The following is a 72,089-nucleotide window of genomic DNA, read 5'->3' as shown; positions in this document are numbered from 1 at the left end:
AATTATTGCCCGAAGTACTGGGAGGCAAGGCCCGGACTTGGTTCTGGGATAACAAATTTTTTAACTATAGGGAATTCACGCGAGAAGTTAAAGCGCGGTTTGGTCCTCCCAATTACGATGCACGATTAAGAAGGGACTTATATAACAGGTCGCAAGGACCGGAGGAAACGTTAGGCGACTACCTTGCTTTAATTATCAAAATGAATAATAGACTAGAAAGTCCCGTGCGTCCAGAGGAGCTATTGGAAATAGTTTGTGGGAATTTAAATCCATATTATTCTTGGCACTTATCCCCTAGGCCGGACTCCTTAGAGGAGTTAGAAAAATGGGGTCGAGAACTGGACGCCAAAAAGATAGTCGCGGAGTCATACCGTGAACCGCCCCAAGGTGATGAAATGGTTGATAGGGAATTTGGTAACCCGAGTTTGGGGAGGAGGAGGTCTGATAGCTTAGCTGCATATTCGGCTAATCCTCGGGTGACGCCCCCTTGTCAGAACCGCGGTGGTTCATTCTGGGGCAATAAGGGACAACGAGAGCAAGAGCGTTTCGACCGTTCAGGGCCTTCATTGAGAAATAAAGATAGTCAGGGAAACGCGTAAGCCACGGGAGGAATAAGCTCCGTCCTCGCCGTGGTAGACGTGTCATCTTTTTTGGTCGAATATCCGGAGTTGATACTGGAATGTCGCCTAAGGTAAACGCAAGGGTTAATGGGACAAAAACTATTGCGCTTCTTGATTCGGGTGCTATTTATTCTTGTGTAACGAATCCTTTTTAGAGAAGGTACTTTTTCTGCCTAGTAAAATACGGGAAAGAGAAATTTTATGCCGTGGAGTGGGATCGTCGCCGATCAAAATTTCCAAAACGGTTTTGCTGCGAATAAAAATTGATGGGTTAACCTGGGACCAGGAGTTACTGATTCTTCCGGGTTGTCCGGTTTCAATTATTTTAGGGGCGGACTTCATGGAGCACGCAGGTATGACCTTGAAATTTGTTAGCAAGACTTATTCTTTTAAGGCACGTCCCGGAGTGATAGGTTATGTACTCCCTACCGAAAATGAAGAAGCAGATGTGGATTCCGCGATATCTTCTAAGTTAAGTAATGATAAAAAAAAGAGATTACAGAAATTATTGGAGAATATGGTGACGTAATCACAAAAAAATTGGGGTGTACTGACCGTTTGGAATATGACCTTCCGTTGTCTGATTGGACGCCAGTGCGTTCGCCCCCCTTCCAATGCAATCCGATCAAAATGTCAGAGATGAAAATGGTAGTTCAGGATTTATTGAAAAAGGGGGTGATAAAGGAATCTAATTCGGCGTACGCCAGTCCGGAATTTTTAGTATCTAAAAAGGATAACTCTTCACGGATGGTAGTAGACTATCGTGCGCTCAACGAGAAGGTGGTTTTTGATGCTTTTCCGCTGCCCACCACCGAAAATGCGTTTCTTCATTTTGGTAAAGCAAAGTATTTCTCGGTGCTAGACTTGAACGCGGCTTACCACCAGATTCCTCTTACTTCAAGGAGTAGGCGAGCCACCGCTTTTATTACGCCATTTGGGCTGTATGAATACAATCGTCTGCCCTTCGGTATTTGCACCGGGGGACAAATACTGTCGCGACTGATTGATAAGATCTTTAGTGACATAAAATACGAATACGTATTTAACTACTTGGATGATATTGTGATTTATAGCAGTAATTTTAGTGACCATTGTAAACACTTAAGGGAGGTATTACAGCAGTTGAGGCACGCCAAGATAACGGTTAATCCTGAAAAAATATCTTTAGCACGGAACGAAATTAAGTTTTTGGGGCACATAATCTTTGAGAAAGGAATACAGATTGACCCCGAGAGGGGTAGGGTCGTGTTTAACTTTCCTACACCAAAAGACCTCAGGGCAGCTAAGTGATTCTTAGGCATGTGTAGTTATTACGCTCGTTTCATACCCGGTTTTTCGGAAATATCAGCTCCCTTAAACGCTCTAAAGAAAAAAAATTGTCGGTTCGTGTGGGGGCGTGCTCAACAGAATGCCTTTGATGAATTGCGGAAGAGAATAGCCTCACCCCCAGTGCTCCGTATCCCCGATTTTAGCGAGACGTTTGTCGTGCACACCGATGCCTCCGCCAACGCAGTAGCGGCCGTGTAATCTCAACGAATTGAGGGGCATTTGGCGCCGGTTGCGTATGCCAGTAGGACACTCAGCGAAGCCGAAAGAAAATATGCCGCGTACGAGGCTGAATGCCTAGCGGTGGTATTTGGAGTCGAAAAATTCGACCAATATCTGCGTAATCGGGAGTTTGAACTATATACCGACAACGAGGCTCTGTCTTGGATGCGTCGGCATCCAAAGTAATTAGGAAAGGTCGGACGCTGGATGCTACGCTTGGCGGGTTATAAGTTTAAGACTATGCATGTTAAGGGTAATGAAAATGTCATTGCGGATTGTTTATCGCGTATGTTTGAAGAAGAAACTCAGGAAAAAAGTCCTGCCCTTTGTGTCCTTCAGACAGCCCCCTTGAGTTTTATCTCGATATTAGAGCACCAGCAACAAGATCCCGAATGCCAAAAAATTAAAGATAGGATGAACAGGGGGGAAAAGGTTAGAGATATGAAGGTTCGTGGAGGGATATTAGTTTTCAGAAACAAACGGGGGCGACGAAATAGAGTATGGATTCCTTCGGTTATAAGAGCCATGACGATGGCGTACTTTCATGACTCTGTTATTGGAGGACATATGGGGTATCATAAAACAAGGAATAAGATAACTCGTGAATTTTATTGGCCTAATATGAACAGAGATATACTAAACTACGGTCGGTCTTGTCCCGATTGTCAGAAGGCGAAGCCGGCGCAAAATACTCGGGTAGGATACCATTCGGCAGAAGCGCCAGCTAAAATCTACGACCAAGTATTTATTGATTACATGGGACCACTAACGCGCACTCGAAGCGGGCACACGGCAATTTTGGGAGTCATAGACGGTTTTTCTAAGTTCACCATGTTAATACCCGCAAGAAATGACGCCTGCGAACACCATTAAGGTTTTGTTTAATAGCGTGTTTTCTATTCTGGGGTTCCCCTAAACAAAAGTGTCAGATAACGCCGCCATATTTACGGGAGGCGCGATGAAAGACGCGTGTTTCAGGTGCGGTATCAAGCATGTAACGACATCACCTCATTACCCGCAACCCTCTCATATCGAAAGATTCTTTCGAAATTTGAAGGCCGCCCTCACTATTTTTCATAGAGATTCACACGATCGTTGGGATGAGAATCTTGGTGCACTTGCAATAGCGTATAACTCCGCTGTTCATGAAAGCACGAAAATGACGCCAGTGAGCTTGTTTTTGGGTCGGAAACTGAACCATCCGCTCGCATTGCAGTGGGGTATGGATGACGATGTTATTCAAGAGAGTGGCGAGCCAGAAAACCGTTGGGAGGAGGGTCACACAACCTCTATACCCCCTCCTGTCCCTTCCCTATCCCCGAGCACAAAACAGACCTGGCGGAGGATTTTTTGTCGGGAGCGCAGCGGGGGAGGATGAGCCGTCTACTGAGGCTCCAAGGACAAGCCATCGTAAGCAGTAGTGGAAGTACGACCTCACTGCGGGGCGTAGGCCGAGTCTTCGGACTAGCCCTAGCCGGTCGACTCCCAGTCCGTCGTGTGAAGGAAGGAATCTAATTGCGGGCTCCCTATATATTTGGGAGAGCAAGGAGATCCAGGCTTTTTGCTTGGGATTCGCACGTTGTGGCATGTTGTGCCCTCTCCACTCAACGCCGGTCCGGGGCCGCCTCGTCGCCAGACACCGCCAAACCACGTAAGCTTGGGAGCCCTTTCTTTCCCACTTCCCAGATTTTTCCCTTCACCCCTTCTCCTTTCTTCCGTGTGCCGTGGTCGACTCTTTGGCAGGGTTTGTGGTTTGCCTGAAGTTTTTTTGTAACAATAAATTGCATTTTTTTTAAATTGTTTTACTGCCTGCTTACTGCCACCCACCTTCACTAATAGTTCAAGAACATTCAGGAGGCACTGGTGTGGCATTCGTTGTTTAGAGAAGAAAATCCTCGCTGCACAGGTGAGGCATTCGGCGCGAAAGGGTTAAATGCTTAACTGTTGTAAAACTTACATTAAAATTTTTACATTCCCAATACAAACCAATTTGTTAGTAAAAATTTTTATTTGAAACAGGCTCAAAAACTGATGCCAAAAACACTTGAGTTATAATTGTTATTATTATTTTGTGTCAATATTTCGCCAGATCTAAAAAAAAGCCTTAAATGTTAATGTTGGAAGGCTAAGTAGTAAGTAGCCATGAAGTTAATCCCACTTACTCCTTTTCTCAATGCCTTCTGCAGGCGATCAAAATTACAATTTTTCACAAAAGCACACACAGGCTTTTTTCATTGGAAAAATAAGGAAGAGGTTTTCCGTGTTTTTGTACGGCAGAGAAAGTCTACATATTGTCCGCTACTCTAACCTTTCAACTTCTTCTTATGGTAGATGGAGAATTTGCTCAATAATTTATCATACCTGACTCGGGAGTCTTACATTTGACATTCTCCTTCCCATATGGAGTCTAATGTAGCTAAACCATTGATTTATACTTATAAATTGTTTAATATCCCTCTTATCTTTCTCAGACTGCTGAAGCACAAAAGAGTTGACAAAGGAAATATTTAATATTCTGAAAAATACTGCCATTGGCAACCTCCCAGTATGTGTATCTACAGTACATTTTGTCTAAAGTATCTGCACCACCTTAAGCTGCGTTGTAAAATTCAATTACTACTGATTTTCCCTGACTCTATGTCATGACTCACCCTGCAGTGCATAAATTAAACTAAGCAAACAGCCTTATATATTTTGGGACATTGGATATTTCAGTCTTGTTCGCCGAGAATCCGCAAAATGAAGAGTCCATTGTGCATCCTTTGGATGATGCAAAATCACAAGATCATTTTATTTTTTTGATCGTACCAACATATTCAATTGTAAAATTTGTTCTTCAAAAATCTGAGACTAATAATTAAGAGGCCTTACCTAGTTATGTAATGTGATCCTTCGAACCAGGTTTCAGAGCAATGGTGTTATGGAAGGGTATACGGGTTTTGGCTCATTTTATGACCACATATAGCGATTTCTCTCGTAAAAATTATTCTTGCCTATGGAGATCTTTTCTACATCACTTCTGTCATGAAGAGTTGAGGATTTTCCAAGGATGTGGCAGTATCACTTCCACCAAAGGATCTGGAGATGAATGACCGCCTAGAAACATAAATGTTTAAAAATAGAAGGGATTACACTACCAAATATTTTGTCTGATTTATAAAGCATTGGGTGTAAGAAAGGCTCTCACCAAATTTTACCATTGAGCGCAGAATAATTTCGCCCCTAGAGCAGTTTGAAGTTTCAAGTTGAATTCCGCGCCAAAAACGTATTTCTCGGGCGACGCCATGTTGATGACGTGTGAACCTTATGATGTCCGCATCGCTTGTATAAGGAGTGCATTGTCGTATACGTTATTTCGAGTATAAGTAAATACTAGATAAAACGGAGAATTTTAAATGAGTAGTAGGAAACCTTATGTATATTATTGTGTGCCGAGATGTGAATTTACCTCTCGTTAAACGCCAGAAAAGTATTTTTTGTGGTGCCAAACGACCCAGACCGGGGAAGGCGGTGGTGCGACGCTGCACGGAGACTGCATATTCCTTCAGAAATAGGCTGTTGTAGAATGTGTGAGGCCATTTCAATGTAAATCTGTTCTGCTTCTCAGAGAGATTTAGTTTCCATTACTCCTTTTGTTGTCTTTGACCACACATCGCAAAAAGTTCGTAGGTGCTTAAATATATACGCACACAACGGGAAATTTTACTTTTTAATTGCAAATATATCATTCTGCTTCAATTTGTGTTGAATTTAATGATTATTTCGTGTGCATTTACTACATATTTGCCCCGGTTTTCACTCTGTGTTTCTATCTTGCGCATTAAAAGCCAACCACTGCAACGGAAAGGGTCTTCGACGCTAACCTGGTTATGTGCCAAATAGTACAAAGTAATACATGATAATCTCAAATTTGTACTCCAGGAACACTATGATATCGAAGTACTCACGATAAATAGAAATAAGCACATTTGACTCCCGGTGCCGCCATGTCTATAAATAGAAGAACAAATAGTAATAAATAATAAACACGTATAACTTTGCAAATCTTACAACAAAACAGAGAAACCGGAGGCAAATACTTACTGAATGAATACTAGCAAATAGTTTGAACTATCATTAATCGAAAAAGAATAATTGACAAATAATAAATTATAATGTGTGACACCTTTCGCCAGACTTCAAACTGTACGTTAATGATAACGCCAGGATTTTATCCACCATTTTTCTCTTAATTTCAAAAATTCGCATCGGCAATAATAAAAGCATAATATCAAATGCAGCGACATAGCGATTATAATAAACCTGTTAATAATTAGGGAAAGGAGCTGAAGAAATTATGAGAGACAGTCCCGACCCCTCAATCTTCACTACCCGAGCTCAAAGCGTTGCTCACTAGGTCACCGCCGCGGCGACCCGTCACATGACAAAAATCATAAATAATTAATTTAACCACTTAAGGTAAAAACCGGTGCAAGTATGCAGTAAATGCTCACGAAATAATCATTACACCTTACATAAAAAGAAGCGGAATGATAAATTTGCAGTAGGTATAAAATAATTTGTACCTTTGTGTGCATGCATATAATCACAAGCGGAATGTCAGCGGAGTGCAGCAGATAACTACGAAAGGAGTATGGGTTACTAAATTTCCTTGAGAAGCAGAAGTGGTGCAACAAACTTTGCCCTAAAACTTTAGAAAGTGACTGTACGTGTAACTCTGATGTAAATATAAGTGAACTTACGGATATTTTCATGTAAAAATCCCCATCTCTGAGTTACTCTTTCATTTTGATGACAATAGTTTACCATTTTTCATAGTACAAAACTGACTTAAACATTTATCAGGAACATAGGTGGACCAAAGCGAGACCTCTGCTTTGAAAAATGCCATTCCAACGAAATCTGAATGTTAATTCTAAAAGAAACGGAGAGACACCCGAATTTCCTCCCTTCAGAGGGCAAGAAAACAGCTATAACTATAGCACATTTGTTCATTTATTTCACAATTTACATTCGGAAACTAAAAACCAGTAATAAGTAAAGGATTATATGATGGTAAGTCCAAATATTAAAACATCCACGATAATTGCCGTGATTACTGTCTCTTTCAGAAGTGTAAACATTTCATCTTAAGAAGTTTCATTTCAATGAAATGATTATTTTTGAGACAAAAAAATGTCCAGAGTCCGTGTTAATAATGTCAGTACACTTCTGGTACCTGCCAGAACAAAATTAACATTGTGTTTCGCCATGTCGATAAACTTAAGGCCACTATTTCCACGAACGCAGTGTGTTTACGGCTTCTTCAAGCATTACTCTCGCGACATTCATGAGGTTCACACGCCACGCGGCGTCAGCCAATGGAAATACGTTTCGCGCCGTGGGCGTGGCCGAAGCTCCTAGCGGACTTTCAAAGCTACTTATCTCGGTTAAAAATCGAATTTGAGCTCTAAAATTTGGCGTGTGTGTTTTTCATTCATATCTCTTTGGTTTAAAATAACGAAAACCAATTTTTAATTTTGAGTGTTCCCTCCTATTAGGCAAAGTTAAAAGATAATATAAAAAAAGCAGTTGCAATCCCAGGTCGTATCAGATATAAATATGGAATGACAGTACTTCTACCATGAAAGATCCCCACAATTTGCTAATAATGGCTTTACATGAGGTTATGTCACACCAAAAATGTGAGGCTTTCAGGTGCAAGAAAATTATCATCATGAGAGAGTGGGGACAAATTTTCGGTCACAAATAGCAAGAGCTTAATTGATCCTTTCAATTCTCAATATTTTCACCATTTACTCTATTCTCATGACTTCCTTTTTGATTACAACTAATTTTATTTAATAAATCACTGCCCCCTTTCAGCAAAAAATATCCTGAACACATTATTGTTGTTACACTTTGGTTACAACTAAAACAATTTCTGAACTGCAATGGCAGCAAATCCACAAAAGTAAAAAAAGAACTTGGAAGAATGCCATGTCCCCTGTAAAAATGTGAATATTAGCATAGGAGGATCACCGTTAGTCCACATAGATTATTGTACGCTATGCAACGTCAATTATTGCATGAAATGAGCATGGATGCAAGCATAACTAATGCCAGGACGCCATAAACCTTATCCCACCAGATAACAGAAGCTACCATTATAATTTCACTGTCATTAAGTCCTAAAACTATAGTAGGGTACACATTAACACTTTCACCATGATCATAAAAACGCTAATTCACTGCACAACTGTATCTTAATAGAAATGAAATAATACAAGTTTTCCCTATCATTATAAGTAACTATTCGTGGTGGTGCGATATATTTCCTCTACTTTTCTGTACTGACACAAAATTCTTCACTAAATATCTAAAGCCATCCATTAATTGGAATTCGAGCTACGAAATCAGTGAGGTTTTAAAATAGTAATTAAGTACAATAGCACAATTGGTAAAAACTGATGGAACCATGCCTCCACGGCAATGTGGCATGATATTATTTCGGTATTATGTGAAAAACATGAACCATTGAATTCCCACGAAGATAAAAATAAAAAGTTCTCTAAATAAATGAGGAAGGCTAATATACTCTGGCTAAAATTCACTTCAGCCAGTTAAACAACCATAATCAATAAAAACACCACGTGGGAGAGTGTGAGATTGAATATAACTTATTCAAACGCATGAAGCAAAGGCAATGTAACTAAGCTTGAAAAAATAACCACGAGAAATTTAGTGAATAAATATCGCATGCTTTGCCATATCCACCTCTTTAACCCTTTCGAGACCGTGGAGTTTTCGTCTTAGCTTGACTGCTGTACCGAGCCCCAAGAGACTTCTTTCTCGTGGTACGGAGCATTTTTGGAGGGCATTAGTTAAGAAGGGTCTCGCTGAACCTTTTTCGACCCCTCCACGGTGGGACTCCGCATTATCTCGGACTCCGAGAGTAGTTGTGCTCCCTCCTTTCCGGTTTTACGACCATACCTGCGGCATTGGTTCGCGGTCAACTTATGTATTGCTTATTTGTATTTAGCAAATGGATAATTGTTGCTTGCACGTAAATTACAGACATAGAATATAATTCCTTATTTTTATCTGAGCATTGTCAAATTTTAAACGAAGTTCTTAGGCCATTATCAAAGCATTTAACGCAGCAACAATTTCCATGTTGATGTTTATACATAACTCGAGATATAAGTTAATATTTGTCGTAGAATTTCGTTTAAAAATTCTAAACGCTGCTCAAAAGATAAACAATTCAATTCTTAGTTTATATTTCTTGAGAAATGAACAAATTTTTATTTCGAAAATTGACTCTATAAACAATTGTATGACCGCTGTCCCTTACCGCTGAGAGGGGTTATAAAAGACGAAGGGTCCGGGTACCTGCTCCCGGATTCGGAGGGTTAATCCTAAACTCCGAAGCGTTGGGCCACGAGACAAAGGCGACCTAAACCCATGACCGTCCTGAAAGGGGGAGAGCTAGAAAACGTATATATACGGGTTTCGTTTTCTTGACCGGGAAAATCTCACAAGATTATACACATATATACATATACGCACATATACGCCCGTCGTCTCCCGGGCCAGGAAACGTCCACACGTATATATATGTGTACGGAAATACGGTACGGTAATATACGGTATATGTGTAGGGAAAAGGTTAAAACAAGAGAAAGGGCATGCATGGAAGAGTCAACAAGGCTGCCATTGCAGATACTGTAGTATTTCCGCCATCTATTTGCACCGCTTATTTATTCTTAGCGAATAACCCATATTTTCAATTAAAAAACGAGGTCACTGAGATCTAAAACCATGGAACAATTACCAAATTAACGATATCAGTAGCCATAAAACTAACATAGGTAACCCACCGCATTTTAAGTACTTACCACTGCTGTAAAAAAGCTTTTATATTCAGCTCAGCCTTCCTTCCTGGTTTTCCTGTATCTTGTAGAATTATTAGACACATAAAAAACCGCTATGCATGGACCATCTTCAAATTTAATAGCTTTTAGCAACATGAGACATCTTCCAAGTGACGACTTTCACTGGTTCACTGTTGAAATGAATGAAACAGCAATGTTAATCTGTGTATATAGTAAGCACTCGTTCTTTCGTGCACACCCGCAAGCCATCAGCAAAGAGCCCTCCCACAACGGGACCCTCCCCTTCCCCCCTTTCTTCCCCTCCCCCTCTTCCCCAACCCACGGTACAGGACCACGTCCCTCCAAAGGAATCCTCCCACTCCTCTTTCGTCCCCCCATGTCTCATCGTCACGTGATTCGTGGTGTTACGGTATTGCTTTTTTGAAATACTAATTTTATATATTTAAAATATGGTTCAAAATTAATCTATGCTTAAAGATATAATTTTTTTTGTAAAGTAAATACTTAAAAGTTTTATTTTATTTGCACTTGAGTTAACTTTAACATGGATTACTCGACCCAAAACTGTAATACCCATAATAACTACCATTTGAGCGCAGTTTAGGTTCAAGTAGGGGGACTGCTATTGCAGTGAATAATTTCCAATCATCCTGCAGGCTTCAAAACATAAATTTCACAGAAAAATTATTATAAAAAACATAATTTTAAAAATTTCAATTTCGAAGAAGCACTTGAAACATTACTTCCAGCAAGACTGTAAAGATATTGTACAAACAAAACGAGATTTGTGTATGGCAATGTTTAGAGTCCAGCGAAAGAAAATATACTTTTATTGGTTACGGGGCTCTATTACTATTTCCTCAAAGAGTCTAGTCAGTTAAGATGGTGAAAAGTGCCCCCTGATGTTTCAAAAGATAAAAAAATATACACTTAAAGTGCATCCAAAATTATTTGTTTCCCCAAAGTTTCAGGCCTTTACCATGGATGATAACCCCACAAAAATTGATACACTATTTTTAGTTTTCTATCTCCAGTTTTTATTTTTGTAAAATCATTCCCTTGATTTTAAAATTTAAATACAATTACATTCTACCATCCTGTTTTTCATAAGTTTTTGACCAAAAACTAAACTTTTGCATAAGCTTGATATTTTCAAATTAAATTATAAATTTTAGGAAACTATAGACACGCCGAAAAAATATATGTTGTTACCCCAACTGTAAAATATATTCCAATTTTTTTTCAAATTTTAAAATTGGTGGAACATTGTCAAAAGCACGAATAACTGCTTTGCACCATTTGTATCTATGTAATCCAGGATGATATTTGATTTGATTGTTGAGAGCAACTATTGTTGATCAGTTTCTTGTATTATTGATTAAGAATAAAAATTAACATAAACAATGCCTATCACACTTAGATTAATCTTAATTATTGTTTATAACTATTCTGTTACGCTTTATTTTCCTAAGAATGCGTGAAACTGACGGAAGTGGTGATAATTGGTAGATAATCATTTCGAATACGCTTAAAGGGAAAATTATTGAGCTGGTTAGTATTAAAAACATTTGTTTAAAGTGCAAGAATTTGAGCCTGACATTTTTCAAAATATCTGGGCGCACTTTTCACAATCCTAGCCTACTCGACCCTTTGTATGGCAAGATATCATTGATTTTGGTCCACCTCCAAGCTTAGATCATTAAGTTAACTTTAACACCTTATCTCTTATACTCTGTCTAGGTGACATATGAGTATTTTTTCCACGTAATGGGTAGTGTCAAAAACTCTCCTCTCTTATCTTGCAGTCCTTGAAGAAATGCATTCCTAATCATAGACAAGTCTCCATTGGCCTTGGAATTTTTCTTGATTTGGCAAATGCCTTGTAATCTGATTATCTTCTATAAGCACTATTCCAACTTTCTTTCAGCCTGCCTATAGGTTGCTTTCCAATTTCTTCTAAAACAACTCGCAACCGCATTGAGGACTGATTCTTTGGAAGAACCGATCATTTTACCAGAATTAAATATCTCCAACTATGAGTAATGCCCTTCCGCTTCAATTGAGTGCCGAAGTACACCACATCCAGGGGTTGAGTGAGGCTGGATGAATTTTGGGAAAGAAAAACGAAGTGTATATAACAGAATTGAATTACATTGATTATGAGGTGTGATGTAAGATTGCCTCCAATTACCACCTTTTTCCCATCTTGTTGCTTAAGAATTAGAAGCAGGTAATTTTGGCCCAGTCCTTATAAATTTTAAATTAAAAAAATTGTGTGGAGAACTATAGTGCAAACTCGTCATACTCTGAAGAACAATAAAAGAGATAGTAAATTACTTGAGCCCACGGCACAGAGTAGATATATCCCTACTCTGTGCCCACGTGCTCAAGTGACCTTAGTTTTTGGATAATGTGTACGAGTTGTACTTAACAACATACTGTACAGTTGATGAGTTAGTTAGGGCATAAAAAGGCCTCAATTTCCTTCGGCAACAGACGTCATATGATATATATGCAATCATATCCAGTTTTAGGCTATTCCTGATGTATTTACAGATGAAAGTTTGCTGAGTGATATAAAAAACAATCGTATGTGTGAGTTAATTAACCAGTACTTCTGTCGATGGTGACTTTCCAAACCTCCTAGACTTGATCTATTGTCAACCTACTGCCTATAACTACCAGCAAAGCACTGAACTACATCGCTTTGCTGAAGTTGTGAGCTTGCAGAAAACCAAACCTCACATCATGTTTCAGATTTTGGGCTCAAATTAGCCCACAGAGCTCAAGTAGCCCGTGAGTAAATCACTGAACTTGTTAAATTCTTTCAACACAGGTTTTTAAGTAGCCCATTTGATTCAAACTTGCCAACATTGTCCTTTACCTTCTACTGAAGTTCTTATGCTTTGTATCTATTTTCATATATCTTCTTATTTATATATCTGCTTATGCTCAAAGAATACTTCTTGGAACAGCTCATCTCCATTGCCCAAGTGCATGGGCGACTAACTCAACATAGTGAGGATGTACTCATGTGCTCTAATTACACAGCAGTGTACCACAAGAGACCCTTTCATATGGCCACAAAAGTAAAGAACCTTTTGCCGCTGAGCTTCATGTATACTCCTCCGAGATATGAGTTCAAGTTTAAAATGAAACGTCTTTGTGTGGTTTAAGTTACTTCAGTCTAAATGAGTTTTTCGAGGTGCATTATATCACAAGACAAGTTGATTGTGTCTTTTTGTCTTTGCATGCATGCATTGTGTTTGACTCATGTTTTACGAAGTAAAATTTTGGGACCTATAAATCATGTCTGGTAATGGCATTGAATTAAGTCAAGTGTAATATTAATATAAATAATAGTAATGGCTGAAACTTGGTGAAATCCTTAATTGTGGGAGTTGAAGAAAAAAAACTTGGCTATTTCTTTATAGTGATTTATTGTGATGAAATATGGTTTCATTACAGTGTAAAATCATCAAGGTGAGGAATAAACCTAAATTTGGTGTGAAAAACTCATGTGAACTTGCAAGCCAACTCTCACATCAAGTGTTAGTTGCGTATTAGTTTCATTCGACATAGTGAATCTGCAGAGCATGTCAAGAAAATAAGTAGCGCATTTAGTGGAAATCACCCTCCTCTAGTCAGATACACCCTATCCAGTGATAAGTGAACTTCGTGAACTCCTGAATTGGTGCAGAAATCAAAAGTTTTTTCTTCATTGGCAAGCATTACAAACAATTAGATTAGCTATGGGGTCACCGATGTCCCTCATCCTAGCAGAAATTTATAGTAATAATTTTGAAAAGCTTCAGTTCTCTATTATACGTCATTACTAAGAAAAGCAGAAAATGGTATCGATGTGTAGACAGTGTGTTATCTGAGTGATGAGGAATGTCATGACAGCTAATGCCGTTTCTGAGAGTGCTCAAATTACAGGATAAATGCATTCAATTTAGTATGGAGGTTGAGAAAGAAGGCATGCTATGGAATGTTATGGATGTAGACCACAGACTCAATTGGATTACGTGTCCACTGCTGGTTATGATTTTTATCGTTTATAAGGATGGTAAATCAGATTTCCTTACATTTGCTGTCCTTATCAGATGATCATTGAGAATACATTTTTTATCATTAAATTACCAATTTACTTCTTGTTAACATGGAAAATATAAGCTATTATATGAGTTTATATGGTTTAAGAATTAGTTATATTTATTCACCTGCAAGGATGTTTCCAATTCCCTTTCCATTAATATTTTGGTGATTACTTTCAGTTTAATTCTGTGGAGAATGGAGAGCTGATTCAGCATCAGGCAATGGCCATGGAGTCTATGACGGAGTCATTGGGTAAGTGCTCCTAAGTGCTTGAAAATGACTCTTCACAGAAGAGACTTCTAACTAATTTTGACCAGGCAAATGTCCCAAAACTGAATCTCAGAATTCAATCAGCTTTTGCTATCCTTGCATGAAATTTTTTCATACTTTTATTCTACTTTCTATTGTACAAAAGCCTGTTATTCGTCAATATTTCTATAAATTTCACTGAAATTTTTATTTTTATATTTAGCTCGATCCCCTGTCCTCGAGGTGATGACTGGGCATCTTAACCGCTTGACTAACACTCACCCTTTGCAGGGTGGCTCTTATACGTTATTACATTTGACCTGTAAATGTTTAACTGGATTTGTAGTCTAAAATATTGGTTATACATGTAACTCTATATGGGGGGTGATTCGAGGACAACTCGCAATGGACTATAACAACATAATTTGATTGAATTCTTTGACCAGGTATTTGGACACTCCACTTGGGAAGGATGTAGCATGTGAATTTGTCATCCTTCTATACTGTCTTTGGTTTATTTTAAAAGTTCTGCAGGATAATTTAATCAGTTTGGCTATTTGCTAGTAAAATTTTCTTTATTTTTCAGTGAAATAAATCAATAATTGGAGTCAATTGCATTTCTAGGGAAACTCCTCCGTGCTTAACCAAACAATATACCCTTTAAGATTGGCTAATAGATAATAATTAAAAATTGTGAAGAATGCAAAGCATGAGATTCCAACTCCCACGTCATTTGTGTGGTATCAATAAACAAAGTTAACATGGAGCTTGTTGAAATGAGGACAAAAGGTTTGGTTCAATTTTGAAATAATGGGAAAATTTGGCATTGATACATACCCCATCCAATTCACATTGTTGTGCTCATGGAAACTGTGCTTTATTAGGTCAAACATATATTCATGGAGGAAGTGGAATATGGGAAAAAAATAATTTGGCTAAAAATAGATTTCAATGCCTTGTGTGCAAAAGTTCTAGTTCTGGAGAGTAATGACAGTAAGCAACCAGCCCATGCTTACTTAATCTTGTTAGCTAAGATTTCAAGGATATTGTTTCATCCAAAATTTTAATTGTGGTACAATAAAGTACAGGGCATTACTCTTATTGAGGGTGAAAATGAGAAGTTGAATAATTTGTATGTAATTTTACATATAACTATTAGGTAATTTTTTTCATTAGAATGCTCTGGTACCATATTCCGTAAAACTGCGCACTGGCGTGTTTTCTGGTGTAGATATTTTAAGGTTAGTGCGTAATACCTTACTGAATTTCTTTTAGCAGCAGCAGTGTGCATTTGTGAAAAAATGTATGGAAACTACCATAAAAAATTAATTGCCACATTTGTTATGTGTATGGCAATTAACCAAATGATCGGTTGAAGTTGCAACTTTCATATCTGTGTAATGAGCATTATAAATTAGGTCAACGAATCATAGATTACATTTCTGGCTTTACTTACTTTAAATATGAAATTCTTTTCTAGATCTCCCAGCTCCTGAAAGAGCCTCAGCTTTGTTTGGATTTCTTGAACCAAAAATTAGATCATCACTTTCAAGGAAAGGATTGGAGGTGATGGATGAAGACATTGAAAATTGTGTTGCCCTGCTTACTGATAAGAGAACTTTGTGCTCAATTCCTGATGATGGACAGTTTCATTCGAAATGCAGGGGTGTGTCTAAAATCAAAGTAGATAGAGCAGAAATGGCTGTTGCTGAGGAAACAAGTGTTTGTGATAATCCAGACACCACAAAGGTTTTCAAGGTCACTGGCAGGAGAAAGAGTGGCCCCAAGGCAGTCATGCGAGAAAAAAAAGACATAAATACTAGCATGATCAAAAATCCAGGTAAGCGTGCAAGATCAAAGAACAATTCCTATCATTGCTTCAACTGTGGGGATGCATTCAATGCCAAACATGATCTCATCGAGCACCTGAAGATTCATTTTGGTTCTGGCAATTTGGATATTGATGCTAAGTTGACAATCGGAAAAGATTTCTCAAGACAAGGGGTGAGACAAAAAGGAAATGGGCTTCTTAAGGCAAACTTTGGAGTAACAAAGGAGAAGAAAAAATTGAGGGGAGTGAGGAAAAGCTTCATTGTAGATGGGAAATCATTGACAGATAGTCCACAAACAGCAAAGAGACCTTATTGCTGCAATGAATGTAAAAAGTCATTCTCTTGGAAGAGTCACCTTATCAGTCACATTCGGACGCATACGAAGGAGAAAACTTATTCCTGCGGTGAATGTGAAAAGTCTTTCACTAACAAGAGTGACGTTGTCCGTCACATTCGGACTCATACGAAGGAGAAACCTTTTTCGTGCAATGAATGTGATAAATCTTTCTCTCAAAAGGGTAACCTTGTCCTTCACATTCGGACTCATACAAAGGAGAAACCTTATTCCTGCGGTGAATGTGAAAAGTCTTTCTCTTATAGGAGCAGCCTTGTCCGTCACATTCGGACTCATACGAAGGAGAAACCGTATTCATGTAACGAATGTGAAAAGTCTTTCTCTGATAGGAGCAACCTTGTTTGTCACATGCGGATTCATACAAAGGAGAAACTTTATTCCTGCGGTGAATGTGAAAAGTCTTTCTCTCTGAAGAGTAACCTTGTCCGTCACATTCGGACTCATACGAAGGAGAAACCTTATTCCCTTGGTGAATGTGAAAAGTCTTTCTCTGCTAGGAGCAGCCTTGTCCGTCACTTGCAGACTCATACGGAGGAGGTATCGTAATCATGCAATGAATGTGAAAAGTCTTATGCTACCAAACGAAACCTTGTCTTACACATGCGTGTACATAGGAAGCCTTATTGTTGCATTGATTGTGAAGAGACTTTCTCTCAATTGATTCCCCGATGAGAGAAAAATTCCCCGATTTCTCTCAATGTTTTCTCTCATTTAAAACAGTGTTAGGTCTTAGTATTAGGTTAATTAACCCCTCAACGCCGTCATGCGTACCCAGTACGCGCCCTTTAAATTTCGTATGCCGCCGTCATGCGTACCCAGTACGCTTCTTGACCTGCTGTATATAATATTTTTTCTCCGCCAGATATTGTATGTTTAATTAAAACTAATTACTCTATCTTTTGAAGAAATGTTTTTCCTCTCCAATAAAATATTCTTAGCGGCTTTATGCCTTCAAATTTTTTTTTAAATGCTTCGATAAAATTTCGTTTTAAACCAGCACGTTGACGACTTCGGTCCAAAAACTCAACGCCTTCCTTCAACTGTTCTATCATGAAAACTTCCGCCTATTCTCCTTGAGAGACGTCAACATGGGTCAGCTACTTTAGCTTGAGATATGGTATCATCTAAGCTCAATGCCTTCTCTCCGTCTTCTCCTTGTTTGTCGCCACCTCGAGCCCCAAATGTGTTTGGTCCCCCTTGTTAGTCCTTAGCGTCCTAAGCGAAGGGGCCATGTGCTTCACTCTGCATTCATTTTTTTAATTTTTTTTCTAGACAGTAATCAACGAAGATAAGATTCCATCTAAACCGTCAGCGTATACCAGGGCCCCTTCGAGATATTTTCTCGTCTCTTGAGGGAGCTTCTAAACCACGAGCTTCAGTCCACTAGAGTCATTCATGCTGTCTGGTGTGCTTTCAGGCAGTGTGTTGAAATTCTCATCGGGTGTACTTTCTGTGTTGCGGTATTTTTATATAATTGGGGATCCTACGAAAGGGAATAGTATTGAAAGGCAAAAAAGAGACTCGGAAGTCTGTTTGTGTGTTAGGTTACAATAAATTCATTGGTGGGCTGAATTTCAAGGACCTGTTATTGCATTCGTACCTAATGGAAAGAAAAAGCCATTACAAGTGGTGTATGAAGTTATTTATGAGACTATTGAATGTGGCAGTCCTAAATTCATATGTTGTTCATAGGAAAAACACGCATAAAAATTTGACTTATCATTTCGCGTGCCATTGGTCGAGGTAATATTTTTGAAATATTCAACGTCATACGAACTGTTTGGACATGACCATCACTCAATGCACAATTTAGTATTAAGACTCAAAGAAATATATTACCTAAAGACAATTCCTGCAGCTGGGAAGAAATCAAAGTCTCAAAGGAGGTGAGCAGTTTGTGCCTAATATGGGAAATGAAGAGACTGCGTGTACTGGTGTGAAAAATGTGCAGTGGGATATGTTTGGATTGCTTCAAATCGTGTCACACAAAGCAGATTTTCTAAGGTAAATCATTTGAATATTCATATATTGAAGTTTGAAACATTAGCACGTGATTACCTATATGATCGATATGGCAATAATGGAACAAAGTCAGAGAAGTGGGCGGAGTGCTAAATTTTCAAGTAGGCGAAACGGGTAATCCTATCGAAAGTATCCAATCTGTTATGAAATTTTCAACCCCAGTTAACTAAATTACATCATGTAATTGTATTTTTTAAATGCATCGAATAGAGATCTCGTAGCTTATTCGAAACCAAATTAAAATCTTTCAAAATTGAAAATTTATTCATTAGTTCATAAAAGGAGATACATAAAACAAAAAATATATTTTTCAAATCGCTCGAAAAAGTATTATATAATAGCGCATAATATTACGCAAGTTTACAAAAATTTTCAACGATACTGATCTTATATTATGAAAGATATAAATTGTTGAATGATAGTATGCCAAAAAGGCGAATTCATTTAAATCTCATCCGGCGGCTGAGATGGGATTTAATTAAATGCCCGCCGCGCTTGAGGGGTTAATTAGCGTTCATTAGTCATCAAGATAAATAATTCTCATTACTACGATAACTGCATGTTTGAAATCGAAGAATTGCCATCTAATCATCAATCAAATAAAATATTACTATAATATTCAATTAGGTCCGTGACCCTATTTCTTAATGTTCAAGTATATTTACTCTACTATATTGTCAAGGATCAATAAATTATTCATTTATCTTTAACTGCTATTTATAATGGTAGTAAAGTTTTTAAATTTTTGGCATTTTTCAGTGGACCTCTCCCCTTAAATTTCTGGTATCCCCCCAGAAATTTCTCTGAACTTCCTCCGAACTTATCCGCAGAACTTCTCCCGCTAATGACTTTTCGCGCTAAGGTTTTTCGCGCAAAGGCCCTTCGACTCAAAGTCTCGGAAACTCTTGTCTCTGGAAAATCCATTTTTCGGAAAATTCTGCCTCCGGAAATCCTGCATCTGGAAACCCAGCACCCGGAAAACCAGCCCCGAGCTCAGCCATACCTGGAGATTAAGACTTATATAGGACTACTGCGGAGGAATACCTATTCCTTGGTAATTAAGGGGAAATGGGTGCTGAGGCACCAATATGGAGTTTGGAGTGAGAAGTATTACCATAGTCCTATCACTCCTCTCTTTCCCTACAACACCTCACCCCACTATCTCTCTCCCCTCCATGTTTTCCAATGAAGCTCCCTCTGATTAGAGTGATGTCTCCAACCCAGAAGATCGAGAAAATTCCGGCCTGCACGCTGTTCCCCGCGCCTACCCCGGGTAGGATGACTTATGCTTGGCGGAGCTGCTAGTCAACAGGGGCAGATACGCAGCTGACTGAACATCGCCCTTTTTACCCCTCCACTTCTTTGCAAAATCCCTCTCCTCCACCCTGACAGGTCGTGGAGTATGCAAGCCCTCTCTTCTGCACGGGCGCTCGTGGTGGATGGATGGCGTGACTGACATGGGTGATTTTAGAAAAATTATACAGCTGGTACTTAGTTTGGTAATGTTTCCTATGGGATCATTAGTTATCCTCGTTTTTTTCTGTAATAATTCTGATTTTGAATACTTCTACTTGAAATGGATATTGATTGAAAATAACTGGTAAATATTTAGACAATTGTTTCTTGAGTGCTGATTTCTTGTTTGTGGAGTCTTTCCCTGAACCAGCTTGTGACCGACGACTGGAGTTCTCTATGTCTGGGCTTACGTGGACAATCTCCAAGATTTAACGACGCAACGCTACATTTATATGAAAGCCATTCATTTCAACACTTTTGATAAAAGTTTGAGGCACTTAGTCTCAAGAATAATTTTCTATGTGGCATTAATTCTAAATGTATGATTAAATAATGTTTGTCTGTCTGATCGATGTTAGTTCATGTAATGCTTCTATGTAATTTTTAGGAAAATGTCACGTTAATGATAATGTACGATTGATTAAGAGAGATATTAAGTATATAGTAAGTATACTATAGGGCTAACGTCATAGGAGGGAATCGTATTGACTATTTTAATTCTGAAAGAGCCGATAAATGGCCGAGTTGCCGCGGAGTTGCGAGCAAGAGGCGAGAGATCCATCGTTCAAGGTCGTTATAAATCTCTCTCTTCTCCCCCTTCCTTCCCACCCTCCCCTCTTCCAAACTCTCCTTCCGTCTTCATCGCCTCCGGCTGAGGGAAGACGATCTTCGCCTCGGACCGAGAGAATAGTCTAATAGTCTCTCTCCTACCAGCATGCGGTATCGGGACCTTGCGGCAGGGTCCCATAAGAGGGGTTCATTCACGCTTGGCGAGCTGCGTCTTCCACGAATCCTTCGATCTTCTCTTCTGCTTTACTTTCCCCATTGTCACTTAAACAGTTTTACAACGTGCAGCTGTGAATAAAGGTTGAAACGGTCACATGTACGTCAAAGATCGAAGTCTGAATGCCTGGCAGAAGAGGGAGGGAATTTTCAGGGGGGCCAATGAAATATTACCCGTTAAAAGGTCTCTGGACAAAATATTAATATTCCTGAATAAGGGAGGGCGGAGAGTCCATAAAAGAGGGCGAGGTTAAGAAAGGGCAGGCAAAACCTAATAATTTTTGGAAAAGAAAAAATGGGGGAGGGCATGAATGGATTAGAGAGTTTTGGTGTCCCATTGAGGGAATAGCGAGTGTCGGTGGTGAAGGAAGGGTCGGGAATTTACACAGGGTAATGACGCGGTAGGTGGGGCTCAAAAGGGAGTAGAAGGGAGAGGAATGCAAATCACATCGGGAAATTGAAGCGGTGCGAGTTAGCGCCGCGCAGTTGTGCGGATCCAGAAAAATGTGGACACAAATGATGTTTTGGACTTTGTTGAAACCCTCTTTTGCTATGAGAGTTATGTTGCTATATGCCTGGGGCACCACACTTCATGCTTACTTTTTTATGAAAAAAATTGAAGTTAGATACATTGCGTCATTTTTGCACTATTTTACCGGAAACGTGCTTTTTCTGTTTTTCGAAAATTACGTATTTTAGATATTTTTTTAACTTTACTCCGCCTATTATTTCGGAAAAGAAACTATGCACTATATTCATTTAGACAGTATACTATCATAAATTCTAGATGTCAACCGTTTAGCGATGTTGATGACTGCATCAGGAGTGAGTGAAGAGGAGTAAATGTTTTCGGAAAAAATCGCATAAATGTTGAGTTATACAAAAGTGACGTCGATTTGCGCGGAAACCTAATTTGGTGACAAGAAGGTACAGTATTATAAATACATAAGTTAAAAAAGCAGCTATAAGTTTTTGCAAGTAACCGAATAACAGCGATTTTTGTGCATATCCGCCGTACGTACGAGCGTCAACACGCGAGCATCAGCGCAGAGTAGTCACGTGGTCAAATGTGTCTTCCTATATTTCATTGAAAAGTATTAAAAAATTAAGAAGTTAAATTGAAAGAGAACAAATTCCCCAAGGCCGTACTCTTTGGTGGGCAAAGTGGGGAAGGGGTTGGGAAGGTAGAGGTCTGACAGGGGGGGTAAAACACGGAAATCAAGCTAAAACACTGTGAAAGCAAACAATCGCGCAGCACAAACGCTCACCTTGCAGATTTGCTCTAAGGAACAAATTTCCGCGAATACACACACACATACTTCCCAACACCCACTTTGCCCACCAAAGAGTACGGCCGTGGGGAATTAATTCTCTTTCAACTGTTCAACAGACGTAGATCGTTCATTCACTTATAAAAAGAAGTTAAACATTTTGTATTATTTTCTATTTTATCTCTATCCAAAAATACTAAATTTAACGATAAAATAATTTTGTTGTTCGATGTTAAGCGCATTTTTGACGCAGAGAGAGGAGGATAATATTTTATTTTATCGCATGCATGCACGACTTCAGTCGCGTTTTGGTAGTCTTATGATGTAAAGACTAAATGCTGCTTGCACTACTTTTGGGAAAACCCACCATTGACTTTTGTTTCTTCCGATCCGAAGTGGCAGAAGATCCGTTACTTGAACACCTGCTGCACCCAAGGGAAGTGGGAAGCGGTCCTCAGTCGGAACATTCTGCTATTTCGCAATGGTGCACCACCCAACTTGACTTGATTGCTACACTTGAGGCAGTTTGACTGCAAGTAAAACACACGTGTTAACACTAGAATGACCGGGGCAAGCCGCATACCTATAATGACCGCCAGCGGTCAATTGACCGTTCGCCCTTTTCTTGCGCTTTCTCATTCGTTTTCCCTTCATAGTTAAACGTAACGAGAATGGAAGTGTTCTGATCACCTTTTAATGTTCTGATTAGTTTCACGGTCAGATTTAGTGTTTACTTTACAAAAAATATCAATTACACCAAAAACTATTTCTTTCAAATAAAAATGTGTATCACTTGCACAGTTACAAAATAATACGTGATGTGTTTAAAAACTCAAGTAGCATTTCAGAACACGTTATTTGCTGAATTTTTCTGGGCAAAAATTTGTTTGTTAAAGAAAAATTTGCATATCCCGTTGTATTGTAACTATTTCAGTATTTAATGTGACCATTCAGAGCATTCATGAAAAATAGGAAGAATGCATTTTTTGTGCAGCTAACGCTTGAGGTAGGATTCCACAATAGATCGTAACTTAAAAGTTCATTACCGGCATTTCCTTCCGTTTAGCTAAACGCGCAAGTGGTTCGTTTGTTTGAATTCAGAAGATTTCATAAAATAAAATATTTACCTTTGATATTTTTCCAGATTTATTGAAAAGTCCTTCAAAACCGATTGTGGCCTTTAAAACGCTTTTGTGCTTCTTTGGTTATTACCTGTTGTGCAAATGTAGTTTCTATGCTTTAGGAATTTACTACTATTTCCATGTCTTTGACGCTTAATTTTTATTTTCTACCACGACAGTATTACATAATGTACGTAGAAGAGTTTTTTATTCTCAGTACCTTTATTGAAGTTTCATTTGTGACCACATGTAAATTTCATCAATATTTTTCCTATATATATCTGCATTATTTCACAATACATTTTTCATTAATGAACGAATAAAATAATAATAGTATTTATCGCGGTTGTGACGTTAAAAATTACTGTTTTCCACTAAATTAGAAGGAAGTTTCAATTTTGTTTAAACATAACTCCGAAAAATGTCACTTAATTGAAATCATGGACAGTGATAATAGCTGAAACCACATTTTTGGTATAATTGTTTTAAATTACTGCAATGCCTTCTATGGTTAGGTATTTTTTCCTAGTTTTCTTTCTAATGAAACTACAAAAAAGGCATTATCTTTCATTTGGATCTTAGAATTAACTATTTTTTTGGACTATCCTAATTTGGGATGGCGTCTAGTGATTAACAGTTTGGGAGTGACAATAGTTCAGTTCAATATTCAGCGGTATCTTTCTGAATCCTTGAGGTATAGACGTAAATAAAAAGCATTAAGTAGTCGTAAAGAAAACTTAGCGCGGGATTAACCATAGCCCAACGTTCATATTGGCATGGAATCTGGTTTAAGTAAAGGAAAAATTACCATTTGATTTGGTCAATTTCGAAATACCCCGAAAAATATCGAGCACTTAGGGTCGCAATTGTTTACTCTTTGTGATGATCATCCGATTTTTTCAAACCGAGAATGATTGAAGAATTCATGTACTCCGCCGTAATAAAAAGGTGATGGAAAAATTCTTGAACTGAGTGGTAATAAAAAGAGTATAAAATAGAGACTTATCCGCAAGCAGATGTTGATTACATTTGAGACGCTGATAGGACGTATCCCTTGAGCAAGCAGTCGAAGTTTCGATTCAGTTTTCGTGTGGTATGAAGTCATTGATTATGTTATTCAAGCCCATCTTCCAAATTCTCACCGCTCTGCAAGTATTCCAACACTCGTGGTTAAACTCATTTTCAGCGTCCAAAGATGAATGGAGAGGCATTGAGGTCGTGAATACGAATATATCTCCGTTTGGGATACCTTACCTCCCCACCGCATTGACTCTGCCTTCGTCTGTCTTTTGTAAATTAAGAGGAAAAGCCTCCAAACATACACATGATGCAGAAACCGCTTTATAGAAATGATGAGCAATGGGGTGGTTTCCTATTATTTTTTTATTGCCTAAATCGAAAGATTTTTACTCCTGGAATACGTATTTCACGCTTTTAGATTTTTTAAATGACGATATCTATTTTTCGCGATTAAATGAAAAGTGAAAATTTTTAAGCGCGCGAAAACGCGACGGGTAAGTATAAATACCGGGAAATCTCCGTACGACGTCATTCTGGTTCCCGCTGCCGCAAGTGAGGTGGCCTTAGGGCAAGGCTCTTGAGCGCTGATACAACGCAGGATGCTAGCAGTTAGCAGAGTACCCTGCTAGCTGGTAGCGCTTGGCTTAAATAAGGATTATTAATACTTTATCAAGCGAGGAAAACTTTCCGACCTTAGGCAGTTTATTAGATGATTATTAAAACGTTTCCCTGACCTTAGTGCCTAATGCATACAATGGTAACCTCAGACGATGTAAAACTCCTATCTATTGGTATAGAAACTAGGTGGTTCCTGTGACGTCAAGTGGAGTGGCATCGCATGGGCACCAGTCTGGCCTTTTTCAAATGAGGATAAAATTGATCCTTGCCAATTGTCCAAACCGGTATTTCTAAAACCAAATAATTTGTGTATTATGAATACATTAATGGTGGATAACGAATCGCAATCATTGTCTTTCGTTTTCTTTGATGAAGGAAACTACCCTATTATCCTTTGTAAGTGGAAGCACTAAAGTAGATGGGTTCACCTAAATACAAACGGGAAATAGATTTACACGTCGCACATATGGGATGACATAATTTTCTCCACATTTTTCCTATATAATTTCAAAAAATTCTGGAACTGGAAACTGAAGAAACCAACCCCATACTTATTAACTAACCCGACTCATAGTTCACATTTTTTATTCTCCTTCTTAGTCTATTGTATGTATCGTATTTTGAATGCCTTTTTCCTAATCTCATTATGTCGTAGCACATATTTATGCGAATTTATGATTTATTTACGTCTTATGCATTCCTATCTCACTTTGACATTTTTTTAAAGACGACATAATTTAGCATTTGTATGCAATAAATTTCAAACATATTTTCCATTCAACTTATAATTGGATGGAGCCATACATGATTGATTGGAGATCAATCTAACTGCGCAATTATTTAATAGTTGTAACGAAATCATATTATTCATATTTTACAGCCTTGAACTGAGAATTAAAATCAACAGGAAGAATTGTCCCGAAAAAATTATTTAGGCATTAGCAAGTGCGAATTTGTGTTTTGATTTAGTTACATTAGAAGGTTATAAACTCAATTAACTACTGCCTGATAACATAATATTTGACCCCGCCTAGTCGCAATGGAATATTTGGGATATATACCAAAGATTACGTTCTCCCAATGTAATATAACTGTGCGGTGAATGTGTCGAACGGGGGGAACAAATGGTTCTAATATAAACGAAGAGTACTTATAGTTTTGAACTGAAACGCATGTCAACTGCGTGTCAGTCTGAGTTCTGAGTCCTTGAGGTACGAGCATAAAAATGCCATTATTTATTCGTAAAGAAAACTTAGCGCGGGATCGATCAAATATATCAAGGAAACGTTCACAGGAAATATTATTACGGCAGCTTTTTTAAGTATCAGGAAAATTAGCATGACAGCTCGGTCGGAAAAGTTGAAGTACGACTTTGTTGACTTTGAAATACACCGAGAAATAACATTTTATGGGGCAATACTTACTTGCTATGAGCATACCACAAAGTGGTAATATTTAATAGTTATTTTATCAATTTCTCCATATTCTATGTTATTGTAATAAGAATAAAAGTACCCAGGAAGATTAATCCCAAAAATATTATTTTAGTTAGCTGCAAGTGCGAATTTGTGGTTTGAATTAGTTACATTCTAAAATTATAAACTGCATACACTTCGGCTAAATCATGTAATATTATCACGTTTGCAAAGTTGGAATGAATATTTACAAAAATTAGCAATCTGCCAATGTACTAAAAATATACGGTAAATTAGTTGAACGAAACGGAACAAATGTCAACGAAGAACATCTATAGTTCTGAACCCAAATTGATGCCAAGTGCACATGTCTATTGTCATGAATTAGCAGTAAAATACTCTTATTTGCTGATGACGCTGTAATCCATCGATAAATCAATGATCGCTCTGACTTTGAAATACTATCATCAGATGTAAACAACGATCATTTGTGCAACTGTGATTGGGGACTCGGACTTAATCGGAGTGAACGCACGGCGGTATATTTATTGCGGAAGTCGTCCAACTATCCACATGGTTATGCTGTGGATGGTATACGCATAAAGGCAATAGTGAAAGTGAAGTGCCTGGGAGTATTGATACCTTGGAACCTATCGTGGAGAACGTATGTATGGAATATTTGTGGCAGATCCCTAAAGAAGTTATTCAAGCGTATTATGGGAAAATTTTTGGATGAGAAAGAAAAAAATACAGATACTATTTCGCACTTGTTCGACGACACTATGAATATGGGACGATAGTATGTGGGATCCGGTTCAGAAGGAGTTAATCCGTGAACCAAACAAAATACACAGGAAAACTGCGTTAACTGAATCCGTGAATTGAATAAAATACATACGAATACTGTGCGATTCGTCAAAAAATGTTACGGGCGTACAGATAGTGTTACTAAGATGTTAAGTCAATTAGTCTGGGAGCGGCTAGAGACTCGGAGGCTGCGCGCAAGGCTGAAATATGATGTTCTCCGTGTCGCTCTTAAAGATTTCTATTCTCAATTGTTCAAGCAATCTAAATGAATAGAAGCAATACATTACGAGAGATATTTTTCCGAATGGATAAATATGGGATATCGTTTTTCTCCCGAACCATAAATGGTTTTAATAACTGCTCATCGTAATCTTGTTTTAACATTTGCTTTCTTTAGGTAGACGGCTGGTGTCCTAACAACCCCTGCCACACGCCTTTTTTTTGGGGATTGCGAAGTAGTACGTGGATGTAGATTATGGATTGAGAAAGAGGAGATAATGCATTTTGTAGACACGTTGCGAAAGTGAAGCAATCTATTTTTACGTATTACTTCAAAAACATTGCAGAGAGGTTCCAGGGATGAGAGATTATGTTTGAATGAGATTGACAGGATGGAAGCGCAGTGAATTAGAATAGCGAGAAGGAAAGAAATCCAAAATGCACGGAGCTGTGTTACTTCGATGAGACCAATGATGAAAGCCACGTGGGACATTGTCTTAAGGCCACTTTCACCGATGAATTCCATTGCCAACGAAATCCACGCGCATGATGGATTGAGCCGACTGCATATCATTTGGGAGAATTTTTAGCGCAGATAATATACGAGGTTGTGTGAATAAGTTGTCACTCCAAGGCAAACTACAGCTATATTAGCAAAGATAAGTTCCAACGAATAAAAATTTTCCATCTCCAGCCATTTTCTTGCAAGCGAAAATCAAGAAAACCCGAAAATTGCCGCCCACCTTCCATGAGTTGATGACGTCACGAGGGTTCTCGTTCGTGGTCAACCCAACTCATGGTTTGAAAGCCTAGATAATTTAGGGCTACATTTCCTTAGCGTTGGCTCTGCACGATTTTTCGAACAAAAAATATGAAATGCTAAACTCCGAGAAATTCTAAACAAGTGAAATAAGAGAAGAAAAATGTTTGCGAAAAGTGTAGTAACAGCTCTCAATACGTTAAACGACGATTACAAGTGATCACAGAACTTATAGAAATCTTTTCGGACCACTCTAATTTAAAATACGTTTTCTCTTTTTCTGCCTTTTTTGAAAGTTTTCTCATTCTGTACAAAATTATTTCCTTGTCATTCATTGCCAGTCGTGGCCAATATACCATCGACAATGAAATATAACGTTTTTCTAGATAACAGGATATTTTTAAGTAATATAAAAAAAGACCTCAGTAGACCTTGGAGGAGTACATCTACATAATACCCTGCGAGCCGCCTCTAGGGTGTTTGGCAGGGGGTGATCAATCACCAGCATGCAGCTTGCAACTGGAGTCCTTAAAGCACAATACACAGTTCAAACAACGTCTCGCATTTTAACAAATTATACAACCATATGCTGATATAAATAAAAATAAAATGAAGAAAAATGCATTAAGTTTTACATAGGATAGTAGGCTAAACTACAATCCATACAATCTATTTATGAGCTACATCGCTGCCGTTATAATCTCTTATTGATCGTGGAAAAAATGACATTCTGAATCTATCTGATCTACTATCTATCTTTCTTATTTTGTTTTTTATGATCAGATCTTCCGAAGTATATTGTCTGCCGTAAGATATGGCTAACTTCGTTGGAAAGACACTGCCCTTGAATTTATCTAAAAGATTTAGACTATTTTTCAATCTAAGGTCTGACAGATTCCCATCCGAGTTAATTTAAGAGGTCAGTTACACTAACAAGACTATAGTAACGACATTTCAAGTACCTGGCAACTATTCTTTGCACGCGTTCTAACTCTGTTACAAAGCCTTTTTCATGAGGGTCCCAAACACTGGCAGCGGTATTCTAAATGGGGTCTAACGAGGGAGAAGTAGCTAATTTCTCTCACTTTGTCGTCGCAGTTTCCTAAAACTCTTTTAACAAAACCCATTTTACGATTGTATACGAGTATATGATTGCGATGATGTTAGGAAACAAAGCTACAATTTATGCTGTTATGACCAGATAACTCAAAATGCCAACGTTGCTGTGTTTCAGAGGCCCAGCCAAGAATTAAGGCTAAGGGGGGGTGCTTTAGGCGCAACTAATACTTCGGGGTGTGGGGGTATCGCATACCCGCCACGGTAAGCAGGAGTTGCGGGGGCCCTCCTCCAGAAAAAAATTAAGAATAATGGTTAAAAATTGGGAGTTTTACGACTTTCTGAGGGATATTTGATAAATCCTAACACTATTCTTTAAGTAATACCGATCCAAATATGTAAAATGGATTAAACTGAAAACATCCTCTGAGATCTGGGGGGGGGGGGAGTTACTCCCCAAAAACCCCTTTCGCTGCGTCACTGATGCGTTGGATCCATTTCGGTATCATTGCATGTGTGTGGTTTGACACAGGCGTAGGTGGTCACACACGCACGATTCTATCCAAGGAAGGGGACAGAGAATATCCGAGAAAGATTATAAGGGGATGAGTGGGAGGAAAAGAGGAGGATACGAAGGAGATGAGAGATCAGTGGCATAACTAGACATATGCTTTGAGGGATGAGGGATCTTTGGGGGGGAGGTTTGTGGGGGCTTCGGGGGATGGGGGATGAGAGATGTAAGTGGGAGCTGGGGGCGCAGCTAGGAATTAAGTCTGGGGGGGTTAGGTGCAACTAATACCGTGGTTTGTGGGGGTATGGAATGCCCACCAGGATATGCGGTGGGTGCGAGACTAATAAATTGCGGAATTTTAAGATAAATTGTTCAAAATGGTGATTTTTACGGCTTTCCGAGGGATATTTTTATTTATCCTTGCACTATTCTATTAGTAATGTCAATCCAATTAAGTAAAATGGATTAAACTTAAAAAAACTTAGCTCTTGGTGGGGGTTTTTATCCCCCAAAACCCATCCCTCGCTGCGCCATTGGTGGGAGCTACCCACCCAGAAAACGGGGATTTCAGGAAAACTTTTGAAAAATACATGTCTGAAAATGCATTTTACATCTTTTTGTCCCTTAAAATTTAACTGTTATCAGTTGCAGTTATTATAGATCAAATCCAGACAAGATTTTCAAATAATTTTTTGATATCTCTGAGGCTTTGTTTGGGGATACATCCACCAATCCCCCCATAATTACGCCACTGTAAGAGATAAACACGATGGAGATAAGCAGAGCGACGGCGCATTCTTGAGAGATTGGATCTTGTGAAAGGGGGTGTGTTCACCATTCCAAGGCAACGCCTTCGACTATAGAGATTTTTAACATTTGGGGAAGCTTAAGTGATTTGTGTTCCAGTGAGGGAAGAAGAGGGGAGAAGACAGTGCGGAGGGAAACCCGACGGTAGTTCTCTCAAACAAACGCAAAACATATTCCACGTTCAGCGCTGAACATTTCCAATACAAGTATTTTAAAATTCCTGTTTGAAATACATTTGTAACTGTTATTTAAAATACACGAATAGCATTTAGTATTTCAAACACACATTTCTGGTATTTTCCCATCCTTAAATAAAAAATTAAATTTTAAAATACTTTTGAAATAGCTCAAAAAACACTGTTGTAACGTTATGTTTCGTAGATTGCTTCGTTTTCGTAAGAATATAAACATGTGACTCGACGTATATATATGCGACGCATCCACGAAGTATGGAATATTCTAAAAAAGGAGTCCCCACCATCGTCGTACATACTCGGAGGTACCGATTTCGAGTCGTCAGTCTGACTGTAGGCGATTGAATGAGTCGACCGAAAGAGTTGATAATTTGTATTTTCTTTGAAGAAAGGATAGGAGGCAGTGTGTAGGGAAAGACGGTGTCTTCAATGAATGAATTCATGCGAAAGGCACGATAGGTACCAAGTCTAAAAGTTCCATCCGAGGGACAGATTGTTGTGCTTCAACTATCCCTAGAAAGTAACAAAGCAGACGCCTGGAATTTAAGAGATAATAATTTTTTAATTATAGATTTTAACGGCAGCATTAGAACTCACGAATAGATTAGATGACTAGTACTGGACCTTATGTATAACTTAATGCATGTTTCTGAATTTACTTATTATTTCTAACGGTATGTTTTGCGTGATTCTAGCTTTGTTGGCAGGTAACCTTAATGAATAGTTCGCAAGTTTGGCTTTTCCATGAGTGCGTTAGTGTATTTTTTTTAGTTAGCGTGTCGTTTTTTGGACCGTGCGGTGTGCATGTGGGAATCTAATTGCATCCTGCATGCCACTGATTGATCACCCCCTGCCAAACACCCTGGAGGTGTCTCGCAGATTATTATGAAGACGTAGATGATTTCCTGATTGACTTCCGCTAGCGTAAGCATTTGGTAATGATATAGTACCCACTGAGACGACTTATTTTTTGTAATTGTTTTTATCATAGTAATCACTTTTCTGACTTTATTTTTGTATTTTCAATGCCTATTTCCACATCATATTATTTTTGAACATGGATTTTCTTGTGTATCCGTTAGTTTCATGTTTGCCTGACACAAAAAGCTTTGCTAACCGACGGTTGATTTTAATTTCCTTGTGTAAACGTATTTCTTTTTCAGTCTTTCAATTGATGGAGCGGTACGCGCTCGGCGGGAGCTCATTGAAGTGAATACTTCTGTCATATTTTATTTATAGACATACATTTTACAGCCATTTTGGGTGGATGTGGGATTACGATGGTCCGAAAAATTTTGTCGAAGTTGAAACCGCAGGTGAACTTTATTATTTGTAGACATAAAAAAACTGAGCATATATAAAACCTAAGCTTTATCGCATAAAAATAGATCATGTCAAATCTTGCTATAAAAATTGGACTGTATCTTTAAGACCACCGTCATTTTTACTGGGGCGACCTTGGTTACAATTTTGTGTTACAATGGAAGACATTGTGGACATCAGTTACATATACTACTCTTAGAGACCACTCCCAGTTATATAAACTACTACGAGATAAATTATATAGGTCCATTGACTGTGTTAAATTTGAATTCGATTCAAATGGCTTGAGGTGACTTTAAAGAAGCCTACCCCGCAATATTCGCGCCGTTAAAATAAATTTTCAATTTTGATGCGGCACGGAAGCCATCAAGGTGATTTTTCAGGTTATTTGCTTACGATTGAGGTTAAATTACTACTGTTTCGCGAAAATAAAACGCTAAGCTGCATTTGGATATTTAATTTAAACTATAATTTGGACTACCCTCATTCCCTGTCGCAGACTAGCGATTAATCACCCCGTGCCCAACATCCTATCTGGAACCTACGTAGGCTTAGAAAAAATAAGTAAAATAAATCATGGGCTTACTTGGTTGATTTTAATTTTCAGTGTATACGTATTTATTTTTCAGTCTTACAATGGATGGAGCGGTATGTGCTTTGCGGGAGCTCATTGAAGTGAATATTTTTGTTTTATTTTATTTTTAAACATATATTTTACAGCCATTTTGTGTAGTTGTGGGGTTGCGATGGTCCGAAAAAAATTTCGAAGTTGAAAACGCAGGTGAACTTTATTATTTGTAGATATTCGAAGTCTTAGCACACCTAAATCCTAAGCATTATCTCACAAAAATTTATCATGTCAATATTTGCTTCAAAATTTGGACAGTATCTTTCTTATCACCGTCATCTTTACTGGGTTAGACGACCTTGGATAGATTTCGTGTTACAACGGAAGAGATTGTGGATATCGTTTACATAAACTACTCTTAGAAACCACTCCCAGTTACATTTACAACTTATAGTTAACCCTCTTAGTGCTATCCTTCTTCTTGGGGTACTGGCGAGAAATGCGGAGGGTATTTGCATAAAATGTAGCAACTAGGAAAAATAACATTACAAAGCTATTTTATTACATATACGTAAGCATTTTTTATTATTGATGTTAAACTGGTTATTATAGACAAAATATTTTTACGTTTACTGAAACAAGATATATTAATGTAATAAGTTATAGCAAATTAAATAATGTACTACGTAAGAGCCGATATATCGGCCTGCCGCACTTTTCGCCCGAGCAGCAAAAGCCGATATATCGGCCCGCCGCACTAAAAGGGTTAAATTATATAGGTCTAGTGACTGCGTTAAATTTGACTTAGATTATAATGGCTATAGGTAACTTTTACCAAACCTACCCCACAATATTCGCGCAGTTAGAATAAATTTTCAGTATTGATGCGGTAGGGTCAAAGGTGGAGCCATCAAGGTGATTTTTCTTGGTTATTTGCTTTCTAACGAAGCTAAATAACTACTGTTTTGCGAAACTAAAACACTAAGCTGCATTTGGATAATTTAAGCCATAATTTGGACTAACCTCAATCTATCTGGAACCTATGTACGCGTAGAAAAAATAGGTCATCGTGGGCTTACTTAGCATGTGGAAAATTATTGCGGAAACTTGTTAAACTAACGGAAAATTATCCATGATTTAGTAGACTATGGAATACAGCAAAAATTCTCGAATGCGTTAGGATCGTGACAATTCGTTCCATCTGCTGTACATCCTTGCTGCTTTTTCATTCAAACCGTGCATCACCGAAGAGTTCTCCCAATCCTCGAATACTGCTCCATTATCTTCTTCAATGCCTGTCCCTCAAACCTGAAAATTCTAGTTAATTTCTCGATTTCATTTCTCCGACACAACTTCCCTCACCTCCGTAATTCTTCTCGCTCGGAATTATTGTGTGGAAAACATAAAAAAAGAATTGAGTTGATACTCTTCAATTTAAATGTTTCAAAAGTTTTTTAATAATTTTGTGTGAGAAAAACAGCGTACTTCTTTTATGGGTATTCTATTGACGACAAGTCACATTTTGCGTCTGTCAATGATAGATATAAGAAAATTTCCGTTTTTCTAAACTTTTTAGGTTATCAGCGACTTCCACAACAAGATATTGATCGACAGAGGACGATAAGGCGTGGATTTGGTTAGGAAATCATTGAGCCAAAGCATATTTAGATTATTGAAAAAATGAACTTTTCTAATAATTCCTGTCTGGACGAAAATGACAATTTGTAAATTATGGCCGATATTTGACGACTTGAATTGGAAATTTTTACTTTTCGGAATACTTGGGCATCGTCTGTCAATTGATGAGCAAATGATACCTCACTTCGCCACGGTGCAAAAATATTCTCTAAAAACAAGCCTTTCAGATTTCGCTTTAAACTTCGGTGATTATGTTCTTCAGACGGCTTTGGGGTTCAACCAGGCGATGGGAATTGACTTTGATCGAAGGTTAGGCTAGGAAGCAAATGTTACACGTGAATTTGTCAAGGTTATCCCTAAAACCTCTAATAATCGAATGAATTTCAATGACTCCTTTACATCGTGCAAACTTTTTATTGTTCTGAAGGAAAAAGGACTGTTTGACACTAGAAACCATCCGTGAAAATAGAACGGGGGAGTGCCTGATAGAATAAAGTAAAACCATCGGCATAAAACCGAGAGGAACATGAAAACCAGCATTTGTTGAAGCTGTAGACAGCAGTACATGTTCAGTGCTTTCATTGGGCAGAGGGAAACGTTTCAGCAGACAAAAAATACTGTTCAACAGCCTCGAGTTATTGGGGAGTGTGGTAAATAGATGAAAGGTAGTGCCTATGTGCCTAGTGGAAACCTATGTGATAATGCAAATTAAAATTACCGCACTATAATTCTGGGGGAAAGGGCCCTAGTTCATAAACCCATGATTGGAAGGCAATATCATTTAACTCCAATGACTGTGGGATGAGCTGGATAATTATCATTTTTACTCTTAAAATGGATTGATACCATATTATGAAAAATTGAAAAATATATTACTAGCTTTGATTAGCGATTGGATTACAAATTTTAAGGCTGGAATGGGCTATGGAGCACAGCACTAAAATGTCTCATGGCAAATAGGAAATGAACATCAGGAGGTCCTCAAGCATCTTGTTAGAAAAAATTGTCATAATTGAATCTGATGGACCATATGGGATACATATATCAAACCAAAATAAATCACTGACTCTTTTAGCCATACAAAATTTATTTTATCCGTATGGAGCATGATATGCAATATTGGAAAAGGCTCCACAACAGTTTGGCGCACAAATTAAAAAAGTCCTAGTTTAGTCATATCACATTTAATGAAATGCTATTTCTCCAAATGTGCCTTGAATGGAATTGTAACAGAATACAATATTATACCACGAAAGAAAATAATTCACTTACACAAAAAATGTGCCTACCGTTACAACCACATGATAATGGAATTAATTACTTAAAAAATAAATATATTACTCCCATATATTATCATGACATTTTTAAAAAAGAATAATAAATGTGAAGTAACATAATGCCAAATAAATGAGAACAGGTAATAATTTAAGTGAGGATATCATGCCATTCATCTCCAGAGATAAGCCAACAGATACGGAAGGGAATAATTCAGAGATGCTCAGTTTAGCTCATTGATATGCACTCATTATCCTAGGTTATCAATTACAAGTAATAATCATAGAACAATTAACATGTAAAATATGTACCATCAGACATGATTATAAAATCTTTTTTTTTAATCCACATATAATGACACTAATGCAGATTAGTTAATGAAATAATTTTATTCTATTTATATCTAATGGAACATATTAACAAAATCTGGATGGTCAATCTGGCCTTACTAACTGGAGTGGTGTAGCACAGGTAAAATCATCAATTCAGAAATATCTTACAAAAATATTTACTGTAAATGTATTTCCTATTGAATAAAACAACACTTCATTAGAACCACATCTCTGTTACTCCGAGGTAGCAGAGAGATGATAGATATTGTTTGACAAATAATAAAATTACAGAAACCAAGAGTAACAAATAACATTGCAGAAAATATAGGAAAAAGTAAAATGGTGAAACAAAATATAAAAAATACTCAAACCCATTTACCAAATGGAAGATTTGACAAATAGAGAGCCATTATAAAAAATAGGCCCTATATATACTATGAAACCCAAAGAATGGCGGCCTCACAAAGGCATGAAATAGAAATAGCTACATTTCATATAAAGATATGGGTAAAATGTTCACCCATTATATTCACTTTAATCCTTGAAATAGCAGCAATTGTGAGGATTAGGAGAAATTGACTGTTGCTAAGAAGTTAGCAAATGCCTACTATTTCGAGTACACCTAAGCTTTGTTCGCGTCGCTGCCACTTCTGCACTTTCCTGCACCTTTCTGCCACTTTTGCGTTCGCGTCGCGGAAGTTGCAAGTGACGAACGCTGTTCGCGTCGCGGGTGCAGGTTCAAAAGGTGCAACTTTATCTGCACCTTTTGCACCAGCTTAGGAGGTGGAGCAAAAGGTGCAACTTCAGGAATCATGGGTAATAGCAGACGAAAACCGGCGGAAAACAAATGGCCATGATAGAAAATTGGAAGGTATTTCATTTTGACGTTACTTCTTCGGAAATAAAACATCTGATATTTGAAATACATCTGACTGGGTGAAATATTAATAATAATAATTTTTTCAAGTGGTTAAATAGTAAACATAAGCGAACTTATAATATATAGTCAAATGAAATGGACGTTTCTCATTAAACGTAGCAAAAGTGCTTATTCAAATAAATAATACCTTAATTAGTTTTAGCATAGTAACCTATCAATAAACAATTTTCTAAAACGATTTGTTCGCGTCGTCGACTATACATTTGATATAACTCCCACGGAGGACTGATGCCAATCCAATAGCAATTTTTAAAATGGTCCCGTAGGTATATATTCTTTTCTCGTGAATAAAACGGTATCGTGTGTGGATCCATGTAGTGTTGTTAAAATGACAGCTATACCAATGTAGACAAGCACAATGGATTACTCTTCGATGAGGATGGAGTGGTATTTGTCGTTATGGTAGGTGATATTGTGATACATAAAAATGTTTTTTTGCCACAACTGACACTTAGAATTATGACTTCGAATAATATGACGTCTTTCACACCACCAATTGGTTAACCTTCTCAATGAAATGCACTGATATTCCGTTAGTTCGATTCATGAATGTTAATTAATCTTTCCGCAGTATTGATAACGAGTTTTTCATCATTTTTCACCATGATTTCTATGAAATAGATGGTAGTTTACAACGATAAAAATACTATCTCAGATTCTAGATAGGGGCAAAGTTCCTCGACGATCTTGGGAATGCAGAGGTAATACTTATATTATATACGACCCTGAGGCCATTGAAACAATTTGAATGGAATGAGGCAGCCACAAATATCCTCTCATTCATATGGGCAGTAAAGGTACGAAGGAAATGCCAGAGACAAAAATATTCGGACAATGCCTTCCAAATGACCAAATTGCCTTTGGTCATTACACTATTTCATTACGGACCACTTCGTGTTCCCGAAAAATTCGAACGAGATTAGCAAAATTGTTGGCCCCGGTGGTCACGAATCCTTTTAAAAAAGTTGTTAAGTAATTTTCCCTATCTACTGGAAGTAATCGAGTAAAGAAATTAATGCGTAATAAAAATGTAATGCCTTTGATAAAAACAACTAACATAATTAAAAGGCATATATGAAATGAAAAGGCAATTTTTACATCTAAATGGTAACTTTAGCTCATTGACACCTTAATCACACCAATTAATAAACTTAGGTCTAGGATATCGATATCAAATGTGCCATAATTGCAAAAGCTTAAAACCTTATTCTTAATAAAGGAAGACGTAGAGGCATTTGCAACGCAATGAAAATAACAAACAAGCAATAAACAAATGTGTTCAATATTAGTTCAACCAGAATCATAACAAACCCGAGTAAATCGCAACAATTACTGGAATAACATGTTATTTCTATCCCGCGGCTGAATGAAAGCTGGGAAAATAACATTACAGTCTTCATAAAAATCCTCTTCGACAATGTTTATTATAATCATGTCCCGCGCCATTTTTGTTGTTACGTTGCCGTTCGCGTCGCACGAGTTGAACCTTCCTGCACCCGCCTGATTTTCATTGCACCTTCCGGTGCAGAAGGTGCAGATGGAGCAAGCGACGCGAACAAAGCTCTAATATTATACAAAGGATAAGTGATTGTTGAAAATATATACGTGCATCAATGATTGCAATGATTTTCTCTAACATCAGTAAAAATTTGAAAAGGACCAACTAGAATAAAAATGGACTAAGGTCATAATCATGCAGGAAAATGAATTAAAGTTACTTATTTACATTTCTTAAATGTCGTAATTAAGTAATTGAAAAACATGTAAAAATGGAAAAATATCCCATTTTAACCTTTGTCAAAGTATGACTTAAGATTGCATAATACATTCTACATCACATTTAAATTATACACCAATAAAGCCAATAAAAACAGAGGCTTAAAGAAAATAAATGAATGTAAACATAATGTTCATCTTCAGGGCTGGCTCCATCACAATCTCCATAGTATGTCAGGCCAAATTCGTCTCTAAAACAAAAAATATAAATTAATGGAATGAAAAGTATTGCAATCGTAAACAAAATGCAAAGTCAACATTAGGTCACTTCTCATAAGGAGATAAAATATAACTTCCATTTACAAAAATGCAATGGCAGTAATTATAAGCAGCAATTATTAAATATCTTCAAAGAAACCCATAATCTACAGGAATAATTTATTTTATAAGTGAAAAATATTGGAAGACTTTCACTATTTTTTGGAAGTTACATATAAATCACTGTATCGATATGTCATGGATTTGTATATAGACACTTCAATTTCCTAATATTATTTCATCCTTAACTCAGATATGTATCCATTAGATTAGATTTGATGGTTTTGAATAGTCACCTTCTCAAACTTATAACATATAAGAACATACAAGAACTATAAAAAGTTATCTTTTGAAAAGGAATCTGCATCTCGGAATATGGAGAAGTAGAATGTTTGACTGAAATAAATTGCATTTAAATATGTAAAAATTAAAAAACCCTACTCCCATTAAATCAAACTACTCATAGAACACATGAGAGGAACATCTAAGGATTGATGAGCCAATGTACCTGAAGTTTCGATTCACCTCTACAAACCAAGCATCTCCAGTAAGTGGCCCACTTTTGGGAAACCATGGAAAATTAAATCACGAACAAATCTTTCAATTATTCTTAACCCTATTGATAGTTAAACGTATGGATTTACAATTCATTTGCTTATGAAGGTTCAAATAATGATCTGAATGTTTTAATTAAGACAATGATACAATGAAGAATGCCATGTAAGCAAAACTTTGTATATTCAGGTAGATTATTTTTCTTCTCTTTTACCCCTTAGAAATGAAAATAAAGACTGCGGACTAAAATGCTAAGACAGCCAAGACAAATGCATTCAATTCAATTATTGGCAGTTTTCAGATTGAAATGGGGGGCGAAAGGGATGCCAATGGATAAAAAGCAAATTATTTCAAAAGAAATATTATTGGGAATGATGAAGTTTAAGAAAATGGAACTCACCTTTGTCATCGCTAGCAGTTTTCGCATCACGTTGCTGAGGTACAAGGGCAAGAGAAGAGGGGCTTGCTTCTTAAGCCTAGCTCTTCCTTCTGCGGATCCATAATAAGCAATAATATGAGGTACAACTACGGCCAGACAACATACCCTTGCCTGCAGTGTCTTCCCATCCAATGCGTAATTGATACCCCCACTTAATCCCCCTCCCCTCTTCCTCCTCTCCCCCGCCTCCTCTAGAGCCCCCATCCACTCACGCTCTCGTGCCACATCTCCTTTGCGATAAGGCCTCCCCTCATTATCAAAAACTAACTTCAGAGATAATTGTGAGAGGTCCCAAGCTAACATAAAACGAACAACTGTCTCCCTATCACCAGAACATTCCTTTGCACCCACATATACAGTCTCACTCTCCAAATCACAAAATGAAATCCAATCACTCCCATTCGACCGAGTCCCATCCAATTCCACAACCGTCTCCTTCATCCTTCCAATGCGATCAGATTCAAAGTCCACCATCACTTTCACCCGATCATCCCCACTTAAAAACTTAATAATACATGCAGTACATTCATCTTCATCATACAGTCTCTCATATATCTTACGCATTCCATCAACTCCATTCCCATACACTATCCTTGTCCTATGCATCATGCCTTCCACGCACTCCTGCCTTACTCTGGCTGGATCGGATGTAGGTTGACCTAAAGATGCCTCCCCAATAAGACCACACTTGATAGATGTCACATCCTCCGCTGTTGACGTCACGGCCTCTTCCAGACAACGCAACAGTGTGTCACGTCCACACACCTGTGCCTTGAGTTCCTCCAACGATGAGCTCAGCTGTCGCACTAGAGATTTCATCTCTTGCCTCAATGAGTCCACGGAGGACTTGAGAGATGCAATATCACATTCTGGGCTAGCCACGGGTGTCGCATGATCAGTGCTCCCACTCGAAGATGCTTCCAGACGACGCAAAATAACTTGATCCCTCCTTTGAACCAACATCACCAAATTCAGAATTTTAGAGCGTTCTACATCATCAGGGAACTGCCGCACCATCTCCTCAGCCGAAGATAATGCATTCTGTTGACTGTCATCCATTATGACTGTGTCAGCCCCTCTTGCAAGCAACTCCTCGACCCAATCAGCTTTACCAAGTCCCACTCCAAGATGCAAAAGTGTTCTTTGCCATGGATAACGAACATCTACATCTTCCAACATGCCCAGTAGGTCTTTATGCTGGAGCAAAGAACCAGTGAACAAACCGACAATGAGCCTCTCTTCGACATATTTCTCTGCACCGCTAGCAGAAATGTTGCTCACCATTATTGCGAAACTATGAAATAACTACTAAATAAATGTTAGATTCAGAATACAGGAAGTTGCCAAAGTATGTTGGCATTAGTATGAAGGAAGATGGCAGTGGGAACCAAGTGAGGTGGAAATGTTCAGCGAGGAGTAACAGACGATCTCAGCGTTGGGATGAAAGGATGAAATTTTGACTGCAAAGAAACAGAATGAATATCAAATTATTACCATAATAGTTATCAATAGCAGTATAGGAACATAACAACTAGCATAAGCTTGACTACAGAAAAAATATCTTGCTTAGTATGCAACCCAGAATAAAAAGGAAAATGCTCTAGTGGCATTTTTTAAATGCAATCACTCACAACAACCGTTTATTGGAGGAAATAACAAATCCACTGGAGACCAAAATAGATATACCTACGCTAAAAGATGTAGTGGACAGTTTTCTATGTTCAAACAAGAGGGAGTACCAATCGTTAATTACGGAACCTAGAATAATGAGCAAAGTGACGTTAGAATGAAAACAGAGGATATACACAAAGTGTATGATCTGACATGATGCAATTGGAAAATAGGACGATTTAACTAGAAAAAAAAGAAATTAGAACAGTAGAATAAATTCAACAGATGCAGGCGATATATGGTCAAAGTTCAACATATTTAAAAAAAATATGGTAGCACTTTTGCACTATATTAACACTAGGAATACCGGACTTGACACCCCCCCTAGAACAACCGAATGGAGTCATTTTGACTCCTACCTTATAGTTGTTTATTTTTGCAGTTTATGTCTGTTTTTATTGATACATTGTATTAGTTAATCATTTTTGTTGATTATTGCGATATTTCAGGCGTCGTTTTAACAAAAAAAAATAATGTAAAAAAATGCGAAATTCGACAGTGTTGCTTTGAAATTCTTTTTTCTTACATGTTATTTTGTTTTAATAGAATGTTAATAGAGGAATTGGATAAAACAGCAAACGTAGACTTTTCAACACATTTTATGATATTGTTTGAATGATCAAAAATATTACTTAGGCTACATGGAAGTTGGGAAGATAATTAAATAAAGCAAAAAAATTGCTATTGATACCCCACGCATTTGTCTTAGGTGCTTTAGAGTGCAAGCATTGTCGTTCATTTTCATTGCCCACACAAAGACTTTTGGCAGGTCATACAATTCCCAACTGATCGATTATTTTTGCACTTTGGTTTTGCCTGGAAATACTCATTTTGCAGAAACCCGTCAGAAGAATCTGCGGCATTGGACACGCAACGCTTTTATCCACATCTAACATGAGGAGCCAACTCTGTAATGAGCTTTTTCTAAAACGTCTTGGGCGAAATGTTTTAGGTAGTCTCATTGCACACTATCCATGAATACCTGCTGAGTCGGGAGTATTTTCCAACGAGTAGATAGGCTATCACTGAGTAGACGTTCTTGTGGTATGTTTGTGATTTCATCTCTTTTGGTTCTTCTTTTCTCTTTTATTTACCTTTCCCACAATGCTAGTACCGTGGATTTTTTGCTGTTCAGCGAGTTTGACTGGGGTAAAGTAATTATATACAGTAACATTTTGCCCTTTTTCAGAAAGGGTTGCAATAGCTTCAGTACTGCTAAACGGCAATCTGCATGAAGTGAATTACCTTTTCCAACATAAGGGAAGGCATTTGCAAGATGTTTGCTATCCTTGTCAATATATCCTTGTCAGGTAGCCAATATTCATGGGCGTATTTGTCCGGATTATAAGGAATGCACAGAGTAAAATATACCTAATTATACTGGGAAAAAGTTGGTCATCAACTATAATGTACGGACCAGGTTTGTAACAAGCAATGTAATTCTCTATGAAACTATCGTACACTATTGAAAAGAGGGCAAACTTAACAGTTTTGAGCCGATGGAATCGATTAGATTTCTCATCAAATCTTAGACACTGCAAAATGTTAACAAACCTAGTCGTTCGTTGTAGAAAATGGTATTCTCCAGTCGTTTGACCAAATACTCTCAATAGAGTGATCATTTGTACCTGATATTCCACGTGCATAAAATATGGCTATACATGCAACTAGCTCCACATCGGAAAGAGTAAAATCTTCATAATTTTGCCTGCGTGGTTCCACAATTGTACATCGCTTTATGTGAGTCAGTATAAACGAATGGATAAATAATCGTAGATAATACCTTTTTTGTAACTACCTATGAAAGGGGAAGTAAATGTAAATTACTGCTTATATTTTGCACGCGTTTTGTCTGAATCTTCTGACTCGCTAGAAACGTTTTGAGGAATAAAATCCTTGACTTCGTCACAGCCGAAATGATCTTTTGTTTCGCGTTCCGATTCACCTTCCGGTTTAGAATGCAACATAGATAGGACTTCTTCAAGCCTTCGACTACTTCTTCTAGCCATACTGCCAGTCAGGAAGAACGATCCTTGCTTCATAGGAGTTTTGCAGTCCACTCGAGAGTTCACTGGATTCACTAATGCAAAGGACAGCGCACGGTTTTCCTGTGCGGCACCCGGCAGCCAGCGCTGTCAGAACGTGCTAGGACAGTAACTTCATTTCATTCTACTGGTTTATTTTCCTGGTTCATCAGTGTATCAATTTTTCTGGGGAATCAGTATATCAAAGGTACTTTTACATATTTGAAAATCAACTTCCACGCAGTCAAGGCTGAAATAATAGTGCTGCAGTGCAATACACAGTATTAGCGGGCGGCGGCAAAGGTGGGCGGCGAGAAGGAAAGGGTAAGGGAGAAGGGGCACACACGATGGATTCTAAACACATGAATTTGAAAATGCTATGAATTGCATATTCACCACTTTATCGAAAGGTAAAATAATATCAGGACATTCACATAGTTTGTAGATCCAAACACAGACCCGTAAAATAAGAAATGCTTTCAAAGTCTCGCAAATATAGGCTAAAAGGAAAATAATTGTATATTCAAGCCATTGATTGATTTCAATTAATTATTATGAACATAAGAAGAGATCAATACTTGAATAAATATTAGTATTTGGCGAAAAGACAAGCAAAATACATTAGGGAGTCAAAATGACTCCCTTTGGTAGTTAAAGGTAAATTTTGAAAAACGTGCACTATTTTATTTTCTAGAATTATTTTAATCGCAAAGCCTTGTTTTGTGTCAAAGATGAATAAAAGTCACGGAATTTCAGGCCGGAATTCGGAAAATTTTAGACAGGATAGAGAAATAAAAATGGCGAGGAGTCAAAATGACTCCATCGGTAGTTCTAGTGTTAAATATACAAGTCTCATACCAGATGACGGCTCCACGAGCCGAAAACCGTTGAGTGTTTTAAAATATGGTGAAAAAGTGCAAGTGGATGCAGGTGCTACATGGTGGAAGTCCAAAATCTTTAAATTTCAGCACATGTCCACAATATTTAATACACAACACTTGTACCAAACTATGGCTCTGTGAGCTGAAACACGTCGTAGTCGCAATTTTTTGGAAAGGTGCCACCATATTTTTTTCAATGGAGTAAAGCCGTGTCCCAACTCGTTAGCCATTAGGCATCATGTATTTAGCCAGCTAGATTCTGGGCAGCCAACCACAAGGGAGCATGAATTGGGACATCCTTATGCAGGTGATGCCATCTACTGGGCACTAGACCAATGCAAAACAAGAGATATTCGGAATTATTTGAACAAATGATGAACAAAACCCACCCTAAATTGTTAAAATGTGATGTGTCAAGTGATTTTGAGTATTAGATGTCGGAGAAGAGTATTTAATCATAATTTTAGTATCTTAGACAACCTTTATGTAATAGTACAGTAGGGGTATACTTTCAAATTCGTATTTTTAGTCCCGTATGGTTTTGTTAAAGAGGTTTTAGCTAAGTTTCTGGCGAAATATTAGCGTATATTCCTTTTAATTGGTTTGTAATATTTCAATCGTCTCTCAACAAAGTACTTTTTCGAATTTCTTATATTTTGGCAATTTCATTTCTAGTTTTGTATTATTAAGAACAGGTCTATTTAGTCTATTCAAATAGTTACTGTCTGACTTGGAAATTATTTTCAAAATCTATTAAAAGTATGGTTTACGTACATAAATCAGGATTCGGTATCATCTTGTAAACACTATAGATTTTAATTTTTATCACTTATTCCGATTCCAATTTCGGGACTTTGTCCATTAGCATATAATAATAATTGTTTATTCTTACGGGTGTTAACCTAATGTACAAAAAAGTGTTACATAAATAAGAATTTAGACATAGTGTTACTTAATTAAGTATATATTAGAAGCATGTAAACATCAATAACCATTATTTAAAAAAGTAAAGGTTAGCAAAAGATAACATATGATGGGTATAAAAAGTTATAAAATAAAATATACATATATAAGAAGCATTTAAACATTAATTAGCATTAAAATTAATGCCGCCTTTTCTTTAACTAATTTCCCCGTAATTCTTACACTTCTATTAATGCAATTTCATTATTATGAACAAAATAATAATTAATAATTATTCGAACAAGTCTCAAAACATCAACACTACTTGCAAACAAGTACTATCCCTTGTTGACAGCCATGATGCCTTTTCTCTGATTTCTTCCTGAAGACGCTCTGCACGCTTTGAATCATGGGAAAAGTGGGACGAAGGATGCACTCCTCGATGCCTAAATCTGGCGGCCGCGTTAGCTGCCTAAATTCCCTCCCTTATGCTGGCTAATGAGTTGGGACATCCTTCCAAGATGGCGTCATGGCTAAATCCTGGAATTGGCTTAGCCAAATGGCCAATTGGGACACGGCTTAAATGTTCTTGAGTAACAACTTGATGGCGACACTGGCAGCGGTGGAAATATACCTCTAACACTATCAATCTTTGCTAGGTTTCTTTCTGGAGGGCAACTCAAGTGTAATATTTATTTCATCAAATGAAACGCAGTCTTATTCCACTGGGTGCTATTCATGGAATGTATGTTTATGCCAGGTCTTCCTCCTCACCACCTTCTCTCCTCTTAGAAATGCAAATTACCTTAGCTATCAATTGTCTTCTCTGTAAACACCATTACATTGGTGCCAACTCTATGGGGCCTGAGGGGGCCCAATCCCCCTCAATAATTCATTATGGGTGTGAGAAAAAATGTGTCAGGCTTGTCGATTTTCCCCTGAGTGTCCAGATGTCAAGATTCGAGATATCAGGGCTCTAATGTTGATCATATGACTCTTTTAAAATGCTTAAAAACATAACACTCACTACTTATAAAATTTCATGGAGTTTGGGAACTCGGTTTGGGTACCCCCAATATTTTTTGTAAGTCGGCACCCCAGCACCAATACTTATATTATGTTACTTTACTTAACCATGGGACTACCAAACAGTGTAACCTTGAAATATGTTGAAATGGACAATAGCAGCTTTTAAAAGATTCCGTCTGTCATGCTCAATTGGTGATCCCATTACCTCCATCTATTCAGCACTTCATCTTTACGCTGAGGTGAAGACGTGTAGTGGAGAGAAGCATTTTTAAAATGGCGATGAGTTCCATGGCAAGGTAAAAATCCATTAAAAATCATTGGCGGCAACATCCTATGAAGAATGCATAGTAAATCGTGTCTACAGGTACTACCAGATCCTCAACCACCGAGGCAAATCAGTCCAAAGGAACCAACATGTGTGCCCAATGTTTAGCAAATGGAACAATTTCTAATCAATCACTTTGCCTTGTGTACATAGGTTGAGAAAAAAAACAGCCCATGAACATTACTAAATTTTATAAGCTGAGAAATTCTGAACTCTGTCTTAAAAAATTGTTATTTTTCATACAATTTTCCTAGGTTTAAAGATGCAGAATGGCTTCAAAACTCTTTCCACGCAAGGGATTCACTAAATATTCAAAGGCCCCAGCCAGACACCTTGAAAGTAGACACCTTGATAGGAATACTGTAGAGTTTTGTCCGCATACGCCTGGGTTTGAGAGAAAAAAACATTTAATAATTTAAAAATACACCCACATGGAATTTAATCAAAAACTTTTGCCTATTGTTTCATGATTGATTTGGCCTAGTGGTAACATAACGCATTTTTGTTTCGAAAGACCAGGGTTCAAGACCCGGAATAAATTTCTTCCAGTCTTCCATTTTCTACATTCTTTTAAATTTCTTCCATCTTCTTCAGATTTCTTGTTTTCGGATGTTTTACATTTATTTAACTAAATCAACATTTATGTCACTGACTTACCCTTGCTTTGAAATTTTCTTCCTATTGCCAAGATTCATCCAAGCAGGAGGGATGAAACTGTGGTTCTGTCATCGAAGTGAAGGAAACTCATTTCCAAAGCAAATGATTTTAAATATACCGTCATGCCAGAGTTTCCCAGGTTCCATACGGGAGAAAAATATAAAATCAGGGGGAACAAAACTCTACAAGCTTGGAGTGATTGACAGAGGGGTATACTATCACTTTGTGGAAGCCAGGAACAAGAGTGAACTGGGTGATGACCTGGACTTTACAAGAATAGGCTATTTCAGCGTAATTTCAGCACACATCTCCAGGATTTGAATTCACTGCCAGTGCTACATGGGTTGCAAATTTCAAGAGGAGATACCTAATCGTGTAATTATAAATAACAGTATACGTGTCACTGAACAAGCAAGTGCCAGCTGAAGAAATATTTCAATAAGCAATGACCTTCCAGGAGCCAACAAAAAGCCGTCTCCAACTGTAATTGGGATTTCATGATTAAATTTGATCAGACCGGGTGTCCGTAGAGGGGGATAAAAAAGGAACGCTCTCCAGAAAGGAGAAAATTGTTCGGGAGGCTCTTGGGAGAGTGACCAAAATAAATCAATCACATACAGCGCAGTATGCCATTTCGGCCTCAGGAAAACTGCTTCCTTAAGTTTTTATTGTCTATGCCTGGAGGTGATTTTAGTCCATTAGTGTGTGAAGAAACTGGAGAGTGAATTTTAAAATGTTTCTTTAGTGTATTCTAAATCTGGGTAACTTATGAGAAGGTTTTAATTCAAGTTTTATAAAATATGTTCTAAAGCCATACATTTGCAACAATACATTTTCATTGCATCTTGATTCCTAGGGGACAAACAAAAAGTTATATTTATGATGAACTATTAATCGATGAGGAATGAGAACCGATAAGCAGCAAAAAAGTTATAACACCAAAGTGCACATCCATATGCTACCGTGCGATGCATATTTTTACACGCAAGTAAGGCTGTTTATTTCACGAATCCAGAACTCCATCTTTCTCCTTCAAGAGAAAAGAGATATTTCCTCATGTGAGGATAGAATACAAATCTATACAACCGCGCATTATGCATTGTCCTCACTAGCATACAATTATACGCACGATATGCCTCACAGTTAGTAGAGAATAGAATCATTTTTAGAACCTGAAGGGAAATAGGTTTCCCTAAAGACTTAAGGAAACACAAATGCTATTGCTCAGGTAGCAGTTTTATATAATGACCATGTTGCTTTTCAATTTTGTGCTTTTCGTTTTTTATGACAATTCTCATTCAAATTCCTTGAATGATATAAAGGGGCCAAATAATGAATGAAGATTGGAAAATTGTAGACGGCAGAGCTTTTTTCAGTATTATTCTATTTTATACTTTTGTGCATTATATTATGGAGGTATTTACTCCAATTAATGGTCTTTTTAATGCCACAACAATTTCTCACGGGCATAAGGTCTGATTAAAGGATGAGAAAACCAAATAATATTGCTGCAGGAAAAAGCAAAGAGTGGAGGAAAGTGGTAGTCTGAAGAGGCCATGGAAAAGAAAAGGAAAGAGACTAGCTGATGAGCAAAACTAAAAACAGGACCAACCAATGGACATAGACGTCAACCAGTGCGGGCTATGAACCATTTTGAGTTGGCCAAGTAGCATAGTATGGGTAACTGAAAGTTCACATGTATCGACAACTCATTCCCTAGCGTTTACAGCTTGTTTGAAAGCTATAGGCACATAAATACATATGAGGAAAGAATGACTCTCAAAAAGAGAGAAGAGTAAGTTTGAGGGAGGAAAGCATACTTCCCCCATTGGTTGGAATAGGGCATAACGGTTTGCAGTGTAGCCAAAAATGGCTTTTTGGTAACTAAAAATTCCAACAAAGCATAACGACAGAACTCCAACCTCCTGTCCTAGCTATAACATGCTACAAGAATCTTAATCTATTCATCTAGCTCTTCAACTATTCAACCATTGAGAACAACATTTCTTTTGTCCTTTCCAAAATCCTATTACACAGAAAATCTTAGCCTTTTAACTTGGAACTCAATATCTCCGGTTTATCGAATCCACTTGATTAGGACCTTGGCAACAAAATACATGGGGCAAAAGTTATTAAGCAACATAAATAAAGTTAGAAAGGCATTTCCTATCAATTGCCAAGTTAAATAGACTAGTGGACAGAAACAAATGTTAGAAGAGCAATAGCAACGTTTAGCACTCGGAGTGATCAAACTTGATCATATAGGTAGAGCATGGGTAAAAATCTTCCCTCAGGAGGAACCGGAGAAACTTTTCTCAGACGGTTTGTATGTTTAAGATATTTGCTTTGGAAATTAGTTCCCTATACTTTAATGCCAGCTACACAATGTTATCACTCCCGCTAGAATAAATCTTGGTAACAGAGTCAGCAATTTGAGGCAAGGGTTAACAAGTGGCATGAATGTTAATTTATTTAAAAAAATGTAAAACATCTGATTATGAGACATTACAAAAAATGGAGAAAGTGGCAGACTAGAAAAACATTACTGCCGCAGAGTCTCAAACTCTGGTCTTTCAAAGCAAAAAAGCGATCACTACCACTTGGCTAAATCGACCTTAAAAGCAAAATTTTTTATTCAAATTCAACGTAACCACATTTTTCATTTTTTAAATGCTTTTTTCTCTCAAACCCAGGCATATATGGACAAAACCCTTGAACTAACCCTTCAACAGTATTCCTATCTAATAGTCTACTTTCAAATAAAGAAGGTTTCCTCTTCTTTCTTGACATCACTTACGAAGAGTATCCTTGTCAGCTACTCAACTGCCTGTCGCAAGCCCCATTATCATTGTGAAAAAATGGCAACTTTGAAATAGACTTCAGACCACTCTCTATGGTAAAGAAAAGCTATAATATACCTAATTGTGACATACAAACAATGTACGATGCATTTTTTCCATTATTAATTCAATGAACTTGGCAAAGAGAGAGAACAGAAGCCATTCTCAAACCAAAACATTCATCAGGCAACATCAATACACTCTAGCATTTACATTGCCAATAATTAAAGCAAACACGAAGCTAAGACTTAATTTTCGAATAAAAACCAAGACAAAACAATGAGTGCAATTAACCAGGGCCATACTCTGCAACACAAACACCATTTTCATAATAAATTGTTTATGATACTCACTTGGAGATGGTGGAGGTTCAGTCCGGGGAAGCTAAGTCAAAGCAGACTGGGATGGCTAGATAACCACAGCCCAACCAACACTATAGAATCCTGAAAAGGAAAGAAACACACCATGTATTAATACAACCGAGTATCACAAAACAAACGCATTGGCAGTATCCTTCCTCTTTGTACAAAACAGAATACACAGCTACAACTGTGTAATATGTTGTCATCCTATGATGATAAAAGTTGGAAATTTAAGATGAAATCTAGACAACAATGTCATCAGGGCAGACAAATAGTCATTGCAGATATAATTCACAGCAAAACCGTTTGGATTATAAAGTAATGAATTTCATCTCACAAGGGGAGACCACGAAACTTGCTCCGCCTTTTTCAATGCCGTATTTTTCATGGCCTTCGGAATGGTGAACACATCCCTGAACTAGTAGTGGTTCCATTGAATGGGCCTTAGTTTGGCCTTAATTAATTAATTTTCCTGCGGTACTTTTCGCAAGCCGCATATAGTTCCATGATATCGCATCACTTGCCAGGCGGATCGGGTGGGGTAGTGGTTAGCATTTATGGCTATCACCCGGGGGACCAGGGTTCGAGGCTAGGTGAAGGCTGTATATTTTGTTGTCTTCATTGTGATCAAAAGGCGTTTTCTTTTTCTCTAGTTTTAATTGCTACAAGCATAGACAGGAGACTATTTTTTTATCATCATAATGGCATTTAGGTAATTGAGCAGTGTCATTTCAAACACGGAGATACGATGACTACACTAGCAAGGGTTGGTGTGTGCCAAAATGTTAATTTTTCTTTGCTTATACTAATCAACTTCCACATTAAAAATGAAAACCACTCTAACGAGAGCACATGCCATTAAAAAATTGCGGCGATCAACAACATGCATGCAGACATAATTAATAAGAACACAAAACGATTATAAAATGCCATATTTCTCGAACACTTGTAATTCACTTTACTCCAAAGGGAGTTTACTTACACAGTACCTATGTGCTAAAAGGACCATTCCAAAATATAATTTCCATTAACAAATAGGTTGAAATATAAGTTGATGACCATGGACCGGGCGTGGTGGCGTATAAAATACGTCAATCTTCGAAAACCAAGGATTTCAACATCGTACGTACATTCTGGGCTAGAATGGTCTCGTGTATTCCTACAATGTACTTTGACTGTCCATGTTGCGAGTTATCAAAGTTTGAGGTATTGTAGCTATTTTTTTTTAGATTAGCAAGAGGAACCCGTCACACTTGGCGTATAAATTACGCCGCGCGACCAGCGGTGTACCACCTGTGTACCTTTATATCCGTATTACCTATAAATGTACAATATTTTACTAATTTCTACAAATAGAGATTATTTTTTAAAAAATCGAGTGTTATCATATATGCACTTAACATGGGCAAGTACGTCATTTGCCCGGTTGTGTAGAAATAACAGTCGCGCCCGCAAGAGGGTTAAAAGCAACAATTACACCAAATGTGTCTTGTGCTCGCCGCTTCCCAAAATCTTCCGTAGCCCATCCAATATAATAACAAGATGCCCACCAACAAATGTCATTTCTTCGAAAAAAGCCACTGTTTTAGCCCCCCGTTAACCTTTCGGTGTGTTTTTGAGGAGAGTAGAAAGTGTAGCCTACACTTATCCGCGTTGAAAATGACACTGCTTAAATACCTAAACGCCATTATGATGATAAAAAAATAGTCTCATGTCTATGCTTGTCGCAATTAAAACTAGTGAAAAAGTTGACGCTGTTTGATCACAATGAAGACAACAAAATATACAGCCATCACTAAGCCTCGAACCCTGATGACACTGCTTAAATACCTTAACGCCATTATGATGATAAAAAAATAGTCTCATGTCTATGCTTGTAGCAATTGAAACTAAAGAAAAAGATGACGCCTTTTGATAACAATGAAGTCAACAAAATAATCATCAAGCCTCGAACCCTGGTCCCCCGGGTGATAGCCATAAACGCTAACCACTACCCCAACCGATCCGCCTCGCAAGTGATGCGATATCATGGAACTATACGTGGCTTGCGAAAAGTACAGCCTGAAAATTAATCAATTACAGCCAAACTAAGGCCCATTCAACAGAACCACTACTAGTTCAGGGATGTGTTCACCATTCCGAAGGCCATAAAAAATACAGCATTGAAATAGGTGGAGCAAGTTTCGTGGTCTCCCCTTGTCAGTGATTCCACCATAATCAAAAATGGGTAACACCACAGGCAACATGTATATGGATTAGAGGAAATTCGATGCCAACACCTATGCTACCAGTACTGCATCCCTATCTTCCCAATGTTAAAACACTCCCACATAATGCAAATTCGTAGTGCAAAGACCCCAAGGAACGCATCTCTTGCACTGTATGATGCATGGGTGTATTTGGGCTTCAAGTAAAATAAGTTATTTGTTCTTATAACATATCTAGCAAAATAATTTAGGATAACACGAAAAGCAACTATTTCAAAGTTATTCATTGGTCTATCACTTGCAAATATCTCCCAACTTCCCAGGAATTTCCATGCTATTCCTTATTTGGGTGTGATACACTATCCACCACGTCTCTTTTGGCTGCCTAGTAGCAATGGTGGATAATGTTGAATTGTGTTAGCGTAAGTACAGAGATGACGTAACAATGCAGAGATACCTAAATCATCAGGACTTTTGATAATGTTGCAATTCGTAGGGTCACAATAGCAATGTTTTGCTGCATATTCAACCACAGTTAGTACAACAGATGATAAAATACATGCAATGAATCTTCCTAGTGAACAATGGAATTAATTTTTTATAACAAAGACACAAATAAAGAGGAACAATATAATTATGTCGAAAGCTTAACAAGTGTTAAAACATTCACCTTCATATTTATACGAATAATTAATATTTCATGAAACATGATGAATTGGAAGGATTAAAATTATCTTATTCGTAGCGACAGCTAAGTTCTCCATGTTTAATAATCACATTTTATTTCAAAGTTTTAAGCTGATTACAAATTTCAAAATATTACTTTTTTACCTACCATTTGAAGAAGAACCACAGGAAAAATAAATAGAGGATAGAATCACAATTTACAGAAAATTAATCGAAGTGGAAGGGTTTAATTGGGACTCTCAGCCCAAAGTTAAGCATTCAAATCATTAAATATCGTTTAGTTATAGTAAATTTTTAAAAATATATAAGCAAACGAGACGAAAAAGAACATTTCTTAACATTAAACATTCAGAATGTTTTTTTTCCAAATAACCCTATTTAGAGAATTGATGTTAGTGAATTCACTTACTTTCAACGTTAATAGTAATTATTTGAGCATTAGCATGAGTTAATATACTTCAAAAGTTTTTATACATGATCTTAAAATTGCTAGGTGGATGCCAATGGCAAGATGGACGCCGCACGCTAATATCATTCAAGGAAATCATTCAAGCAAATAAGGTAGTCTCCTTCATCAAAGAAAACGAAAGGCATTGATTGCGATTCGTTACCCACCATTAGTGTTTTTGTAATATACAAATTATTTGGTTTTTGAAATACCGGTTTAGACGAATGGCAAGGGTCAAATTTTATCCTCATTTGAAAAAGGCCAGATTGGCACCCATGCGATTCCACTCCACGTGACGTCACAGTGACCTAGTTTCTACACGAGAGGATAGGAGTTTTACATCGTCTGAGGTTACCAATGCATGCATGAGGCACAGAGCTCAGGGAAACATGTCTTAATAATCACCTATTAAAACTGGCTAATTTCGGAAAGTTTTCTTCGTTTGATAAGGTATTAATAAACCTTTTTTAAGCCAAGCGCTACCATCCAGCAAGGTACTCAGCTATCCGCTAGTATCCTGCGACGTATCAGCGCTAAGCCTCGCCTCAAGGTCACCTCACCGGGGGGAGGAGGAACCAGATACACGACGTACGGAGATATTTCCCGGCATTCATACTATTGCCGTCGCGTATTCGCGCGCTTGAAAATTTTCACTTTTCATTTAATTGAGAAAAATAGATATCGTCATTTAAAAATCTAAAAGCGTGAAATATGTACTCCAGGAGTAATAATATTTCGATTTAGGCAATAAAAAACAATAGGAAACCACCCTATTGGAACACGCCTGAAATTTCATTCAAATACCAGGAATTTACTTAAAACAGGGTGAATGATGGTCATTCACAAGATTATTCAAATGACTTTTCGAATTAAAATTCACCATGTGAAGCCACCTTAATGTAATCTAATAGAATTCATAACAACAACAGACTTTACGATGTTTAACACCTCCGATCATAGGTCTGAGAATGTAGTGGAAAATTGTTTCCCAAGGAATAAGTGACACTATTAAATATTAGGTAAATTATATAAAAAATCGTTTAAAATAACCGAACAATAATAATATAATTAACAGCCAATTATGTTTACTGAACCACTTTCAAATATTAACTAATTACCACTACTAGCTATGCTGGAAGGACACAAAAAAATCAACATCACACTTGTGCAAGGGCTTCGACTGGGGCATCAAACTTCAGAATGTACCGATGTATAGATTGGAGAAAATATCCACACAGCTTATCAACTGACTGTCACAAGCACCTTGGTTCTTAAAAATACACTCACAACAAGACATTAGACTTCCAACCTCCCACTGTGATAAGATAAAGCCACACTACGATTGTGGTATTTTAATAATCTAGATTTTGGATGCATTCTTCCCATTATAAATGCAATGAACTAAGACAAGAGAGAGAGAGAGAATAGAAGCCATCCACATACCAAAACATTAATGAGTCAACATTATTATTACCTAACATTTATCCCACCAAACAGAATGGACACCACACATGAAAGACTAACTGCTTAAATAAAAACCAGGGCCAATAATGAGTGCAAATTAAAAGTTCCACACACTGTAGCACAAAATCCATAATCATAAGGAATTGATAGTGATACCCACTTGGAGATTATGGCGATTCTGTTCAGGAAAGCTAACTTCAGGCAGGAAGGTATGGCTAGATAACTGCAGCTCAATCGGCACGACAGAATCCTGAAAATGAAAAAAGGTCGCCGTGTATTAATAAAATGGAGTATCAAAAAACACACACAAAGGCAATATCTTTCTCCATCACATGATAATACTAATCATAGCTATGTCTAAGGCCGCTTCACACGGTGGATGATCATGCCATCATTCACGGGATCATAAGAGAAAAGTGGAATAAATAATTAGTTCTGATATTCACTAAATGATCGTCATTGTGACAATTCATTCACGAATTATTCCGTTTTAGACGTCAAATGATTTCATTCACATGATCATATTCGCCATGTATAGTGGACTTGATGACTTGAGCTTGACTTAGATGCTATGGTAAGACGAATTGGAAAGTTAATATAAAATCTAGACTATAATGTCATCAGGGCGCATAAATAGTCATTGCAGTGCTAATTCAATGCCATAAGGATTGGATTATAACGTCACAAACTAGACGTACCTATGTTACAGGTCTATGAATTAATATGGGTTATCTACGCCGTGGGCAAGAGATAATAGCTTATTTCTAATCCACCAAGTAATTTACAATCAATGACAGCCTTATACCAGCGAATTAATTCAAAGCATTTCCTTATTATCTTAGAAGAGACGAAAATGTCAACAGGAAAAGATAGCCGATTGGTGGTACATTACATAGCCTACTTTATGACGTCCTAAAGCCCCATTACGATACAAAAACTTTTACCCTGTCATCAAAACAACATATCACACGTCACAAAAATCTGCAATACATACATAACACTACCCCGATGCTATCAAATCGTTAAAAAAAAAGGATGCAATACTTTCAAAACCACACACGTTAAATAACTAACTTAAAATATCCTACCTTCCAATGTTAACTGCGCCTAGGACGAGAAAAATCGCAAGAAAGTGAATTACAAAGGAAACACGTTGTATCGTGAGACATAATATCCGATTCATAGCATACTACGGACACTAAATTGGCCTATCAAGAGACTTATTATATACAGAAACTTATAAAAGTACCGCAATTCCTTCCTAAAATACCATAAGGGTGTATTAAATTGACAGATTAGCCTAGAATAAGGTATTCGTACAGTACGATGTTACATTTACTAATAGCTCACACTAATAACTAACTCTTCCAGATACGTACGTAACATCGGAGAAATTAAAAGGTACTATACATCAGACAAGTCCGTATCACAATACATACAACATAGCCTGAGAATCGATTCATGTCTATTGAAGGTTAATAACACTCGCCATGAAGACATGATAATAATGAGCCTGAAGATTGTCATGCCTCTAACAAACCATCCTATCAATGACCTAAATACGTATCTTCACTAATCATGGAAACACATAATTTCAGGCACACGCAAATAAAATGAAAATAACACTCTCGTTACTCATGTCCACTACTTCCTTCAGAAGTACTTACGTCATCGTCACGTACCCAAATGTTCGTACAATCACCTTATTAGTTTGGAACATGGCACAGAGTATTCAGAATGGCCCTTTTATCCACTCAAGCGTAATTTCTAATTGTTCTACGCATAAACAAGCAATCTCAAATTTGTTAATTAATCACTATTGAAAATTGAAAGCACTACACCTTAACAATCATATATATTTTGAGCTCGATCATTAATACGAACAACTGAATACCACATGAATCATGACCATTGAAATACCAAATGAAATGATATGACTTCTGAAATTAACTTCACTCTAACACAAACGTAACATAAAAATGGTTACATGAACTTACTCAGAAGGGATTCAGACTCCTACAAGCACTGATATCGGGACATTAAATAATGTTGATGGCAGCGATGAATCCTCAGAAGACAACGACTCTGTACAAATTGACCCTTCGAAAGCTGAGCAGGAAATGATAAAATTTTGGTGCGCGGGACGCTATTCAGAACGAGTATCCAAAATCTCCAAAATATTCCAGGAGATGGCGGGTGAATTGGAATTCCCCTCCCTCCCCTCCATAGAGGAATAGAGGTTCCAAACCTAAACCCCTAAACCCCCTTCACTAAAATCCTCTCCCCTCCACTGTCCCCCTCACAATACCTCAGTCCTCGTGGGTATGACTCAGGGTCACGCGCAACCCCCAAACCCGCTCCCTCCCACTCCCTTCCCCTCTCCAACTTAACAGGGCGTGGGAACGGCCTCTATCCTTTTCTTTAGTTGTTTCGTTCTCCGAAAAGATTCTGTCTTACTTCCTTATTTGGGAAGTCATGTACATAAAACTTTTGACGGTCATTGAATATTATAGTATATTTGCAAATAAGGGCGGTTTTGACATTGAGGACCTCGGTTCAACTCTGAAAACATATCAGCCCACGCGAAAAAAAATTCGTTTTTACAGCGCTCCGGCTGCAGAGGTGTAAGGAACCATGTCTCATTTCCTTATTTAGGAAGTAAGGTTCATGAAATTTTCCTAAGATCATAGTGAATTAAAATACACTTGCTAACATGGGCGGGTGTTGTCGCTGATGACCTTGGTTCGACTCTGAAAAAATTCCCAAACCATACAATAAAACTTTTTTGCGTTTTTAAAGCGCTCCGGCTGCATATGTGTTAGGAACCATGACTCATTTCCTTATTAAGGACGTTAGGTTCATGAAAATTCCAACGATCATAGTGAATCATAATATACTTACGAGGATGGACGGTGTTTGACCCTGAAAACCTTATGAAAGTATACCTTGTCCGGTATAGTCCACAAATTTCCACAGGGGAGAATGACGCCTCGGTAGCTTAACTGGCTAAAGCACTCGGCCGGAAATCGAGGGATCCGGGTTCGAATCCCGGTCAAGGCGAATGATTTTTCCTCTGTGGATTTTTCGCACTATTTGTGCATTTCGGGTGACTCCGTAAAAAGTTATCACCGTGGCTAGTCCCGGTATACTTTCATAAGTCCAGAGCGAACACCTCTAGTGTTCAAAGTTCGGGCTTTGCTCTCCGGCTGTGGCGCCATGCGCACGACCTGGACTGCTAGTCGCATCATATGCTCAGCAGTCCATACCACCTTGTCCGGTATAGTCCACAAATTTCCACAGGGGAGAATGACGCCTCGGTAGCTTAACTGGCTAAAGCACTCGGCCGGAAATCGAGGGATCCGGGTTCGAATCCCGGTCAAGGCGAATGATTTTTCCTCTGTGGATTTTTCGCACCTGAAAACCTTGTTTCGACTCTGAAAAAATATCCAATCCACGCGACAAAACATTTTGTTTTTACAGCGGTCCGGCTGCTTAGGTATAAGAAACCATGTCTCATTTCCCTATTTAGGATGTCAGGTACAGAACATTTTTCACGATCATAGGAAATTTTTATGTTCTAGAGAAAACAGGAGGTTTTTGACCCTAAAAACCTTGGATCGACTTGGAAAAAATTCCAACACTCGCGAAAAAAATATCATTTTTACAGCGCTCCGGCCTCATTGGTATATGTCATTTCCTTATTTAACAAGTCAAGTTCATGAAATTTTTCACGGTCACAGGGAATCATTATGTTCTTGCTTTCGTTTGCGGCTTTTCACCCTGAAAACCTCTGTTTGAATCTGACAAAATCCCCAACAAACGCGACAAAACATTTCGTACTAAAGCGCACCGGGTGCATATGTATAAGGAACCATGTCTCATTTCCTTATTGAGGAAGTCAGTTTCATGAAATTTTCCACCATCATAGGGAATCATTATTTACTTGCGAAAACGGATAGATTTTGTCCATCAGAACCTTGGTTCCAGTCTGTTAAAATTCCCAACCCACGCGACAAAAAGTTTCTTTTTTACAGCGCTCCGGCTGTATAGATATAAGGAACCATGCTTCATTATCTTATTTAAAAAGTCAGGTTCATGACATTTTCCAAGATCTTAGGGAATTATTACGTGCTTGCGAAAACGAGAGCATTTTGACCCTGAGGACCTTTGATCGACTCTTAAAAAATCCCCAACCCACGCGACAAAATATTTCGCACTACGGCTCACCGGGTGCATAGGTATAAGGAACCATGTCTCATTTCCTTATTTAGGAAGTCAGGTGCATGAAAATTTCCACCATCATAGGAAATAAAAGTTTACTTGCAAGCACGGGCAGTTCTTGAACCCAAAGTCCTAGGTTCGACTCTGAAAAAATTCCCAACGTACGCGACAAAAAATCCGTACTACAGCGCACTGGGTTCATAGGTTCATTATCTTATTTAAAAAGTACGCGAAGGCAAGGCAATCATAATATACTTGCGAACAATATTTTACTCCCTTATTTACACAGTAAGGTTCATAAAAATCTCTTAGATTATAGGTATTCATAATATACGTGCGAACACTGGCAGCTTTTGACCCTGAAGACCTTGGTTCGACTCTGAAAAAATTACCAACCCACTTGACAAAAATATTTGTTTTTACAGCGCTCCGGCAGCATCGGTATATGGAACCATGCCTCATTTCCTTATTAAGGAAGTCAGGTTCATGACATATTCTAAGATGATAGGAAATCGTGATATACTTGCGAATCCGGGAGGTTCATGACCCTGGAGAACTTGGTTCGACTCTGAAAAAATTCCCAACCCACGCGACAAAAAATTTCGTTTTTATGGCGCTCCGGCTGCATAAGTGTAAGCAACCATGTCTCATTTCCTTATTTAGGAAGCTACATTCATGGCATTTTCCACGATCATAGTGAATAATAATATACTTTCGAACAAGGGCGGTATTTTAACCCTGTGTATCACGGTTTTCTCTGAAAAAAGTTTTACCCCAGGCGACAATATATTTCGTTTTTACAACGCACTGGGTGCATAGGTTTAAGGAACCAGGTCTCATTTCCTTATCTAGGAAGTCAGGTTCTTGAAAATTTGCACGATCATAGGCAATCATAATATACTTGCGAACACTGTCAGTTTTTGACCCTATAGACCACGGTTCAACTCTGAAAAAATACCCTAAAAACGCGAGAAAAAAGTCGTACTACAGCGCACCGGGCGCATAGTAGGGCGGATCGCAAAAATCGATTTTTTTCAAATCCATCTGGCCCAATGAAAAAAAGTTGTGGGACCGATCAAAAATAAGGCCTGAAAAATTTGAGACCTGTACGTGAACCCCTGACCCACGCTCAAATGCAATTTAGGGGGGGAGGGTCAAAATTCGAAAAATATAATATTTTATGGTCATTCCCTATAGATTTTACCGAGTTACTGTACTTTAAGGGCTAAAATTTCGTGCATTGTGACGTATCTGCCACCGTTTAGCCACAAAATGCCTACTTTGAGTCCGCGTCCGCGAAGAAAATATTCCAACGCCCACGCAGCGTCGCGGATACAAGAGCCGCAGGCCGATCCCCTCCCCTCCCCGATCGCTTCTACCCCTCCCACGCCTCCAATACAGAAAAATTCATCCCGCGCATGTTGTTAGGAGGTCGTTTATCTTTGATTATATAAATCAGAAGATGGTAGAAGGTAAAAAACGATGCGTAGTGAGATGACTTGTCCCGTATTTGGCGCCTCGTTGGCGTTAAACAAATCGATGTTACCAACTTTCAGAGAAGTGATGAAATATTTTTAGATCTGCGCACGCAGGAAAGGAGACTACGGTCTATGAAGACGCCTCTCGAGTGGCTATGAAGGTTTGGGAACTTAGGTTATGCACTTCTATTCCGGTATTGTCCGACAGCTGTGACTAAATGGATGAATAAGGGTGAAGGCCGCCGGCGTACCCTCCCCGCCCCCCCTCTCGAACGCCCCAGATGCACCAAAATTCACACCAAGTGCGTCTTTCTTCATTAGTCTTACTAATATTTGATGTATCAGCATCGTTCAGTGAGGAACAATCACGAAAGAATTACTCAATTACCTGCTTTCCTGTCTGTATTTCTTATGTAGGTGTCATTCCTCGTCTATTGCTGCTGTCAACAAAGTTTTGGTAAATTTATTCGCGAATCTCTCGTCCGTATGTATAATAAAACGAATATTGAAATTCAAACTTGAACTTTCATCAATAGAGTTTTTAATTCCACAGCGCTAAGCTCAGATATAGCCGAAGGAACCGGAGTCTCTCTCTAATATATCATCCGCGGGTAGTCCTTTACGACGATATTAAAATCCAGCAATTAAAAAAATCTCGGATTGGTCGCCAAACGCATCCTTGAAGAAACGCAAATTGGGTCCCTAGATTACCCTCCCAACGTTTATGTCGCAAATCCAAGTCAACATAGTGCAATTAGCAAATAGGCCACTATAAGGGATGAAATACGACTTGATACTTTCCCGGTGAATGATGTGGGTAAACTCTTTTCGGGTTCCACAAAATTTATCCGTTAGGATGAGCCCCCAGTCGGAGCTTGAAATGTTGGCCATTATAGAAAAATTAACCCGGTAGGAATCCCGAGAAGAGCCTACCCACACTGCAAGGGGTGTTGGAATTATTCTTATAGCAATGGTATGATGACTCCTTTTTGGGCGGTATTCGCTTGGTACCATCATAATCAAATCCTTTTTGATTCTGTGTATCTAATTTTCACTCGGAAAGGAATCGATAATCGCAGATTTTATAACTTTTGCTAATCCTCCGACGGGGGAGGCAAACCTCCAAAAGTGGGACCTGTTTCTTCAACTAACACCACACATTCCCCTCTAAACTTGTATTGATAAGTCCTCTTCCCTTTTTTCATCAGACAAGAGTATAGTCTTTCATTCCAATAAAATAAGGCCCTTTGATGACACCTCTCTTTTCTTATTCACAGTAATTAGAATCTTTTTCTGTCTACGTAAGTAATTCTGGTACACTAGCTTTGATATATCTTACGAAGTTATGACTTTTGCGTCAGCTAAAGTTGCGGGAAAGGTCATTGCTGTTTCTTTGTTCTTGCATATACCTCTATCACAGTTGGTAGACGCATTTTCCTCGAAGAAGTTCCAATTTGAGTTTATATTCCTTAATGTTTATTTCATGCGGAAAGTAGAGATACAAATCGGCTAATTTCTCGCCAGTTTAATTTTCTTCGGATGAATTGATGAAGAAAATATTTGATACTATTTTCCCGTAAGAGTTTTGACGATGATGACTCAAAGCTCTCCTACGATTCCCTTTTTTCCTCAGTTGTCGAGTTTCTTTAGGGTTCAATCCAGCAGCCACCATCTTTCTTTTCGTCAGATTATTTCTCAAAATATTTCTTCATTGGGGGAACATATGCTCCTCCATGCACTTAAAAAAATGCACGCAAAAATATCGCATAATTTAAAATGTTCCTTTAAAATTGTTTGAGTCATATACTTCAATACGTAAAACCCTACTTTTGGCCTATTACGATTTTCCGTAAGTTTTAGTACTTCCTGTGGTACCGCTAAATCCATTTAGTTACATTCATAATGGAAGAGAAGCGCGTCACCATAGTTCGTACACCTTCATAGCCACTCGAGAGGCGTCTTCATAGACCGTAGTCTCCTTTCCTGCGTGCGCAGATCTAAAAATATTTCATCACTTCTCTGAAAGTTGGTAACATCGATTTGTTTAACGCCGACGAGGCGCCAAATACGGGACAAGTCATCTCACTACGCATCGTTTTTACCTTCTACCATCTTCTGATTTATATTATCAAAGATAAACGACCTCCTAACAACATGCGCGGGATGAATTTTTCTGTATTGGAGGCGTGGGAGGGGTAGAAGCGCGGGGAGGGGAGGGGATCGGCCTGCGGCTCTTGTATCCGCGACGCTGCGTGGGCGTAGGAATATTTTCTTCGCGGACGCGGACTCAAAGTAGGCATTTTGTGGCTAAACGGTGGCAGATACGTCAAAATGCACGAAACTTTTGCCCTAAAAGGGCAGTAACTCGGCAAAATCTGTAGGGAATGACCATAAAATATTATATTTTTCGAATTTTGACCCTCCCCCCCTAAATTGCATTCGAGCGAGGGTAAGGGGTTCACGTACAGGTCTCAAATTTTTCAGGCCTTATTTTTGATCGGTCCCACAACTTTTTTTCATTGGGCCAGATGGATTTGAAAAAAATCGATTTTTGCGATCCGCCCTAGTGCATAGGTGTAAGGAACCATGTCTCATTCCCTTATTAAGGAAGTCAGGTTCATTAAATTTCCACGATCATTGGAAACTATAATGTTCTTGCGAACACAGGCGGTTTTTGACCCTGAAGACCTCAGTTGGACCCTGAAAAATTCCCCAACCCATGCGATGTAAATTTCGTTTTTACTCCGCTCCGGCTGCATACGTATAAGGAACCATGCCTCATTTCATTATTTAGGAAGTATGTTCATGAAATTTTCCACGGTCATAGTGAATCGTAATATTCTTGTGAAAACGGGCTGTTTTTGTCCCTGAAGACCTTGGTTCGACTTGGTTTGGAATTCATTGCATGCAAACTATACACCCATTTGCTGATAACACTCTCTTTAGTATTCCTTCCTCGAGTAATTCCTCCATTTGTTTTCATAGACTTCATCATTGACTGCTCAATTTGGCAGTTTCCTTCATGAAAATAACAAAAGGCATTGATTGCGATTCGTTACCCACCATTAGTGTTTTCATAATATACAAATTATTTGGTTTTATTAGTTCCAGTTTAGATGAATGGCATTGGTGAATTTTAACCGCATTTGAAAAAGGCCAGATTCGCGCTGATGCGATGCCACTACATGTGACGCCACAGAGACCTAGTTTCTACACGAGAGGATAGGAGTTATACATCGTCTGAGTTTACCAATGCATGCATGAGGCACAGAGCTCAGGGAAACATGTCTTAATAATCACCTATTAAAACTGGCTAAGGTCGGAAAGTTTTCTTCGTTTGATAAGGCATTAATAAACCTTATTTAAGCCAAGAGCTACCTGCTAACAGGGTACTCCGCTGCATGCTAGCATCCTCCATCTCAGCGGCGTACGCATCCTCGCCCCAAGGTCACCTCTAACGGCGGCAGCGGTACTCATAATTACGTCACCCGGGCTTTTCCCAGCATTCATACTTAGCCGTCGCGTTTTCACGCGCTTGGAAATTTTCACTTTTCATTTTATCGCGAAAAAAAGATATCGTCATTTAAAAATCAAAAAGCGTGACCTGTGTACTCCAGGGTAATAATATTTTGATATAGGATTTAAAAATTATGATAGGAAACCACCCTATTATAATGTCCGTTGAAGTTCCACAACTTAACTTGTCAGAACGTCTAGCCGTGAAGAATCCTTCTCTAAATCGTTGATATACACTAGGATTCATAGATATATTCAACTTTAACATATCTTTCAGGAATAAGTGCGCAGATTTAGCGTAAGGAAAATGTCCTGGTGCGTGGAAATATGGAGTCATCTCCTTAACGGTGTTCAGGTGAACTTGTCAATCTCCCGTGCGTTCAGCTCTTAGAATCTCTTTAGCAACGGACACCATTTGAAAATATTGTATCCATGGTTTAGCCGTAGGCCCTCGTTCTTCATACCCTTTCAGTTTTCTATTGGACTGATGAAGTAATGCTTTAGATGTTTAATCGTCACTTTCAATATCATTGTAGGAAATAGGGTTATTCATTATGCTTTCAACAGTGATGATAAAGTTTGCATCCATAATGTCATCAAGAACAAGATCTTTACATATTATGGTTGCTAAAGTAACTTAGAGTAATGTGTGATCTCGGACAGCTCTCGCGTAAGCATGGCCATGTAGCAATTTTTATCATGGTTTTGGAGCGTATATCAAAGAAAGTATTTCCTTGATGCCGCTTCCTTGCATGATGTAAGCAATTGTTCCAAAAAACGACATGAGAGGACGGAAACCTTCTAATCTGACTGTGATAATTCACAATTCGGATGTATCAGGCGCAGCTGATGCAATTTCTGGAGCTTTAGCATACAGAGGTTGATCGAAAGTAATAACACATTCGTCGTGACCGTAAAGTTTTGCATTATTCAATGCAAAAAGTGAGGTCGTAATTATTGTTTTGTATGTAGTTGCTTGCAGGCTGATGAATGAAAGGTAAAAACGAAATTTTAGATTTTGAAGAATTTCAGAACAATATTTCTCGTTAATTGTTTAATGTAACCATGCCAACTAGACAACAATAATTGTTTCCATTTGCCATAAAGCCATTTGCGGCGAAATCTTTCGCTGAATTTTTTCTCTTTTTCGTGGTATAGGCTCCTCTATTGAAACTGAAGTTGTCGTGGTAACAATTTGAATGACACCCATAATGTGAAGATTACCGTCGAGTGTACTTACGTTGATATCAGCATTGTCCGCAACATACTGAATAAACGTGCCGGTATCTGGTGGTAATATAAGAGGCGGACAATGGAAAACTATTGATGCTTCGTACATCATAGTTTCATTATGAGTTGGGCACATACCAAGAGTGGAAAAAATTTGAATAAGCCGTTTTGAGGCTAACCGTCGATGAAAAAACTGCTTGTAGCTTTGACTTGAAGGAGCGAGGCCTAACAGCACTCATGATAACACGACAGATGTTTGTACATGCCAATCTCAAATGTTCGAAATTCGACCGTTTATCTTTTAAAATAATTTTCTCTAAAAAATGTGTCAATGAATCCGGAATAATATTATTTATGTCTTCAAACGTGCGACCTGGTGGAGGATAATGAGAATTATCGATGGCTACCGATTGAATGTCTTCTCGTATGATTGCCGCCGCAGCTTCTAGGATAATAAATCACTCTTCTTTTCCATTTGATGTGTTTTTTTCACACCAGGCAGGTCGTGAGCCGAAACGCGTCGTACACATTAAAATAATTGAGGCAAAGATGAGCTACCCTTTTTTCCAATATTTCTTTCCCCTAGCACGCTTTCTGGAGTAAAGGTATTTTTGTGTAAGGTGTACTCACTGCAATACGCGTTGTACGGCTAAAATATTTAGTGAAAAATTTGCGACGGCGTCGTAAGTCGCATCAAGAACTTAAAGCCTAGACGAATAATGAATTAAAATCAAATTGAAAATGCTTAGGGCTGACAATGCCAAAAGAATTAGTCAAGTGTAGAAAAGAAAGATTAGAAATTTGGCTCTGATCACGGAGTAGTTATTATTTCATGGAAATGTTGGCTATCAAGGATTGTTTCATTGATTAAAAACTTTGCAAAGAACTTGTGTTGACCACTGAAGTCTTTCTATTTACACTTACCTAAAGTCAGAGTCAGTCAAACATTGATTTTTTAACCCTCATATGGATTATCTGCGCCTTAGCGGCGCTCGTGGTTTTAAAAGTGGTGTAAAATTTTTCCATTCCAATGGATCATTTTGAAATTTTCAGTAGTCTATTTTTTCCGCTTTCTTCGTCTACATATAAAATTTTGTTTGCATAGTGTCGATAGTTTATATTTTATTGGCCTCTTATGGAAAAAGTTACGTCGTTGGATTTTCGGCGCCGCTGCGGCGCTCGGTATTTCCTCGTCGCTACGTCGGGGACTGCGCTCTCAATGTTAATGTCAAAGCAATTATGTTTCGTATGAAATGCTATAATCTATTTATAATATTATTATTATTATTTAATTTTCTAAACTTTATAAACAAAATGAAATTGTTAAACGAAAGGACAATATAACTATACCAATTTTGCTTTCGATTTTCGCTAAGATTCACAATGTTTGCCTCGATATAATGTTCATTGACAAAACTTCATCTTTTCACAAGAATAATTCATAGAATCTCATGGCTAGCCAAAGTGGTTTTTTCCTGGGCCTCCTACTTAGTTTTGCTTGGGCCGAGAATTTTGTCGCTACGTCAGGGACTACACTCTGAACGCAAATGTCAAAGCAATTATGTATCGTATGAAATGCTATAATCTATTTATAATACTATTATTTAATTTTTTTTAAATTATAAACCAAGTGAAATTGTTTAACAAAAGGGAAATGTTACAATATCAATCGTGCTTTCTCTTTTAGCTAAGAATCATTATGTTTGCCTCGTTATAATGTTTATTGACAAAACTTCATCTTTTTGCAAGAATTATTCATAGAAACTCATGGCTAAGCTAGGTTGTTTTTTCCATGGCTTCCGTCTTAGTTTTGCTTGGGCACCTTCTCCGCTCCACGTCTACGTACCTGCCGTGGTGATAGTCACCTTTGGGTAAATCCTAGGGTGACTCTGTTTAGAATTACTCCAAGCAGCAATTCTAAGAAAAAATTACCACAATGCATTATCCGAATTCGTAGATTAATGCTTCCTCACCGTTGTGTGAATATTTCTCGCTGAATGAGTAACTATAACTTACCAGGAGATTAAGAAGTTTCACCGACTACCGTGAAGAACACATCGTACAGTTATAGTTACATGTCTTGTACCTTTCATTCGAAAAAGATCCCTTTGCGGCTACGATAGTCTATACAAAATTGCTGTCGTTTATATAGCTACTGATGACGTGACAGTTTACCATTGGGGTGAAATCAAGATTACCACCCAACTAATTGTGAGATAGAAAATAATTTCTTTTTCCTGACCATTAGTTCAGTATTTACATGGTAAAAATCGTTTCATGATGAATAGGAGAATAGACAATTTACCGTGAAGTGAAAATTTGTAAATATATTTCTCGTTTCTTTGTGTACTCAAATGCACAGATATTTTATTCATTGGGATTTTACTAACGTGAAGGGTGTGGTGAAGGGGTGGTAGTGTGTCGACTGCCAAGGATCAGGGAATACCCAGATCGTTAGGCCAGGTAAGAGTGGAAAACCCTTATCGCGAATAAGGTTGGGACTGCAAGAAGACAATTACAATAGCCTGCTTTTTCTTTATCTTTCCATCGCTGCATGAGGGACAGGGAACAAAAGCCTTGTCAAAATGCCTCGAGGTGGCCCTCCCTTCATTCCAAGAAGGTCCAGCTCGGGTGGGTCATTAGGGCGGAGAGAAGTTCAATCAACTTTTGTGGGCGGGGGGAAGAAGGCGGTGAAGGACAAATAAAGAAGTTTAGTAGGAAGGTATGGATAGTCTCAATGGTCTCAATGTTTAGGTCAGTGAAACGCTATGGAAATAAAAGGTGAGGGAAGTCCTCCCAGCTTGAAGGTATTTTTGTCACCACAGAACATTCTTCCTTCAGTCCCTCACGTAGAGCTGGACGAAAGAAAATAGGCGCCTGTTCCTTCTTCCCAACCACCTATAACCCATACTTCTAAGAAGTTATTTTCTTGGATTTCCCACCAATCCAGGAGTAAAACCTCATCTGGTACACTCCCATGCATCACATTTACTCGTCCATCTCTAAGGAAACGTCCTCAGTGAGGGAATGGGGCTCCGCGGTCGGAAAAAAATACCGGCTCTTCTAGCTCCACCTTTTGAAGCGGCGTTGGGTTGTTGGACACGTTGCTAATTATCCCATATTCGTTATATTTCAAAACCTATAGGACTTCATTTTTTTAATTGCAGGTTATGAGCTCCCAGAATATTCGTAAGATATGCTTTGATCGCCAGAAAATGTCCTGTAAAAATCCTGTAAAAATCACGAAAGTAACACTCGTCTCTTCTCACTTCACCTACAGCTGTCATTATTAACGTTTAAAAACTTATCCTTCAGTATACACTACAAAGATAAAACATATTGGTGGACGCAGTGAAGCAAAATTATGTCATACGGGCATAAACGAATTTTATTCGATACTCATTTTTAATATTTAGATACATAAAAATATAAACTATATAAACATTAAAAAGCGGAGTTAGTCCAGCACTGCATATCAGAAAAAATATTTCAAACAACTATTACACACGAAATTAAAACTTTCATTCGAAAATAACAGACAAAGGGAGCAGTAATAGAAAGCATTACGGCAAAAAATGGAAAATAATGCAGTGTTCAAGATTTTTTGCTATAACTTCCACAAGAATGGGTAAAATGTAGCAAAACACGGTGAGAAATAAAGATAATAGATGTATTTATCATTATCAATCAGAAAACTTGTAAATTCAGGCTAACTTTGAAAGATAATAGCAAAAAATGACGCGGCGCCGCTGCGGCGCCGAAAATCCAACGACGTAACTAAATTTGTAAATCCATATGAGGGTTAATACGGATATTTAAATTGATAAAAAATCGTAGCACTTTTCCACAAATGTTTTACTGCGTACAGCGCGTTTCTGCTCACTGAGCTATCATCTGGTACAAGACACTGCAAAACATTTTAAAATCACCTATATAGATAATGGAATCACCTTTATAGGTAATGAACCACCTTTATAGGTAGGCAGCTAGTGAAATGATATTTTGTTATTGGTAATAAACTTAGAACCGTGAAATAAGAAGTGATTTTTAAACATGGAGAATACAGCTATCGCTACTCGAAGAAAATCATTTTAATTCTTCCAATACATAATGTTTCATGAAATACAAAATATTTATGTACACTATGACTGTTTTAAGATTTTTAAGCTTTCGAAATGATTATATCATTCCTCTAAATATGTGTGTCAAAAGTGTCTTTTTTGACGAAGTTAACCATATCTTGCGGACGCCAACATACTACGGAAGATCAGACCATATGAATAAAATAAGAGAGATAGATTGTAGAACAGACAGATTCCGAATGTCATTTTTTCATCAGTAGATTGCATGACTTGTAGTGTAGCCTACTAACATATGTAAAAATTAATGCATGTTTCTTAATTCAATTATTATTTCTAACAGCATATAGTAGTATAGTTTGTTAGTATACGGGACGTTTTTTTAGACGGTGTGGTGTGCATGTGGGAGTCCAAATGCATGCTGCATGCTGGTGATTAATGCACTCGTCATTGCGCGGTTTGGCGTCGAAAGTTCATGACGAGCTAGACTCGTCTTTACAGCGTGAGGGGTTAATTATCGTAAATATTGGGCTCAATTTACCACCAACTTGTTTTTCAGGCTACTCGAAATGAAGAGGCACTTCCAACTCTAACCATGAACTTTCTTCTATAGCGTGCCTCCCCGTTCCGAGATGTCTTTCTTTCCGAAACCTTTGTTTACTCCCTCGTGCAGCCTTTTGATATTCTCCCTGACTAATCTCATTAATTGATGCGCCAAAGGCGCTTTCCTGCTGTACCGGTGAATTCCTTCACCCTTACCAGCCAGATTACAGGAGATTACAATTTTTTTTTGCGCAATTGTCTATGTTGTGCGGGTAGTGTTTTGTTTGTGTGAGCAGAAGCTTATAACTAATGTGGAATTGACATTTACATATTGAAATTAAATGAATACAATGATACATAATTAAACCTTTTAATAGCATGTTTTCTTTACCTTGGTAATTGGGGGTATTTACCTTTAAATTTGGATGATGAGTGTGGAGTTACTTTACTCTCTTTTTATAATGAGTTTATTAATTATTATTATATTTTTTATTTCTTTTTCTTTTGATTTTTTTTGTCTTTTATTTTCTCTTTTTTTGTTATTCATTTCTTTGAATTAAAAGTACAGTGGAACCTCGTTAAAGCGAGTACGGGCTATAGCGAGACCCCCGCTATTACGAGAGATAGCCGATGCACCGTCAATTGACCCTATAATAAGCGTGTTAAAAAATTCGTTTTTACGAGACCCTTTTGGTGTTGGCTCTCGCCATAGCGAGGGTTTCACTGCCGGAAGACTTTCATCAAGACTCCTTAACCTCTGTAATTCCTAGCGATCTGTTAGAAATGAAGTTAATGGAGTGCTCAGTCTCAAATTTATGTGGTAAACTGTCGTTCGATAAATATAATGATTGACGAAACAATGCTTTGCATGATTTTTATTCAGTGCGGCGCTTAAACCAGTGGTTCCCAACCTTTTCTTGTTTGAGGCACCCTTGGAAAGCCTTTCAAAAGTTCCGGGCACCCTTATAAGGAAATAGATATTTAAAATCTCCGTAGCTTTTTTATTATTATTTATTTATTTGTTTCATTTCGAGAGTTTGCATGCAGCAACACCTTATACCTAGTCCTAGATGATATGAGAATACTGTTTACACTGATTCTGCCTTAATAAAAAATCCCGCCAAGAGAGAATTACGTTAGTGCAATTTTTTCCCCCAAATTTTGGCGGCATCCTCAAAAGATCTCACGGCACCCCTTAGTGCCGCGGCACACCGGTTGGGAACCACTGTTGTAAACACTATTGATTTTAATTTTTATCACTTATTCCGATTCCAATTTCAGGACTTTGTCCAATAGCATATAATAATAATTGTTTATTCTCACGGGTGTTAAACCTAATGTACAAAAAAGTGTTACATAAATAAGAATTTAGACATAGTGTTACTTAATTAAGTATATATTAGAAGCATGTAAACATCAATAACCATTATTTAAAAAAGTAAAAGTTAGCAAAAGATAACATATGATGGGTATAAAAAGTTATAAAATAAAATATACATATATAAGAAGCATATAAACATTAATTAGCATTAAAATGAACGCCGCCTTTTCTTTAACTAATTTCCCCGTAATTCTTACACTTCTATTAACGCAATTTCATTATAAACAAATTAATAATTATTCGAACAAGTCTCAAAACATCAACACTACTTGCAAACAAGCACTATCCCTTGTTGACAGCCATGATGCCCTTTCTCTGATTTCTTCCTGAAGACGCTCTGC

The 72,089-nt window shown here is 37.9% G+C and overlaps 2 protein-coding genes across 2 annotated transcripts; one reads left to right on the top strand and one right to left on the bottom strand.

Annotated features, from left to right (window-relative positions):
- The first annotated feature begins 14,362 nt into the window (after positions 1 to 14,362).
- LOC124172205 (gastrula zinc finger protein XlCGF57.1-like) lies at positions 14,363 to 17,321 on the top strand. Its single transcript, XM_046551627.1, has 2 exons — positions 14,363 to 14,395; positions 15,873 to 17,321. Exons 1-2 carry the CDS (start codon positions 14,365 to 14,367, stop codon positions 17,123 to 17,125), a joined length of 1,284 nt encoding a protein of 427 aa, XP_046407583.1. The 5' UTR covers positions 14,363 to 14,364; the 3' UTR covers positions 17,126 to 17,321.
- Positions 17,322 to 39,954: 22,633 nt separating this feature from the next.
- LOC124172125 lies at positions 39,955 to 57,434 on the bottom strand. The gene is made up of 5 exons (XM_046551530.1): positions 57,298 to 57,434; positions 55,461 to 55,550; positions 50,486 to 50,575; positions 40,011 to 41,262; positions 39,955 to 39,979 (listed from the first exon to the last, which is right to left on the bottom strand). The coding sequence occupies exons 4-5, from the start codon at positions 41,084 to 41,086 to the stop codon at positions 39,955 to 39,957; spliced, it is 1,101 nt and encodes a 366-aa protein (XP_046407486.1). The 5' UTR covers positions 41,087 to 41,262; positions 50,486 to 50,575; positions 55,461 to 55,550; positions 57,298 to 57,434.
- Between the last annotated feature and the right edge of the window lie 14,655 nt (positions 57,435 to 72,089).

Source organism: Ischnura elegans, assembly GCF_921293095.1.
Source record: "Ischnura elegans chromosome 13 unlocalized genomic scaffold, ioIscEleg1.1 SUPER_13_unloc_1, whole genome shotgun sequence".
In the NCBI taxonomy this organism is placed as follows: Eukaryota; Metazoa; Arthropoda; class Insecta; order Odonata; family Coenagrionidae; genus Ischnura; species Ischnura elegans.
Note: the sequence above shows the minus strand (reverse complement) of the source record. Positions and strands in the feature narration are given on the sequence as shown.

Bases quoted from the DNA above. Each gene is read 5' to 3' on its own strand.
- LOC124172205 (XM_046551627.1), top strand. From the start codon at position 14,365: ATGGCCATGGAGTCTATGACGGAGTCATTGG. The intron at 14,396-15,872 runs GTAAGTGCTCCT...ATTCTTTTCTAG, and splicing joins GTCTATGACGGAGTCATTGG to ATCTCCCAGCTCCTGAAAGA.
- LOC124172125 (XM_046551530.1), bottom strand. From the start codon at position 41,086: ATGGTGAGCAACATTTCTGCTAGCGGTGCAGAGAAATATGTCGAAGAG. The intron at 39,980-40,010 runs GTGGATGGGGGC...GAGGCGGGGGAG, and splicing joins GATGTGGCACGAGAGCGTGA to AGGAGGAAGAGGGGAGGGGG.